The sequence below is a fragment of the Ovis aries genome, chromosome 23, assembly GCF_016772045.2.
Source record: "Ovis aries strain OAR_USU_Benz2616 breed Rambouillet chromosome 23, ARS-UI_Ramb_v3.0, whole genome shotgun sequence".
Classification (NCBI taxonomy): Eukaryota; Metazoa; Chordata; class Mammalia; order Artiodactyla; family Bovidae; genus Ovis; species Ovis aries.
Window position 1 is genome coordinate 317,138 of NC_056076.1, and position 72,089 is coordinate 389,226.

Sequence of the window (72,089 nt, forward strand, 5' to 3'; positions counted from 1 at the left end):
TTTCTACAAGCTTTTGAAGGAGTAGTCAAATTGAAGTAAAGACAAACATTTAATAAAAAGTAAGCAGAGATTAAACAAATTCTAGGGAAAGAAGAGTAAAAGGCACTATTTTTAATTAGGTATGTAAAGCAGCCTTGACAGCAAAAATTAAACAAAATAGAGAAGAAAGGTATAGGAAATATATGAGCTGTCATATTTCCTAAATGCAAAGAAACTCACCAGCAATTTAAAAATAACATTTGGGTCACAAAATCTATTGCATGAAATAAAACATTAGTTTAATATTAATTTTTAAGTGGCTTAAATAAATCAGCTATAGTTAGAATGTCTAGCTTTGTGATAGATTGTCTTTTGAGGTTGTCTTTATTAAACTGATACTCAAATTTATGAGTATAGGAAGACATAGGGATCTTGAGTGTCTCAGTTTTGCCTATGATCTGGCATCACTGCTGAGCCACATAAAATCTATTTCTTGAGTTGTGGAACTAGAAACAGCCTTATCGGAAATGATAGAGAATAGTCCTGGTATGGTAGGGTCTAAGAGGTGTTGGTCACCAACTGTCCATGCGTGTGTGCTGAGCCGCTCAGTTGTGTCCTATTCTTTGTGACTCCATGGACTATAGAGCCAACCCAACCCTGTCCACATAATTTTCCAGTCAAGAATACTGGAGCGGGTTGCCATTTCCTCCACCAGAGGATCTTTCCAACCCAGAAACTGAACATGCATCTCTTGCTTCTCCTATATTGGCAGGTGGATTCTTTACCACTATCCCCCTGAGAAGTCACTGGTCACCAATTAGAGAAATAAGATTTTTTTCTATTAGTATTTTCTCATGAAATATCATCACAGTGCAGTACTATATTAAATGTTTGATCTTTCTCTTTTACAGGTAATTTAGGGACAGAATAAATGTCTTTATTTATGGACATTTCTATGTTCGAATCTTTATTAGTGTTAGTTAAATTTTTCTTAAGTTCCTTTCTCATCTCACCTGATACTGCCTTCTAGTATAGCTCTCTGATATGTACACTTTCATTGGACAATTTCCCACAGATTTAAGATCACTAGTTTGTTCACAAATTGGAACATGATTATGAATAAATGAAGTATCTTAGTACTAAGACATTGAACATAGATTCTCTTTCAGACAAACGGAAAATTTGTGGGAGTCTGGATCAAGATTCCAGTCACAGATGTGTAGATTGATTCTTATTTGCATGTTACAGGGAAAGTCAAGGATCTCTGTCTTGTGCTTTGTCATGTCTTCGATAAAGACCTAGTCTGTATTATTATCCTTGTTATTTGTCCAGTGTTATTATTCCACAAGCAATGTGGTGGGATTGATCATTAGGGCTCCCTGGGTTGAGAAGAACACTATCTGAAAAAAATTAACTCAGGTTTATCTTGACAATAGATTTACTGAGTCAGAAACAAAAGTAAATGTTAAAGTATCATGTGGAATGAACAATAAAGGCACAGATGTAACTGTTAGAGGGGTCATTCTCAGTGTCGCACTGTGAACATGTGATGCAAAATGTAATTTATTTAGAATTTTCTCACTTCTGCTACTAGTTTTAGGACTGAAATAATCAGTTATGGTACTAGGCTAGGTTAATCTTTTATGAATTTATAATGTTCAAGAAGACCTAAAAGTGTTATAGAAGGATTTCACTTAAAATAACTCCCAAATCTTTTGATTTCATATTATCTCTAAATGTTGAAATTATAATTCAGAACTTAAAAGTTCAATAATGGTACTGTGCTATTTAAAGAAAAGTTTAAATTGTTATCTTTTAAAAATTTTAGACATTTAGCAATAGTGCATAAGAAACACAGAGAGAGTTTCTAAAAGAGACACTTTGCTTCATCTTCCAGCTTTGGAAAGGAGGCATTAACCGAGGGTCTTACGTCCTCATTCTCTCTAATATGTTTGTTTCCAGGGATGATTCATAGTCTAACAAACAGAAACCATGTTTCTATCAGAGAGAAATAAAAGTGGGGCCACGTTCACTCTCCTGGGCTTCTCCTATTACCCAGAGTTGCAAGTGCCCCTCTTCTTGATATTCTTCGCCATCTACAGTGTCACTGTGGTAGGGAATCTTGGGATGATTGTAATCATCAAAATTAACCTCAAACTGCACACCCCCATGTACTTTTCCCTCAGCCACCTCCCCTTTATGGATTTCTGTTATTCCTCCATCATTGCTCCCAAGACCATGGTGAATCTCATGGTAGAAGACAGAACCATTTCATTTGTAGACTGTGTAATGCAATTCTTTTTCTTTTGTGCCATTGTGTTGACTGAGTCCTTTTTATTAGCTGTGATGGCCTATGACCGCTTCGTGGCCATCTGCAACCCTCTGCTCTACAGAGTGGCCATGTCCCAGAGACTCTGTGTCATGTTAGTGGTTGGATCTTATGCCTGGGGAACACCCTGCTCCTTGACATTCACATGTTCTGTTAGCTAATTGTCATTTCAAGGTTTCAACACAATTGATCACTTCTTCTGTGAGTTCTCCTCCCTGCTTTCCCTCTCTTGCTCTTATACTTATCTCAACCAGTTGCTGCTTTTCATTTTCTCCACCTTTAATGAGGTCAGCACACTCTTCATCATTCTCCTGTCTTAACGCGTTTATTGTTATCGCCATCCTCCAGATGCATTCAGCCTGTGGTCGCCGCAAAGCCTTCTCCACCTGCGCCTCCCGCCTGACCGCCATCAGCATCTTCCCCGGCGCCATCCTCTTCCTCTACTCTGTGCCCAACTCCACACCCTCCAGGCACAAAGTCAAAGTGGCGTCTGGGTTTTACACGGAGGTCATCCCCATGTTGAGAAATAAGGATGTCAAGGACACAGTCTCCAACATCATGGGCTCTAAAATGTTTCTTATTGAGCATTATTATAATAGTAGAATTTTTCCTTGATATGTAAATGTAGTGTGTCTGCAAACGTTGGTTTTTAAAGATACATTTAGATTAATGAAGAGTGAATGCTGTAAAATTTGTGAATGCTGAGCTTGGGGAATGATGGGGGAAAGGGATAGTTAGGGTGTTCGGGATGGATATGAACACTCTTCTATTTAAAATGGATAGCCAACAAGGATTTACTGTATAGCACATGGAACTCTTCTCAATGTTATGTGGCACCCTGGATGGGAGGAGTGTCTGTGGGTGAAAGGATACATGTATATATGTATAGATCTGGGTCCCTTCACTTTTCACCTGAAACTATTACAACATTGTCTGTAAAAAGGCTATATCTGAATACAAACTAAGCTTTTTAAAAAGCGTTAAATGCTGTAAAGTTGAAGAACATGAATTTTGGCTCAACGACACTAAATGACTCTGTCTCTTACTGGGAAAAAAGTAATAAAAGTTCTAGTCCTTCATAAAATAGGTATTATGTTGACTTCTCTTGGATAACCGAAGAGACAGAGTTTTAGGAGACATATGCAGGAGTCTCATCCAGGAGACTAAATCATGACAAACAAGATCAGAATGCAGCAATGTGCTGATGACACAACAAAATTTTATTGAGCGAATGCTGTCTAATTCATGTGTATATTTGCCTGTGTGTTGGAGTATTTGGGTTGTATTGTATATACAGGTTACTTGGCATGAAGGAAAGCTGATAAGACACTATCTATATTCTGAATATGTTTTCTAAAGAACTCCAATATGGCAGCATGAACAGCTATGATAAACTTCACCAGAGGCTTAAAAATGGAGAACTCATTCTCAGAACATCTTACATGCAAAAGTGAAACATGACAAGTGACCACCCAATTGGCATTTCATTCTATTTTCCTGGGCTTCCCTTGTGACTCAGCTGGTAAAGAATCTGCCTGCAATGCAGATGACCTAGGTTTGATCCCTGGGTTGGAAGGATCCCCTGGAGAAGGGAAAGGCTACCCACTCTAGCATTCTGGCCTAGAAAATTTCATGGACTATATAGTCCGTAAGGTCAAAAAGAGTCCAACACAATGAAGCCACTTTCATTTTCTGTTATTTTGCCTATGAAGACATCAAAAATATTATCAATTCTTCATGTTTTTTTCTGTCCTAAATATAATGTCGGTATCTTTCTCAACTGAACTAGCACCTTAAACAAAATAAAACAAGAAGTGCTTGCAGTTGCCCAAAGATTTGAAAACTAATTACCTGTGTAACCATCAGTTCAGTTCAGTCGCTCAGTCGTGTCCCACTCTTTGTGACTCCATGGATCGCAGCACGCCAGGCCTCCCTGTCCATCACCAACTCCCGGAGTTCACTCAGACTCGCGTCCATCGAGTCCATGATGCCATCCAGCCATCTCATCCTCGGTCGTCCCCTTCTCCTCCTGCCCCCAATCCCTCCCAGCATCAGAGTCTTTTCCAATGAGTCAACTCTTCATGTGAGGTGGCCAAAGTACTGGAGTTTCAGCTTTAGCATCATTCCTTCCAAAGAAATCCCAGGGCTGATCTCCTTCAGAATGGACTGGTTGGATCTCCTTGCAGTCCAAGGGACTCTCAAGAGTCTTCTCCAACACCACGGTTCAAAAGCAGCAATTCTTCACTGCTCAGCCTTCTTCACAGTCCAACTCTCACATCCATACATGACTACCAGAGAAACTATAGCCTTGACTAGACGGACCTTAGTCAGCAAAGTAATGTCTCTGCGTTTGAATATACTATCTAGTTTGGTCATAACTTTTCTTCCAAGAAGTAAGCACCTCTTAATTTCATGGCTGCAATCACCATCTGCAGTGATTTTGGAGCCCAAAAAATAAAGTCTGACACTGTTTCCACTGTTTCCCCATCTATTTCCCATGAAGTGATGGGACCGGATGCCATGATCTTCGTTTTCTGAATGTTGAGCTTTAAGCCAACTTTTTCACTCTCCTCTTTTACTTTCATCAAGAGGCTTTTAGCTCCTCTTCACTTTCTGCCATAAGGGTGGTGTCATCTGCATATCTGAGGTTATTGATATTTCTCCCAGCAATCTTGATTCCAGCTTGTGTTTCTTCCAGTCCAACGTTTCTCATGATGTACTCTGCATAGAAGTTAAATAAGCAGGGTGACAATATACAGCCTTGACATACTCCTTTTCCTATTTGGAACCTGTCTGTTGTTCCATGTCCAGTTTGAACTGCTGCTTCCTGACCTGCATACAGATTTCTCAAGAGGCAGGTCAGGTGGCCTGGTATTCCCATCTCTTTCAGAATTTTCCACAGCTTAGTGTGATCCACACAGTCAAAGGCTTTGGCATAGCTAATAAAGCAGAAATAGATGTTTTTCTGGAACTCTTTTGCTTTTTCGATGATCCAGTGGATGTTGGCAATTTGATCTCTCGTTCCTCTGCCTTTTCTAAAACCAGCTTGAACATCAGGAAGTCCACCATTCACGTATTGTTGAAGCCTGGCTTGGAGAATTTTGAGCATTACTTTACTAGCATGTGAGATGAGTGCAATTGTGTGGTAGTTTGAGCATTCTTTGGCATTGCCTTTCTTTGGGATTGGAATGAAAAGGACCATTTCCAGTCCTGTGGCCACTGCTGAGTTCTCCAAATTTGCTGGCATATTGAGTGCAGCACTTTCACAGCATCATCTTTCAGGATTTGAAACAGCTCCACTGGAATTCCATCACCTCCACTGGCTTTGTTCATAGTGATGCTTTCTAAGGCCCACTTGACTTCACATTCCAGGATGTCTGGCTCTAGATTAGTGATCACACCATCATGGTTATCTGGGTCATTAAGATCTTTTTTGTACAGTTCTTCTGTGTATTCTTGCCACCTCTTCTTAATATCTTCTGCTTCTGTTAGGTCCATACCATTTCTGTCCTTTATCGAGCCCATCTTTGCATGAAATGTTCCCTTGGTATCTCTAATTTTCTTAAAGAGATCTCTAGTCTTTCCCATTCTGTTGTTTTCCTCTATTTCTTTGCATTGATCACTGAAGAAGGCTTTCTTATCTCTTCTTGATATTCTCTGGAACTCTGCATTCAGATGTTTATATCTTTCCTTTTCTCCTTTGCTTTTTGCCTCTTCTTTAAGGCCTCCCCAGACAGCCATTTTGGTTTTTTGCATTTCTTTTCCATGGGGATGGTCTTGATCCCTGTCTCCTGTACAATGTCACAAACCTCATTCCATAGTTCATCAGGCACTCTATCTATCAGATCTAGGCCCTTAAATCTATTTCTCACTTCCACTGTATAATCATAAGGGATTTGATTTAGATCATACCTGAATGGTCTAGCAGTTTTCCTACTTTCTTCAATTTGAGTCTGAATTTGTGTAACCATATTCAAAATAAAATGTAAACCTGATAGTCATTAGTTTTGTTGTGGTTGTTGTGGTTTACTGACTAAGTTGCATCCAACTTTTTGTGACCCTCTGGACTGTAGCCCACCAGGCTCCTCTGTCCATAGGCTCTCCCAGGTAAGAATACTGGAGTGGATAGCCATTTCCTTCTCTAGGGGACCTTCCAGACCCAGGGGTTGAATCCGTGTCTCCTACAATGGCAGGCAGATTCTTCACTGCTCAGCCCCCAAGGAAGCCTAAACATTAGTATTAGGGTCTATTTAATAAGGCAAATTAGAAATATCGGATTTCTCTAACATCAATAGCTCACTTTTGCTCGAAAAACTTAAACACCCTTCTCCTTCTCCCCTCAATATGTCTAAACAAATTTCTCAATGCCCACTTTTTAATAGATGAAAATACTGAGAATATTTGGGAGTATTAATGGTAAGTGGGAATAGAAACTGTCAGAAATTGTGCTGGAATAGTACTGACATGCCGATCTTCCATTCAATTTTTTAAAATGATCTTTCATCAAATTTTTCAAAGTAATTCTTTAAACAAAAACTGGGGTCTCCTGCATTGCAAGAAGATTAGATTGTCTTCCAGTTTGCTTAAGGCTAAATTTTTGGAGATCCTGTCTTTCAAAAGGATTTTTTTTTTTTTACCATGTGTGATATATTGCAAGCATGATCCCAATTCTCCACTTAACTAGGCATGCCCACATTTTTCTTTTCTTCTGATCAAATGGTCAAATCAATTCCTCCGATTTTTTTTTAAGCTTAAGCGACTTTTGTGAGTGATTTTGGCTAATATAAGGTCCTTGAAGTGAAATATTGTGTCAGTTATAAGAAAGGCCCTGTAGCAATGTCAAAATCCCTTGGATTTGCATAGCCTCTTTGAATAGCTGTCATGTGAACAAGCACAGATTATCATATTGGTAAATGAGCAATATAGGTCACAACATTATCCCATGAAATAGCATCGTAGCCAACCTCCAGACTGAAGTATGAGCTGTCTTAGATCACCAAGCCTGACAAGCTAATAACCCACATGAACATACCAGCTTCCCTGATAGCTCAGTTGGTAAAGAATCTTCTTGCAATGCAGGAGACCCCAGTTTGATTCCTGGGTCATGAAGATTCCCTGGAGAAGGGATAGGCTACCCACTCCGGTATTCTTGGGCTTCCCTTGTGGCTAAGCTCATAAAGAATCTGCTGCAGTAAGGGAGACCTGGGTTTGATCCCTGGGTTAGGAAGATCCCCTGGAGGAGGGAAAGGCTACCCTCTCCAGTATTCTGGCTTGGAAAATTCCATGGGATCACAAACATGGAGAAGTTCATGGGATTGCAGAGTCGGACATGACTGAGTAACTTTCACAAAGGTACCAGTGAAGATCAGTCACCTCTGGATCAGATCATCAGTGATCTATACCATAAGCAGCTGTTTTTAACTCATAAGTTTTGGAGTAGTTAGTTGTGCTGTCTTAAAATACAATTGATTTTCTTAATTTCTGATGCTACCACAATCACCTTCCCAAGTCTTATCATATAGCAATTAAGCATTTCTGCTTTCCTTCTGTTTGAAGGTAGCTCAGTTAAAATGTACAATTAAAAAGTTTAGAAATTTTAACGTACTGTTGATGTCATTGAATCTTTAGATGAAATGATTCACTCAAACAATATGACCTTATGTGCTACAAATACAGGTTATCAAAAACTTAGATCTTAGTATTTGTAGTACTTAATTTATGTGCAATGCCTATAAAATAAATTTCAGTTAAATATTTATATTTAAATCCATTTTAATAAAAATTTCTGCTTTATCTTTAAGATAGATATGCAAAGCAGTTTTCTATGAGTGGGTTGCATGGATAATATAAACATCACTGCAAATGATGCTGTCTTTTTACTCTTTCTGCCATGAGACTCTCTCCAGGGAGATGCATTTTATGGCAATGCTTTCAGGGTATACTAAGAACAATGACCAAAAAAAAATGATGCTAATGCGATATCATCATGAATTTACTATATATAATAGTAATGAGTTTTATATATAATACCAAAACATCACTGTATTGGCTGAAATACATGTCCAATGCCCATAATTTCGGAGAAAAGAAAGTTATATAATCTAGAGGGAAACAAGAAGTCATACCATGAGCTTGAAATGTCTTAATTCAAACAAATTTCATGGAACACAGCTTTTCACAGTATTCTTATGTTTTAGATTTTGGAAGTTTGCTATTACTTTTCTAATTTGGGTGATTCTCATAGTAATATGTGAATGGATAACAGGAATCTTTACTTTTGAAAAATGAAACAAAAGGAATAGTGAAAGTACTCGGTGGAATGGAGAGGCAGAAACACTCCACGATCTCGGGAAATTGTCAGATGAATCAATTTTAGGGAAACACATGAAAGCCGTTGAGAATTTGGAAACCAGTTTACTTGGTACTATTTAGAGTCACAGAGTTCGTGAATGTTTGATATTCACAAACAACATCATATCGTTCGAACCCTGTCGGTTTAGGAAAAGATGACACGGGCGGAGAAGCAGCAGACCTGGGAGAGACGCTGCAGGCAGACCCATGAACGGTCTCTGCAGTGAGTAGGGTCTGCATCCAGCACCATCCATCAGCTCTGCTCTTCCTCACAGAGCCACATGGGTGCAGACACCAAAATGCAACATATACGTTCATTCTATCAGTGATTCCATCTATGACTTTGTGCAAGTGACAACTGCCTGTGCCTCAGTCACCACATTAACAAAGCTGCGTAACTGTGCTTAAAATGAAATGTGTTAATAGCTGTATTCAGAACAGTACCTAACACATAGAAAGTGGTGAGTAAGTGTGAGCAGTTGCTATTATTCTCAGCAAAGGAGGTTCATTGTTCCCACCCCCTTCTGGTATTTAGTAGGATGCTGTTGTGACTTCACACCCTATGTCCTCCAGAAAGGAGCTTTGAGTGTAAGACCGGCAGAGTTTATAAGACTCATTCACATACGTCATAATGGCAACATTATCTGGTTCATAGTGCAATGTCTAGATGCAGCATACAACACTAATTTATCATAAACTCTGAAAGAAATCATGTTGTCTTACAATAACATTTACCAACTCAGGAGAGTTTCCCCCCCTCTTTTTACATCTTATGAAAGGCATTCATTGTTTGAGTCCCAAGATGATGTTGTTTTCTTGATATCTGATTGAGATCCCACAGAGACCAATGATTGGTTCTGGCTTCTTAAAGGATGTGGGCCCCTAGATACACACACATGAAAACATAAAGCCTGTGACATTTTCCCTCATTGCATCCTCAGAAACACAGGGAGCAATACCGATCAACATGTTGGTGGGACTATATTTTGGGGAGGAATGGACTGAATGATATTTCCCGATGTCTGGAAACTTCTTTGTTTGTTTTCTAGTGAGGGTGATTTATTATTAGCCATGTGTCAGAGAAGGAGGAGCTGTAAAAGAGGGAAATGACATTAGAAATAATTTTTAAAAGTCTGTATTTGGAGACTGTTTTAACAAATGCCAAGTTTGGAGAACTCTATGAAAGTGTTTTCCCTTTACCTACTGAAAACTGATCTCGACAGGAAATGGGAGAAATTTGATCTGTAGAATGAAATATCTTGTAATGGCTATTAGTGTAACAGGGGAAAGAGTGTGAGCCAATTGGGGAATATGCTTGATTCCTCTCCCCTTCCCTCTTCTTCTTTTCTCACATTAACTCCATCCACAGAACCTGGGAAAGACAGCAGGGAGATTCTCCTGAGAGTCACTCTGATGCTGAGAGTGGTGGTGAGGGGTCCTCAGGACTGCGGACAGAGGAGCAGAGGCATGCGCACCACCTCTGAAGCAGACAGGAGAGCCAGTAGTCTGACCTTGTGCCAAGGCCATGTATCTCTACAGCAGTTTTCTCAAATGTGATACTATTAACATTGGGGGCCAGATTATATTTTGGATTTTGCTTATGTTGTGGGTGTGTGAGGAGGGTGAGAATGGGGAAGGAGACGCCGTCCTGTGCCTGCACACTGTTTAGCAGCATCTGTAGTCTGCCCTCTAGATGTCAGAAGCACCCCTTCCTGTTGTGACAGCCAACTGTATCTCCAGACATTGACAAATGTCCAACAGGGATCAACATCACTCCTGCTCTATAAGTAATCAGCAGCCCAATTTTCATCTTTAGAACTTAAAAAACAGGAAAAGGTTTTCAAAATTATTTACTACTTCAAAATCAGAAAAGACAACTCACTTATTACTGGCCATTGAAGAGAGCAATGCATGTCATCAGAATTATTACTTGTATTCAAACCAAGATTCCTTAATTCACATATCGTTTACCTCTTTCAAGTTATTTGAAGAATAAGGAAAAATCTGGCTGTGTTGACTTTTAGTCCAGATTCCCTTTCCTCCAGGAATAAGCAGTAGGTGCTACTAAGTCATTTTATTGTTACTTAGGATCAGGAGAGACAATAAATAAGCATGGTCTTACCCTTTGTTGGTATTTTCTACATATCAAAGGCTTTGAATATATCTCTCCTTTATTCAAAAAAAAGTAGGCAAATTTCTGGATGCACTTTTAAAGCAATTGGAATGAAATATTGGTAAAAATATTTGTTTCTTGGATGGTTTGAGAATTAAATATGCTCTATGACTTATGTATAGGTATACTGTATTCTGTCTTTGTGATCTGGCTTTCTGTTTTTAACTTGCCATTTTCTTAGTCATTTTTCAGGTCATTCAAAGCTCTTCTGAAAGCTGCATAATTTCCCATAATATACTTGTAGCTCAACTTTTACCCTGTTGTTTGACATTCTAAGTTCTTATCATAAATAATAGTGCAATGTGGCAATAAAAACTTATGTTAATTTAATATTCACAAATTTTATTTCTTGAATATATTGAAGTAGTGAATTCATTTGTCAAATAGGTATTAGAAGGCTTCAGTCACAGTTCAGAAAGTTTAGAACTAAGTAGCAATTCCCTGAACAATGACTAACATTGATTATCATAATTTAAAAACCACCAGGCTAATTGTATAGAAAAAAAACATGCTAAAATAGAGTATAAAATTCACTTCTCCATTTAAAGGGTAATAATAAAAACATGATGCTTGTGTGTTAATAATCTTAAATAAGCATACTTCTCATCATTTCATGAAAAGAAAGAAAGAAATTTCCTGTGTAGTATTAAAAAAATCCCCAGGGATCCCAGTATTTCAATAACTGACTAAAAAGTCTACAAATAAAAAAAGATATTTAAATTTCGATTATGGCTAACTAAATAACATTTGATGTCTTTCTAATGATTCTGTTCCAAGCTGCAAATTGTGTAGAACTTGTTTAAATAAACACACAGGTTTTCATGGATGTGAATTTTTTCATGTGACCTGTGAATATAAATGTGAGCTCTATGCACTTGTGGGCTACAGTATCTGAAATTTTCCTAAGCTTCAAAATGTCAGTGTTTTATTTCTTTGCTGAAAAAAGTTGACTATCTTATTTATTCTCATGTCCTTTTTAGTAGCTAATTGGGAGTGATCCAATGAAGAATAACTATCAATATTTTTCTGCAACCACGGTAAAGTGAGGACATGGACAAGGAAAACTGCACTGCTGTGACAGACTTCATCTTCCTTGGGTTCTCAGATGCCCCTGAGCTCAGAGTCTTCCTCTTCCTGCTGTTTCTTTCCATCTATGGAGTCACAGTTTGGGGAAACCTGGGCATGATTGCTCTCATTCAGGTCAGTTCTGGACTCCACACTCCCATGTACTTTTTCCTCAGCCACTTGTCCTTTGTGGATTTCTGTTACTCTACTACCATCACGCCGAAGATGCTAGCTGACATCTTAAATGAAGACAGAGCCATTTCCTTCCTGGAATGCACTGTGCAATTCTACCTGTTTTGCACATTTGGGGTAACTGAGGTCATTCTGCTGGCAGTGATGGCCTATGACCGCTTTGTGGCCATCTGTGACCCACTGCTCTACGTGGTCACCATGTCCCAAAACCTCTGTGTGGAGTTGGTGTCTTGTTGCTATCTTAATGGTACTCTATGTTCTGTGATTCACTTGTGTTTAGCTCTTCGGATCCCATCCTACAGATCAAATGTGATCAACCATTTCTTTTGTGATCTTCCCCCTCTCTTGTCTCTTGCTTGCTCTGATGTTACTGTGAATCAATTGGTGCTATACATTGTGGCCACATTCAATGAGGTTATCACCATTGTGGTCATCCTCACGTCCTACCTGTTTATTCTCATCACCATCCTGAGGATGCACTCAGCAGAGGGAAGGTGCAAAGCCTTTTCCACCTGTGCCTCCCACCTCACTGCCATCGCTGTCTTACAGGGAACAATCCTTTTCATTTATTGCCGGCCCCACTCTGGCAACAGCATGGGCATTGACAGAGTGGCCACAGTGTTCTACACTGTAGTGATCCCCATGGTGAACCCCCTGGTTTATAGTCTGAGGAACAAGGATTTGCAAGAAGCTCTCAGAAAAGTGGTGAGCTCCAAAATATTTTCCTAGTGGGACTCTAAGTCCCAAATCAGAGGTTGGCAGAAGGGTGAAATGGTGGACTCAGTGTTGGAAGTAGAAGATCAGTCAAGAAGAGGGTACCTTTGAGTGAGTCTTTCTGACTCACTTATCCCTGACTCAATGGACATGAGTCTGAGCAAACTTCAGGAGATAGGGAAGGACAGGGAAGCCTGACGAGCTGCAACCCGTGGGGTCACAAGTATCAAACATGACTTAGTGACTGAACAACAATCTTTGTACCTTGTCAACTTATATGAATAGAATTGAACATATTTCAAAATTTGCAGCCTACTTCTTTGCTTTGATCCACCTAAAATGTTTTAAGTGGGTTTGGGTAATGGGCTGTTAAGACACACATATTTAGTTTGCTGTAAAACTTTTATTATCAGACCCACCTCAGATCGTTAGGCATTAAATCCTGGAATTTGAGGACCCTGGCTTTATCAGATACATGCATTGCAAATATTTCCTCCCACTCTGCTGCCTCTTCTTTCTGTTGATCATTTCCTTTGCTCTGCAGAGGTTTTGACAAACACATGGCGGCAATGGTGTGAGGTGTTAACAATGTGGCACATCTCAGCTCACCTGGAGCTGGCCTTGCTTTAGAGCTGTGAGTCATACACACCAGATAATTAATGCCTTTAGTTATCTTTCCTTATGAACAAGACTTCTTCCTTAGACTAACATTTCTGGTAAGATCATCTCTACTTCTCAAACCTAGAACCAACTGGTTCTAGATGTTTCAGCATTAAAGGCAAGAGGTCCCACATAACACTGAGGACTTTTAATGGCTCTGTGTGTTCAGATATCCAAGGATTTGATGCTTTTGAACTGTGGTTTTGGAGAAGACTTTTGAGAGTCCCTTGGACTGTGAGGAGATCCAACCAGTCAATTCTGAAGTTCAGCCCTGGGGTTTCTTTGGAAGGAATGATACTAAAGCTGAAACTCCAGTACTTTGGCCACCTCATGCGAAGACTTGACTCATTGGAAAAGACTCTGATGCTGGGAGGGATTGGGGGCAGGAGGAGAAGGGGACAACAGAGGATGAGATGGCTGGAGGACATCACTGACTCGATGGATGTGATTCTGAGTGAACTCCGGGAGTTGGTGATGGACAGGGAGGCCTGGCGTGCTGCGATTCATGGGGTCACAAAGAGTCAGACATGACTAAGCGACTGAACTGAACTGAACTGAAGGATCAATCAGAAGGAAACCTTCCCAAGTCAATTCTCATTTATCGATTATAACTTTCAGACTTTCTCAGGCTTGGTAATATTGATATTTCGTGTTGGTTTTTTTTTAATTTTTTATTTTTTTTAATTTTTATTTTTACTTTATTTTACTTTACAATACTGTATTGGTTTTGCCATACATTGACACAAATCCGCCACGGGTGTACATGAGTTCCCAAACATGAACCCCCCTCCCACCTCCCAGCCCACATCATCTCTCTGGATCATCCCCATGCACCAAGCCCAAGCATCCTGTATCCTGCATCGAACATAGACTGGCGATTTGTTTCTTACATGATAGTATACATGTTTCAATGCCATTCTCCCAAATCATCCCTGTGCATGCTACCACGTATAGCAGCATCTCTGACCCTTGTCCAATCACTCTGGTACATTCATTATGACAATCAAAAATGCCTCCAGATATTGTCAAATGTCCATGTGGGGGGCGGAGAAGAGGTTTATAATCATCTATAGGTGAGAAATACTGCCTTATTTCCTTGTAGATTTTCAGGTTCTTCTGTATGAATTATGTCCAAATTACGCATCTAGTTTCTTATCTCCCAAATGATGCTATTGTATAGTTTAAACAATCTGTATTATTTTTAAATTTGGAATGCACTGGTATCTAAGATCTTTATCCTTGTAATTTCTTCCCATTATTTTTTTCTTTTTGCTCTTGGGAGTAAGCATTTGTTTTTCCCATGCTCTAAAATCTGATTTGGAGCTGAACCTTTTGATACTTTGTCTCCAGAGGTTCATTTTATCCTCCTCAATTCAGTTTTGTTTAAATACCTACCTCTGTTCCCTTGCACAATTCTTCCACAAACTCACAGAATTAAAGAGACATGTACCTGAAAACTCTCAGAGACCCTCTGTTTCCCCACTCCCAGGAAACACTTGTTCAGGACACTACTACAAAGGAGCTCAGCTAAGCCAGGCCCCTCTACAAAGCTTGCTAGAAAATATGCATTCCCTGTTCCTGATACTTAATGTTGGCAGTGACTCTAAATTTCCCCCAGAAGACTTTTTCTCATGAAAAAATGAGTGAACCTAAGGTATCTTTTAGATATATTACATGGTAAAGAATATCCATATTTTCTCAGACCTACAGACAGACCTGCTGGTGGAAAAAGCACCCCACCTTCCAGCCTCTGGAGGTCTCAGCAGTTTGGGGAAAAAGTTGAGACATGTCTCTCCACTCCTTGTGGCACAAGAGCCCTGGAGAAAATCACTTACCTTATTCTTCAGAGGCCTCAAAGTGAGCAATTATAATTAATTATTGCTTCCTCATATAATTATATTTTCTTGGAAAAGCTGAAGAAACATTAACAGCAGCTTTAGAAACATTAGATATGAAAGTTAAAAGCTTAAATGTCTTCTCCCCATATTCACTCCCATAGACTCCAAAAATGTTGGATAATAAAAAGTCACAGCAAAATTTATCTTTGTTATTTAATGAATATTTCTCCTTTTAAGTATACTTTTTAATTTTTTTTAAGATTTATTGAGGTATAATTGACAAAAACAAATAGTACAGATCTAAGGAGTATAGTTGATGTTTATATATGTGTGTATATGTATATATATATATATATATATAGTGAAATAATCACTATCAAGATAATTAGAATATCAATTACTTCATGTCTTATAATTTGTTTTATTTTTTCTTCATGTTGAAAATAGTTAAATTCTACTCTCTTACCACATTTTAAGTATAAAATGTACTGTTAATTGCAATTACATTGTTGTACATTTTCAAAATTTATTCATCTTTCATAACTGAAACTTTGTCCCCTTGACAAACATCTCTCCATTGTCCCCTCTTCCAAGCCCCAGTGCTGTATGGGCACCCTTAAAATCAAGAGGGTGTGTCATGTGTGTGGTGTTCTTACCACAATAAAATAAAAAAAATTAAAGTGGCAGATTCATGTTGATGTATGGCAAAACCAATACATTATTGTAAAGTAAAATAAAGTAAAATTTAAAAAATAAATAAATAAATATAGGTACATTATTATTTTAAAAAAGTAAATTTTATTGCATTTTATCAGTTTCTTGCTCCCCTTACCATTAATGCCACCTTTCTTGTCTAGAATCCAGTCTAGGTACCACATTGCATTAAGTCATCATGTCTTCCAAATCTCCTCTGGTCTGTGATGCTTCTTCAATTTTCTTTTTCATGTTTTTCGTTCTTACCATTCTAAGGGATACTGGCGAGGTATCCTGTAGAATACTTTCAAATGTGGACTTTCCTAATGATTTTCTCACATTGGTTTGAGGGAAGGAATATCACAGAAGTAAAGCTTCTCTCATCACATCATACCAGGGGATAAATGAGAGCCACATTAAAGCACTATGGTGATGGTCACCTTTTTCTTTTACTTCAGGTAGTCAGGTAATATCAGTCACATTTCTCTAAAGTTGAATGCAAGATTTCCAATATAGTTAAGTTGATAACAATTATTTCTAAAGTGTTTTTCCTTTTTAAATTATATAGTTCATGTTTTCTTCAAGAAATATGTGTTATTTCAATAATTCAATACCTAAAAGTAATTAATGGAGTGGATGTGGTGATGTAATGAAAGAGATATTTAAAAGGGACTAGACCATTTTCCCAACTTAATATTTAAGCTTGTAAATATTTCTGTTTCTAAATCAATAAATCATGAAGAACTCTTCATTCTAATGGCATTTTATTAGAGTGAAAATCTGGAAGAAGAAGGTTATGCTTGGCATATTGTAGTCATTCAATTACTATTTGATAATGCTGAGCCATGAAATTAAAAGACGCTTACTCCTTGGAAGAAAAGTTATGACCAACCTAGACAGCACATTCAAAAGCAGAGACATTACTTTGCCAACTAAGGTCCGTCTAGTCAAGGCTATGGTTTTTCCTGTGGTCATGTATGGATGTGAGAGTCGTACTGTGAAGGAAGCTGAGCGCCGAAGAATTGATGCTTTTGAAATGTGGTGTTGGAGAAGACTCTTGAGAGTCCCTTGGACTGCAAGGAGAGCCAACCAGTCCATTCTGAAGGAGATCAGCCCTGAGATTTCTTTGGAAGGAATGATGCTAAAGCTGAAGCTCCAGAATTTGGCCACTTCACGCGAAGAGTCGACTCATTGGAAAAGACTCTGATGCTGGGAGGGACTGGGGTCAGGAGGAGAAGGGGACGACAGAGGATGAGATAGCTGGATGGCATCACGGACTCAATGGACGTGAGTCTGAGTGAACTTCAGGAGTTGGTGATGGACAGGGAGGCCTGGTGTGCTGCAATTCATGGGGTCACAAAGAGTCGGACATGACTGAGCGACTGAACTGAACTGAACTGATAAGTATAAAAAATATCAGAGTGATGAAGAATCTGAGAGGAGTAACTTAAACATATAAATTTCCATATGAAATGCCCTTAACACTGTTCCAGTTTTTCTGGGACACAGAAATTACATCAGAGAATGGTGATTAATTATAAATGTTTATTTCATGGTTTTAAGAGAATGAGGCAACAGATAGTCTCTAGGGTTTATGCCCCAAAGGATGTGACTCTGGATATAAGAATATATCCATCACTTCCAAACAGGACAGATCCTGCTTTCAACATCAGCAGGTATGCATTAGATTTTAAAGACAGATTAATGTTAATTTCAATGCTGGGAACCTTAGGGGGAAAAGTGTGGAGGGGAAATTTACCATTTATATATAGATATTCTTGAGAATTATCTAGTCATTGAAAATTGCCTTTCTGAGGTTTCAAGGAAGAGGAACTGCACTCAGGCTACAGAGCTCTGTATTGAAGCTGGCTCAGCTGAGCTCCTGAGTGAGCATGTGTGGGTGCTCAGTACTTCAGCCCTGTACAATGCTCCTCTATCCATGGGATTATCCCGGGAAGACTACTGAACCAGGTTGCCTTTTGCTCCTCCAGGGGATCTTCCCAACCCAGGGATCAAACCTGGGTTTTCTGTGACTTCTGCATCCTCAGGCAGGAGGATTCTTTGCCATGGAGCCATCTAGGAAGTCCAAGCCCCTGAATAACAGCCCCTTAAACAAGAGATGCCTGGAATGTGGGATTAGGAGAGTTCTGAGAATCTGGGGAATGTGCATTGTCTTGCTACTACAAATGTTTGAAGTTGCAGCCGAGGTAGAAAGGACAAGTATTTTAAAAAAGAGAGAGAGATCAAGCAAACTCTATAATGATAAAAGGAAAAAGGACCATTTTTACTTAAGAAAATAAAGCAGCTCTGAGAGCAAATATTACAACAAAATGGGGGTGGGGTGTGGAATGTAGGATAGCTATATCAAATGTAACATTAATTTAAAATGAGTGTTTAGGAAATTCCCTGGTGACTCAGTGGTTAGAACTTTGCCAATTCAGGGGTGCAGATTTGATCCCTGGTCAGAGATCTGTAATCCCACATGCCTCATGGCCAAAAACCCAAAACATAAAACAGAAGTGATATTGTCACAAATTCAATGAAGACTTTAAAAATGGTCCACATCAATAGAAAATAAATAAATAAAGTAAAATGGATGTTTAAGCACCTTAGATATATTAATTATATTTAGAACATCCAGCTTTGTGATAGGATGTCTTCAATATTCAAATTTTTGAGTTTAGTAAGAGATAAGAATCTTGAGTTCTTTGTTTTGCATATGATCTGATCTCTTCATTGATGGCCATCTCAAATCTATTTCTCAAGTTGTGAAACTAGAGAGAACTTTACCAGAAATGATAGATAAAGAGCTTCTGGTTCTGGTTCAGTAGGATCTTAGAGGTATTTGTCATCAATTAGAGAAATGGAATTATTTTATATTACTATTTTCTCATGAAATGTTTCCATAGTACAGTGCTACCTCAAGAATTTAATCTTTCTTCTTTACAGGTAATATAGGGACAAAATAAATACCCTATGCACCTTGAAGAGAGGAAAAAGGAGAAAGAAAGACCAAGAATTGGACATTTCTTTTTAAAAATATATAAATTTTTTTATTTTAATTGGAGATTAATTACTTTACAATATTGTATTGGTTTTGCCATACATCAACAGGAATCCACCACAGGTATACACGTGTCTAAGTCAGAATCTTTAATAAGGATAGCTATTCTTTCCGAGAGAACATTTTTCTCAAATTTTTCTTTGATGCTTTCTAGTATAGCTCCGTGATATGAACACTTTCATCAGGCACGTTCCCAAAGTCTCCAGTTTGTCATAAATTAAAAGTATGATAAAAAATAAAGAAAATAGCATCTGGACTTTGAACAAGGATCAAGATTACTGTAGACTAATGGCTAATTGCTGGGAGCCTGGATCAGGGTTCATGTCATAGATGTGTAGATTGGGCTTTATTTGCATGGTACAGGGAAAGTCAAAAATCTCCATCTTCTGTTTTGACATCTCTAGAATAAATAACCAGACTAGATTATCTTTATTATTTTTTCAATATTATTATTCTTCAAACAATGATGGGGGATTGACAAACTGATCTTGCTAGGTTGAGAAGCACACTCTGTGAAAATTATAATTTATTTTGAAAACAAGTTTACTGAGTCAGAAGTAAAACAACTATTAAGGTGCTATACAGAGTGAATAGTAAATGGACAAATGTAAAGCATTAGGGGTGCAATGTTTAATGTCACGTTCTGAACATACAATAAAAAATTTAATTTGTTTAGAAGTTTATCATTTTTGCTATTAGTTATACAACTGAAACAAGGAGCTCTGGTACTAAGGTAAATTAATCTTTTAAGGAATTATAATGTTCAAGAAAACCTGTAAGTATTATGGGAGGATTTTATTTAAAATAATCCCAAGTGACTTGAACTCATTTTTTTACTTTGAAATATTAAAAATTAAAACTGAGAACTAAGAAAGTTCAATAATTATAATTTTACTTAAATGAAATGTTTAAATGCTTGTCATTTTTAAAAATTTTAGACATTTAGCAAGGCATGCATAGAAAATACACAGATTCTAAAAGAGACACTTTGCTTCATCTTCTAGCTTTGGTAAGGAATAGTTAACAAGTGTCTTACATCCTTATTTCCCTTAATATTTTTCTTTCTAGGACTGATTCAGATTCTGACAAACAGAAGCCATGTTTCTGTCAGAGAGAAATGAAAGTGGGGCCACGTTCACTCTCCTGGGCTTCTCCGATTACCCAGAGTTGCAAGTGCCCCTCTTCTCGACATTCTTCACCATCTACAGTGTCACTGTGGCAGGGAATCTTGGAATGATTCTAACCATCAAAATTAATCCCAAACTGCACATCCCTATGTACTTTTTCCTCAGCCACTTCTCCTTTGTGGATTTCTGTTATTCATCCATCGTTGCTCCCAAGACCATTGTACAACCTCATGGTTGTAGGCTGTGTAATACAATTCTTTTTCTTTTGTACCTTTGTGATGACTGAGTCCTTTTTATTAGCTGTGATGGCTTAAGACCACTTCGTGGCCATCTGCAACCCTCTGCTCTACAGGGTGGCCATGTCCCTGAGACTCTGCCACGTTAGTGGTTGGATCTTATGCTTGGGGAGTAGCTTGCTCCTTAATACTCACCTGTACTGTTATCAAATTATCATTTCAAGGTTTCAACACAATCGATCACTTTTTCTGTGAGTTCTCCTGCCTGCTTTACTTCTCTTGCTCTGATACTTATCTCAACCAGTTGCTGCTTTTTATTTTCTCCACCTTTAATGAGGTCAGCACACTCTTCATCATTCCTGTCTTATGCGTTTATTGTTGTCGCCATCCTCCAGATGCATTCAGCCTGTGGTCGCCGCAAAGCCTTCTCCACCTGCGCCTCCTGCCTGACCGCCATCAGCATCTTCCCCGGCGCCATCCTCTTCCTCTACTCTGTGCCCAACTCCACACCCTCCAGGCACAAAGTCAAAGTGGTGTCTGGGTTATACACGGCGGTAGTCCCCATTTTGGATGCCCTGATCTACAGTCTGAGAAATAAGGATGTCAAGGACACAGTCTCCAAAATCATGGACTCTAAAATATTTTCATACTAAACATTATTCTGGAAGATTTTGCCCTTGATATGTAAATAAACTGTGTCTGCAAAGGTTGGCTGATAAGAAAAAAAAGTGTATTATTAATGTAGTGTTAATACATAAAATAGAAACTACATGGTGTTTTGCTTAACTGTACTAAACTTGACTTTCTCTCTTATTTACTGGAAAAAAAAATTAGCAATCTTTCAACTCTTTTCCACTTAAAAGTTTAGACAAAAAATCTGATTACAAAGGTTAAAGGACATAAATATCATGTGGCATACTGGTGTAATTTTCAGTTCAGTTCAGTTCAGTTCAGTCACTCAGTCGTGTCCGACTCTTTGCGACCCCATGAATCACAGCACTCCAGGCCTCCCTGTCCATCACCAACTCTCGGAGTTCACTCAGATTCATGTCCATCGATCAGTGATGCCATCCAGCCATCTCATCCTCTGTCATCCCCTTCTCCTCCTGCCCCCAATCCCTCCCAGCATCAGAGTCTTTTCCAATGAGTCAACTCTTCCCACGAGGTGGCCAAAGTACTGGAGTTTCAGCTTTAGCATCATTTCTTCCAAAGAAATCCCAGGACTGATCTCCTTCAGAATGGATTGGTTGGATCTCCTGGCAGTCCAAGGGACTCTCAAGAGTCTTCTCCAACACCACAGTTCAAAAGCATCAATTCTTCGGCGCTCAGCCTTCTTCACAGTCCAACTCTCACATCCATACATGACCACAGGAAAAACCATAGCCTTGACTAGACGGACCTTAGTCGGCAAAGTAATAGCTCTGCTTTTGAATATGCTATCTAGGTTGGTCATAACTTTTCTTCCAAGGAGTAAGTGTCTTTTAATTTCATGGCTGCAGTCACCATCTGCAGTGATTTTGGAGCCCCCAAAAATAAAGTCTGACACTGTTTCCACTGTTTCCCCATCTATTTCCCATGAAGTGATGGGACCAGATGCCATGATCTTTGTTTTCTGAATGTTGAGCTTTAAGTCAACTTTTTCACTCTCCTCTTTCACTTTCATCAAGAGGCTTTTAGTTCCTCTTCACTTTCTGCCATAAGGGTGGTGTCTTCTGCATATCTGAGGTTATTGATATTTCTCCCGGCAATCTTGATTCCAGCTTCTGTTTCTTCCAGTCCAGCATTTCTCATGATGTACTCTGCATATAAGTTAAATAAGCAGGGTGACAATATACAGCCTTGACGTACTCCTTTTCCTATTTGGAACCAGTCTGTTGTTCCATGTCCAGTTTGAACTGCTGCTTCCTGACCTGCATACAGATTTCTCAAGAGGCAGGTCAGGTGGTCTGTATTCCCATCTCTCTCAGAATTTTCCGCAGTTTATTGTGATCCACATAGTCAAAGGCTTTGGCATAGTCAATAAAGCAGAAATAGATTTTTTCTGGAACTCTCTTGCTTTTTCCATGATCCAGCAGATGTTGGCAATTTGACCTCTGGTTCCTCTGCCTTTTCTAAAACCAGCTTGAACATCAGGGAGTTCACTGTTCACGTATTGTTGAAGCCTGGCTTGGAGAATTTTGAGCATTACTTTACTAGTATGTCAGATGAGTGCAATTGTGTGGTAGTTTGAGCATTCTTTGGCATTGCCTTTCTTTGGGATTGGAATGAAAACAGACCTTTTCCAGTCCTGTGGCCACTGCTGAGGTTTCCAAATTTGCTGGCATGTTGAGTGCAGCACTTTCACAGCATCATCTTTCAGGATTTGAAATAGCTCCACTGGAATTCAATCACTTCCACTGGCTTTGTTCATAGTGATGCTTTCTAAGGCCCACTTGACTTCATATTCCAGGATGTCTGGCTCTAGGTGAGTGATCACACCATCGTGATTATCCGGGTCATGAAGATCTTTTCTGTACAGTTCTTGTGTGTATTCTTGCCACCTCTTCTTAATATCTTCTGCTTCTGTTAGGTCCAGACCATTTCTGTCCTTTATCGAGCCCATCTTTGCATGAAATGTTCCCTTGGTATCTCTGATTTTCTTGAAGAGATCTTTAGTCTTTCCCATTCTGTTCTTGTCCTCTATTTCTTTGCATTGATTGCTGAAGAAGGGTTTCTTATCTGTTCTTGCTATTCTTTGGAACTCTGTATTCAGATGCTGATGTCTTTTCCTTTTCTCCTTTGCTTTTCACCTCTCTTCTTTTCACAGCTATTTGTAAGGTTCCCCAGACAGCCATTTTGCTTTCTTGCATTTCTTTTCCATGGGGATAGTCTTGATCCCTGTCTCCTGTACAATGTCACGAACCTCATTCCGTAGTTCATCAGGCACTCTATCTATCAGATTTAGTCCCTTAAATCTATTTCTCACTTCCACTGTATAATCATAAAGGATTTGATTTAGGTCATACCTTAATGGTCTAAGCAGTTTTCCCTATTTTCTTCAATTTAAGTCTAAATTTGGTAATAAGGAGGTCATGATCTGAGCCACAGTAATCTCCTGGTCTTGTTTTTGTTGACTGTATAGAGCTTCTCCATCTTTGGCTGCAAAGAATATAATCAATCTGAGTTTGGTGTTGACCATCTGGTGATGTCCATGTGTAGAGTCTTCTCTTGTGTTGTTGGAAGAGGGTGTTTGCTATGACCAGTGCGATCTCTTGGCAAAACTCTATTAGTCTTTGCCCTGCTTCATTCCGCATTCCAAGGCCAAATTTGCCTGTTACTCCAGGTGTTTCTTGATTTCCTACTTTTCCATTCCAGTCCCCTATAATGAAAAGGACATCTTTTTTGGGTGTTAGTTCAAAAAGGTCTTGTAGGTCTTCACAGAACCATTCAACTTCAGCTTCTTCAGCATTACTGGTTGGGGCATAGACTAGGATTACCATGATATTGAATGGTTTGCCTTGGAAACGAACAGAGATCATTGTGTTGTTTTTGAGATGGCATCCAAGTACTGCATTTTGGACTCTTTTGTTGACCATGATGGCTACTCCATTTCTTCTGAGGGATTCCTGCCCACAGTAGTAGATATAATGGTCATCTGAGTTAAATTCACCCAACAGTCCATTTTAGTTTGCTGATTCCTAGAATGTCGACGTTCACTCTTGCCATCTCTTGTTTGACCACTTCCAATTTGCATTGATTCGTGGACCTGACATTCCAGGTTCCTATGCAATATTGCTCTTTACAGCATCGGACCTTGCTTCTATCACCAGTCACATCCACAGCTGGGTATTGTTTTTGCTTTGGCTCCATCCCTTCATTCTTTCTGGAATTATTTCTCCACTGATCTCCAGTAGCATACTGGGCACCTACTGACCCGGGGCATTCCTCTTTCAGTATCCTATCATTTTGCCTGTTCATACTGTTCGTGGGGTTCTCAAGGCAAGAATACTGAAGTGGTTTGCCATTCCCTTCTCCAGTGGACCACATTGTGTCAGACCTCTTCACCATGACTTGCCCGTCTTGGGTTGCCCTGCGGGCATGGCTTAGTTTCATTGAGTTAGACAAGGCTGTGGTCCTAGTATGATTAGATTGACTAGTTTTCTGTGAGTACAGTTTTAGTGTGTCTGCCCTCTGATGCCCTCTTGCAACACCTACCATCTTCCTTGGGTTTCTCTTACCTTGGGTGTGGGGTATCTCTTCACAACTGCTCCAGCAAAGTGCAGCCACTGCTTCTTACCTTGGAAGAGGGGTATCTCCTTACCGCTGCCCTTCCTGACCTTCAATGTAATTGTTAATTTCATCCTCCTTTTTTGATACCTATGGTAGACTAGGCTCTCAATAATAACATGCATTCCTCTTACAAAAAGTACAAATAGCAGTTAAGACATAGTGTTCATCCTTCAAGGAATGAAAATTCAGTGATGATAGTAGGGCACTTAAAAAAATTGGAAATTATATAAGATGGAAAACAGTAAGTAAAATAGAAGGTTTCAGAGGAGAAATTTCAAGTCCTTAAGAGAGATACTTTTATAAAATAGGTATTCTGTACCCTGGTTTGGATAACAGAAGAGACAGAGTTTTAGGAGACATATTTCAACATTGGAGTTTTATCCAGGAGACTAAAGCCTGAGAAACAAGGAGGTCCGAGTGCAATACTGAGTCAATGATATAACAATAATTTTTTATTGAATAAATACTGCGTTTGCATATTTGGATATTTTTGCATATTGTATATACAGGTTACTTGGCATGAATGAAAGTTGATAAGACATGGTCTATATTCCGAATGTGTTTTCAAAAGAGCTCCGGTGTGGCAACATAACCAGCTATGACTGTGTTGAGTCACTCAGTTGTGCCCAGTTCTTTTGCAACCCCATGGACTCTAGTCCACCAGGATCCTCTATCCATGGGATTTCCCAGGCAAGAATATTGGAGCGGGTTGCCATTTCCTTCTCCAGTGATAGAGTCCACCAGAGACTTAAAAATGGTAGACCAGATCTCAGAAAATTTTACATACAAAACGGAAGCATGGTGAGTGCCTGCCTAACATGCATTTCAAGCTATTATTCTACCTATGAAGACATCAAAAACATTATCGGTTCTTTTTTTTCCTGAATAAAATGTCTGTATCCTTCTCAACTAAAGAGTGAAAGTGAAAGTTGCTCAGTCATGTCCAATTCTTTGTGACCCCATGGACTAGCCCATAGAATTCTCTAGGCTAGAATACTGGAGTGGGTAGCCTTTCCCTTCTCCAAGGAATCTTCCCAACCCAGGGATCGAACCCAGGTATCCTGCATTGCATACAGATTCTTTACCAGTTGAGCCACAAGGGAAACCCTCTCAACTAAACTCCTAGCTTTAAAAAAACAGCACTTGGAGTTGCCCTAAGAGTTGAAAACCAGTTGCCTATATGACCATATTCAACATACGAGAAGAAGGTAGTTATTAGTATCCAGATCTATTCAATCTGGCAAATTAGAAATATCAGATCTTGGGACTTTCCTGGTGGTCCAAGGGCTAAGAGTCTGCACTCCCAATTCAGGGATCCTGGCTTTGATCTCTGGTCAGGGACCTAGATTCCTCGTGCTGCAACTGAAAGATTCTATGTGCTGCCACTAAGGTCTGGAGTAGTCAAATGAATATTGAAAAACAGAAATACCAGGTCTTTCAATGTTCTGGTCTGGAGAATTCCATGGGGTCGCAAAGATTTGGACATGACTGAGTGACTTTTACTTCATCTACCATTAATAGCTCACTTTTGCTTCATTAATTTGTACACTATTCTCTCTATTCAATATGTCTAGATAAATTTTGCAATGTCTACTTTTCAAAAGATCTAAACACTCATAATATTTGAGAGCATTAAATGTAAATGGGAATAAAATCTGTCAGAATCTGTGCTGGAATAGGAATGACACAAATATTTCAGCCAACTTCTCACAACAATCTTTCCTCAAATTTTTTTAAAGTAATGCATTAAAGTTAGATTGCCTTATAATTTTGCTGAAGACTAAAATTTCAGAAGTTGTATCTTTTAAGGTGATTTGCTATCCAATATGGTATTTTTCAACATGATCCCAGTTCTTCAGTTATCCAGGTATCCATGCCCCTTTCTACTCTTCTGATTAACGGTGGAATCAATCTCTCCATGTTCTGAATGTAGACCACTTTGTGACTAGCTTTGACTGATCTAAAAGGTAGCTGAAGAGACATTGTGCCATCTTCAAGCATCTGATGGCCCTGTGGCTTTCTCAAAATCTCTTAGATTTTGCATAGTCTCTTAGAAAAACTGCCATGTGAATAAGCACAGACTAGCCTATTGGATAATGAAAAATATGCCTTACACCTCTACTCCATGAAATAGCATTTAACAACCTCCCGACTGGAGTGTGAGGCCTTCTTAGATCACCTAGACTGCAAAGCTGATAAAATACACGCAAGTACACCAGCCAAGATCAGCCATGTCAAGATCAGATGAGGGTACTGACCTTACTGACTCATATAATAGTGATCCATGCAACAAGCAGCCGTGTGTTCTTTTTTTTTTTTTTTAAGCTAGTGTTTTGGAGTAGCTTGTTATGCTGTCTTTAAAACCACTGACCTTCTTAATTTCTGATGTTACCACAAAGACCTTCTCAAGTCTTATAGCAACTAAGCATATAAGCTTTTATTAAATGCAACTTGATTAAAATGTGCAATTAAAAAGTTTAGGCAATTTAACTTGTTGATATCATTGAATCTTTTGATATAATACTTTAATAAAATTATAGTAAATCCACACACATATGGACACCTTATCTTTGACAAAGGAGGCAAGAATATACAATGGAGTAAAGACAATCTCTTTAACAAGTGGTGCTGGGAAACTGGTCAACCACTTGTAAAAGAATGAAACTAGATCACTTTCTAACACCGCACACAAAAATAAACTCAAAATGGATTAAAGATCTAAATGTAAGATCAGAAACTATAAAACTCCTAGAGGAGAACATAGGCAAAACACTCTCAGACATAAATCACAGCAGGATCCTCTATGATCCACCTCCCAGAATTCTGGAAATAAAAGCAAAAATAAACAAATGGGATCTAATTAAAATTAAAAGCTTCTGCGCAACAAAGGAAAATATAAGCAAGGTGAAAAGACAGCCTTCTGAATGGGAGAAAATAATAGCAAATGAAGCAACTGAAAAACAACTAATCTCAAAAACATACAAGCAACTTATGCAGCTCAATTCCAGAAAAATAAACGACCCAATCAAAAAATGGGCCAAAGAACTAAATAGACATTTCTTCAAAGAAGACATATGGATGGCTAACAAACACATGAAAAGATGCTCAACATCACTCATTATTAGAGAAATGCAAATCAAAACCACAATGAGGTACCACTTCACACCAGTCAGAATGGCTGCGATCCAAAAATCTGCAAGCAATAAATGCTGGAGAGGGTGTGGAGAAAAGGGAACCCTCCTACACTGTTGGTGGAAATGCAAACTAGTACAGCCACTATGGAGAACAGTGTGGAGATTCCTTAAAAAATTGCAAATAGAACTACCTTATGACCCAGCAATCCCACTGCTGGGCATACACACCAAGGAAACCAGAATGGAAAGAGACACATGTACCCCAATGTTCATCGCAGCACTGTTTATAATAGCCAGGACGTGGAAACAACCTAGATGTCCATCAGCAGATGAATGGATAAGAAAGCTGTGGTACATATACACAATGGAGTATTACTCAGCCGTTAAAAAGAATTCATTTGAATCAGTTCTGATGAGATGGATGAAACTGGAGCCAATTATACAGAGTGAAGTAAGCCAGAAAGAAAAACACCAATACAGTATACTAACACATATATATGGAATTTAGGAAGATGGCAATGACGACCCTGTATGCAAGACAGGAAAAAAGACACAGGTGTGTATAATGGACTTTTGGACTCAGAGGGAGAGGGAGAGGATGGGATGATTTGGGAGAATGGGAATTCTAACATGTATACTATCATCTAAGAATTGAATCGCCAGTCTATGTCTGACGCAGGGTGCAGCATGCTTGGGGCTGGTGCATGGGGATGACCCAGAGAGATGTTGTGGGGAGGGAGGTGGGAGGGGGGTTCATGTTTGGGAACGCATGTAAGAATTAAAGATTTTAAAATTTTAAAAACAAAAAACTAAACCTGAAAAAATAAAAAAAAAATAAATTACTTTAAAAAAAATACCTGCCCTGCCTTTAAGTCTTAGATAAATAGACAAGCAGAGAGTTCCTCTGAGTGCTTTGCCCAGATGACATAAAATGTCACTGCCCACGCTATTCTTTATAGACGTCTTTTTATTCTTCCTGTAACGGAACTCTCTCCCTCAGGGAGATGCATTTTAAAACTGGCAACACTTTCAGGGTGTACAAAGAACAACAACAACAAAAATAGATACTAAATAGATATATTATAATCATCATTCCACTAATATCTAATTTCAAAACATCACTGTATAGTCTAAAATGCCTGTGTAAAGTCCTTATTTTTTGAGAAAAATAAAAGATATATAAACCAGAGAGAAACAAGAAGTCATGTCAAGGGTTGGAAAAATCTTGATTAACCGATGCTTATGTCAGAAGCTTTCTCTATCTCCTTTATATTTTAATAAAACTTTATTATACACATACACATAAAAAGACAATTTCAGTCTTTCTGGAAAGCAGTACTTCACAGCACTCTTATGTTTTAAGTTTTGGGAGTTTGTTTTTGCTTCTCTAATAGGGATAATTCACCGGGTAATACATGAATGAATAAGAGGAATCCTTGCTTCTGAAAAATGAAATTACATGGAATTCTTGAAAGTTTGGTATATTCACGGGCACACACGACAGACTCTCCTTTGAGCACTGTTGGTTTCAGGAGAGGTTATGCAGTCAGATAAGAAGTGACTTGGGAGAGATCCTTCAGGCAGACCCACTAAACAGTCTCTGCATTGAGCAAGGAGCACGGTTTCCAGCACCGTCAGTGGCTCTTCCTAACACAGGGCCAGATGGCAAAAACCAAAGAACAGCATATGAGCTCATTCTATCAATGACTCCATTTATGACTTTGTGCAAGTTACAGCTGCCAGTGTCTAAGTCATCCTAGATGCAGCATAGCCGTAATCATCTCACGTATTTTCATAGCGATAATCATCTCCCTTATTTTTATAAAGATGAAAGGTGTGGGTGGTTGCATTCAGAAGAGTACACAGCACATACAAAGTGATCAGCAAATGTGAGCAATTGCTATTATTCTTAGCAAAGGTGGGTCATTATTTCCACCCTTTTCTGGAATTTGGCAGAATGCTATTGTGACTTCAAACCCTTTCTGTCCTCCAGAAAGGAGCTCTAAGTATAAGACTGGCACAGATTATAAGACTTAGCCACATATTTCATAATGGCACATAATCCCTGGTTCAGAGGGCAATGTTTGAACGCAGCAAAAAATGCTCTGCACTTCATCATGACATCTGAAAGGAATTGTGTTGAACTGTAATAACATGTACCAACTTGGGGCTTTCCAGGTGGCTCAGTGGGTAAAGAATCCACCTGCAATTCAGGAGACACAGGTTCAATCCCTGGGTCAGGAAGACCCCCTGGAGGAGAGCATGCCAACCCACTCCTGTATTATTGCCTGGAGAATTCCATGGACATAGGAGCCTGACAGGCTATGGTCCATAGACTCACAAAGAGTCAGACATGACTGAAGAGACTTGGTACGTGAACCAGCTTTAAATAGCTTTTCCCATCTGACTGCATCTCATACAACTCCTTAATTATTTGAGTCCCAAGATGATGTTGCTTGCTCTCAAGGTGAAGTTGTTTGCTTGATGTCTTGTTGGTGTCCCACAGAGATCAATGATTGGTTTGGAAGCTTAAGAAATATGAGCTCCAGGGATACACATGCATAAAAACGTAAAGCATGTAACATTTTCCCTCATAGCATCTTCACAAACAGGAAGCAAGGCCTATCTCACAGGTTGGTTGGACTACACTCTGTTTTGGGGGGAAGGGACTGAACTGTATTTCCTGAAGTGTGGAAGCTTGTTTATTTGTTTTTCTTCTCATACTGGCAGCATTGTTAGCCATGTATGAGAGGGGGAACAATTGTAAAAGAGGGTGGTGACATTAGACATTTTTAAAAGTCTGTAGTTAGCCTGTATTTATAGAGTATTTTAAGAAATGTCCAAATTTTGAGCACTCCTTTTTGAAAGTATTTTCACTATTTGTGCTGAGAAACAATCTCGACAGGAAATGGGAACAACTTCATCTGCAGAGCCGAATATCCTGAAACAGCTGTCAGTGTAAGAGGGAAAGAGTGTGAGCCAACAGGGAGGAATGCTTGATTCCTCTCCCTCCTCCTCCCCCCTCACTTTAACTCCATCCACGGAACCTGGGAAAGACAGCAGGGAGAGTCTCCTGACAGTCACCTGAGGCTGGGAGTAGGTGCTGAGGGGTCCTCGGAACTGTTCCAGGAGGAACACAGACATGTGAACCGCCTCTGGATCAGACAGGAGGGGGATTGCTTTGTCCTTGTGCCAAAGGGATTTGTAGGTGTCTCTCTAATTAGCAATTTTCTCACATTTGATACTATTGACATTTTGGCCCAAATTATATTTTGGTCTTTTCATGTGTTGTGGGTGTGTGTGGAGGATGGGGGTGGGGAGGGAGAGGCTGTTCTGTACCTTATAGACTACTTAGCAGCATCTCATCTGTCCAGGGGGCTTCTTCCCTGGTGGCTCAGAGGGTAAAGAATCTGCCTGCGATGCAGGAGACCTGGATTCAATCTCTGGGTCAGGAAACTCCCCTGGAGACAGGAATGGCTACCCACTCCAGTATTCTTGTCTGGAGAATTCCATGGACAGAGGAGCCTGGCAGGCTTACAGTCCACTGGGGTCTCAGTCAGAAGCAGCTGAGTGACTAGCCCTTTCACTTTCACTAGTTGGCCCGCTAGATGTCAGTAGCAACCCTCCCGATTGTGACAATCAACAGCATCTTCAGATATTGCTAAATGTCCTGTGGGGTTATAATCTCTCCTGGTTAAGGACCACTTCTCTATATAAGTAATCAGTAGTCTGATTTTTCTTTAAAAGCCAGAATAGGTTTTCCACAATTATGTACTACTTTGAAATCAGAAAAAGACAAAGTCACTTGTCCTGGCCATTGAGGAGAGAAAACCATATCCTCAGAATAATTATGTTTTCAAACCGCAATATTTTAATTCACATGTCCTTTACCTCTTCGAGGGCTTCACTTGTGGCTCAGCTGGTAAAGAATCAGCCTGAAATGTGGGAAACCTGGCTTCGATCCCTGGGTTGGGAAGATCCCCTGGAGAAGGGAAAGGCTACCCACTCCAGTGTTCTGGTCTGGAGAACTCCATGGACAGTCCATGGAGTCGCAAAGAGTCGGATGCGACTAAGTTATTTTCACTTCATTCACTTACCTCTTTGAGTGGCTTGGGGGTAAAGAATCTGCCTGGAGGATACACCTGAGGCATTCAGTACCTGGGTTGGGAAGATACCCTGAAGGAGGAAATGGCAACCCACCCCAGTATTCTTGTCTGAGAAATCTCATGGATATAGTGGCTTAGCAGGCTACAGTCCCTTGAGTTGTAAATAGCTGGACCCAACTGAACACACACACATACATTAACTTTTTGAAGTTATTTGAAGAATGTGTTGGGGTTTAGTCCAGATTTTTTTCCCCTAAAAATAACCAACTGGTGCCTCCAAATCATTTTATTGTTACTAAGGATGAGTAGAGAAAACACCCTTCATTGGCATTTTCAATATGTCAAAAGCTTTGAATATATGTCTCTTTTATTTTTTTTTAAATGAACACAACCTTTAAAACTTTTATGTTTTGTGAGAATTCAGGCAAGATTTTTTTCTAAAGTTTCTTTTTAAAATTATCAGAATAAAATACTTATATTTAATGGATGTTTTGAAGATCAGATATACAATGCAGCTTATGTATGCATGTATGATATTCTGTGTGTGCAATCTGGTTTACTATGCTTTTACTTGCCATCTTATCATAATTATTTTTAGATCATTAAAACTTCTTCATGTATGGCAAAGCCACTATAATATTGTAAAGGAATTAGCCTCCAATTAAAATAAATAAATTTATATTTTTTAAAAAAGCAAACTTCTTCAAAAAGCTGAGTGATTTTCCATAATACATATGCAGTATATCTTTGAAATTTTTTCCTGTTGCTCGACACTTTATTTCTAAATTTTGCTTTCATAAATAACGGTGCAATGCAGCAGCAAGCATTTCTGTTAATTACATGTTCACATCATTGTTTAGAGCTAAAACAGAGGATATATTTGTCAAATAGGTCTTCATAAGGCTTGAGAGTCACAGTTACAGAATGTTAGATTTTGAATATCAGTTCCCTGAAGAATGACAGACAGTGTGTACCATAATTAACAAAATCACTATGCAAGTTTTATAGGAAAATATACTAATATAGATTATAGAATCTGCTTTCCCAACTAAACCATATTTAAATAAACGAACACTTGTGAATTAGCAATCTTAAATGAGCATACTTCACATATTTCATTATGAAAGATTTTCTAAAAAATTATCCACTGAATCCCAATACTTTGAGAAATGATTAAAGAGTAAGTCATTAAAAAGGTATTGAAATATTTTTAATAACCATTTTATTGACCTATAGTTAATTTTGAATGCTGTGTTCCTTTCAGGTCTACAGTAAATGATTCAGATATATCTATATCTATGTAACTATATCTATTCTGTATAGATATAGATATATCATATTCTTTTTCAGAGTCTTCTCCATCATAAATTATTATAAGACATGGAATATTGTCCCCTTTGCAGTATAATAGGTCCTTGTTATTTATTTTATATAAAGTGTCTGAAATTCGCTCAGTAGTGTCCGACTCTTTGCTACCCCTTGGACTATACAGTCCATGGAATTCTCCAGGCCAGAATACTGGAGTGGGTGGCCATTCCCTTCTCCAGGGGATCTTCGCAACCCAGGGATCGAACCCAGGTCTCCTGCATCGCAAGGGGGTTCTTTACCAAATAAGCCACCAGGGAAACGTTTATATATAGTGCTGTGTATATATTAATTTAATAAAAAACAATATGGATAATTAAGTAATATTTGATATCTTTCTAATGATTCAGTTCTAAGCTCCGAATTGTATATAACTAGTTTAAGGCTCATATGGATGCAAGTCTTCCCTGTGATCTGTGAAGTAAATTATCAACTCGATGTATTTGAGTGATGCAATTTCTGAGCTTTTCCTAAACTTCCCCAAAGCAATGCCTTATTTCTTTCCTATAAAATATATCCTATGTATTGTCATGTCTCTTTTAGGAGAATGCTGCTGCTGATGCTAAGTCGCTTCAGTCGTGTCCAACTCCGTGCGACCGCATAGACGGCAGCCCACCAGGCTCCCCGGTCCCTGGGATTCTCCAGCAAGAACACTGGAGTGAGTTGCCATTTCCTTCTCCAATGCATGAAAGTTAAAAGTGAAAGTGAAGCCGCTCAGTTATGTCTGACTCTTAGAGACTCCATGGACTGCAGCCTACGAGGATCCTCTGTCTATGGGATTTTCCAGGCAAGAGTACTGGAGTGGGTTGCCATTGCTTTCTCCCCTTTTAGGAGACAGTCAAAACTAAATTGGGGAAGATCTCATGGAGAATAACTATTAATATTTTTCTGCAACCACGGTAAAGGGAGGACATGGACAAGGAAAACTGCACTGCTGTGACAGATTTCATCCTCCTTGGGTTCTCAGATGCCCCTGAGCTCAGAGTCTTCCTCTTCCTGCTGTTTCTTTCCATCTATGGAGTCACAGTTTGGGGAAATCTGGGCATGATTGCTCTCATTCAGGTCAGCTCTGGACTCCACACTCCCATGTACTTTTTCCTCAGCCACTTGTCCTTTGTGGATTTCTGTTACTCTACTACCATCACGCTGAAGATGCTAGCTGACATCTTAAATGAAGACAGAGCCATTTCCTTCCTGGAATGCACTGTGCAATTCTACCTGTTTTGCACATTTGGGGTAACTGAGGTCATTCTGCTGGCAGTGATGGCCTATGACCGCTTTGTGGCCATCTGTGACCCACTGCTCTACGTGGTCACCATGTCCCGAAATCTCTGTGTGGAGTTGGTGTCTTGTTGCTATCTTAATGGTACTCTATGTTCTGTGATTCACTTGTGTTTAGCTCTTCGGATCCCATCCTACAGATCAAATGTGATCAACCATTTCTTTTGTGATCTTCCCCCTCTCTTGTCTCTTGCTTGCTCTGATGTTACTGTGAATCAATTGGTGCTATACATTGTGGCCACATTCAATGAGGTTATCACCATTGTGGTCATCCTCACGTCCTACCTGTTTATTCTCATCACCATCCTGAGGATGCACTCAGCAGAGGGAAGGTGCAAAGCCTTTTCCACCTGTGCCTCCCACCTCACTGCCATCGCTGTCTTACAGGGAACAATCCTTTTCATTTATTGCCGGCCCCACTCTGGCAACAGCATGGATACTGACAAAGTGGCCACAGTATTCTACACTGTAGTGATCCCCATGGTGAACCCCCTGATCTATAGTCTGAGGAACAAGGATGTGAAAGAAGCACTCAGAAAAGTGGTGAACTCCAAAATATTATCCTAGGGAATATTTTCCTAGCAGGACTCAGGGTTAGAAATTGGAGGCTGATGAAAGGGTAATGATGCATTTCAGTGTTGGAGTGAAAAGAACAGTCAAGATGTAAATAGCTATGAGTGAGTCTTTTTAATTCTCTTATCTTTGTGCCTTTTCAACTTACAAATTTAGGATTGATTGAGAATATTTTAAAATGTGCAGCCTACTTTTTTGCTCTGATACTATATAAAATGTTTTAAATTGGACAGTGTACTGGATTGTTAAAACACACAAATTTAATTTTCTCTTAGACTTTCATGAGTTTAATGGACTAAGTATCAAATTTTATTTTAACATCCATTATGGGGACTATGATTCATTTCACAATTGAACTCCTGTTACAATAAGGAACACACCTTTGTCAGTTTTTACAGAGAATAAGATTCCATATGTGTATATAAATATAAATGTATATATTCTTTATTGTTTTGTTCTTACTTCTTTTATTATTTTTTGTTTTTGTCACTCAGTGTCCAGTGGTTTTGGGGTTTCATATATTATCACATCTGAATAATAGAGATATTGATAATAATTATATTACAGAAATTTTAGGGAAATTAAATTGCATGTAAAGTGAAAATAGCTTAGGAATATCCCTAACACATAATTGGCCATCTCTCTATGTATGTGTATATGTGTGTCTGTGTGTGTGCACAGATGTATATGGTCTATTGCACTTGGCATCATTGTGCTTTGCAGATACTGCGTTTTTACAGATTGAAGATGTGTGGCAACCCTGCATCAAGTAAGTCTATTAGCACTGTTTTTCCAGCAACCTTTGCTCACTCATGTCTCTGTCACATGTCACATTTTGGTAATTCTGGCAATATTTTAAACTTTTTCATTATTGTGTAAGTTATGGTGATCTGCCATCTCTGATGTTACTATTGAAGGTTTAGATGGTGGTTAGCATTTTAAAGTATTTTTCAACTAAGATATGTATTTTTTAGTTTTTATTGATTTGCATAAAGTTTTAAAATTATTTTATTTTATTCTGGCTGTGCTGGGTCTTCTATGTGGGCTGTGGACTTCTCTAGTTGTGGTGTTTGGGTTTAGTTCCCTGCGGCATGTGGTATCTTAGTTGCCCCACAAGGGATCAAGCACAGGTCCCCTGAAAAGGACAGTGGATTCTTAACCACTGGACCACTAGGGAAGTCCCAACATAGGTACATTTCTTAGACGTAATATTTCAGTGTGCCTCCTTAGACATATGCACACTGAAAATGTGTTTGACCTGCTTTATTAATATTTGCCTTATTGGAAAGAGAAAGTGAAATCGCTCAGTCGTGTCCAACTCTTTGCGGCCCCATGGACTGTAGCCTGCCAGGCTCCTCCATCTATGGGGTTTTCCAGGCAAGAATACTGGAGTGGGTAGCTGTTTCCTTCTGCAGGGCATCTTCCTGACCCAGGGATTGAACCGGAGTCTCCTGCACTGCAACAGACTCTTTACTGTCTGAGCCACCAGGGAAGCCTTATTTGCCTTATCACAATAAAGTGAATATACCAAACCTATAATATCTCCCAGCTATGTCTATATGCTAATAAATGTATATACCTACATATTATGCAGATATATTGATATATTATATATGTGTGTGTATTGGTTGGTTGTTGTTTAGTCACTAAGTTAGGTTTGGATCTTTTGGGACCCCCGTGGACTATAGACCATCAGGTACCTCTATGTATGCAATTATTTAATAACCATTGTTACAAATAGCAGCATTGCTGACTTTTGCCTCTTTTCTCACTTTTAATTACTTTCTTCTGGCTGACTTTAAAAATATGCATTAAATGCTTACCGTGACTCATAAGCGGACTTCTAACCTCTGTGTACATTTCTTTACTGTGTCTTGATGAAATGACCTTTGTTCATCCTTCCTTTATGTGTTTAAACTTCATTTATTCTTTCAACCTTGGCTCATATGTGCCACTGATACTTTATTTGCGCTTCCACTGTGATTTATGTAAATTTCTACATTAAATTCACTTGCTCAGTGAAGCATCTCTATTTGTGTCTATACTAACATTAGGAAGCACTACACTGGAGTTTATGAAAACCAGGATAGACAATTTGACTCTCATTTTTTAATTTGACAAGTAACACAAACTTCTTAATTTCTCAGTTTCCTCAAGTTTGAACATGGCTATTACTATTCACCTCTCAACATTATACTGAGATTACATTTTGACAACATGTAGGTACTCACTGACAGTTTATGTGTGTTTTAGTGAAATCTTTGGGGCCTGGAACTATTTATTCTTTTCTCTCTCACTATCACTTACGTATTATAAGTTATCTTTATTTTTTATTAGATAGTTAGATGAAAACTGGTATATAAATTGTATGTATATTGAGCTTAATATTAGAACTTAAAGTACTATGTTGACTTTTAAGATTGTAAATTGGTTCAAAATTGTTCCATGCTGAATATGTTGTAAATGGTGTGTTATATGAGGCAGGTCCACTTAGGAAAAGGAATCCCTAGTGAGGCTGAATACATGGGATGTCAGATTTTGGAAGCCTGGAGAGATGAAGAATGCGTTCATTTAATGGTATTTTATTTATTTAATTATTTTGGTTGTGTCGGGTCTTCGTTGCTTCATGCAGGCCTGTCTAGCTGCAGTCCGTGGACTTCTCTTGTTGCAGCACATAGGCTGTGTCGTTTCAGTGTGTGGGCTTGGTTGTCCTGTGGCATATGAGATCTTAGCTCCCAGGGATCGAACTTGTGGGAGGTATGTTCTTAACCACTGGATCAACAGGGCAGTCTCTGATTTAATGATTATTAACTTCAGGAAGAAACTATCATTCTTTATGTGTGCGGACAACAGGGAAGAGGTATCCTTGCCGGAATCTCAGAGGCTGGAGGACGTGCTCCTCTCATCTGACGTGAAGTTCATGAGGAAGAGGCAGAGCTCTAAAGGTGTCTACACAATTCAGGCTCTAGGCACAGGCCCCGTGGATCTCTGGTCCCTGGGACAAGCCAGACTGCTGCTTTTGCTTCTGAGTAGAGTATGGTGAGAAACTGGAAAAGAAACTGAAAAGCAAGAAGACATTTCTTTCTTTTCTCCTTCCCTTTTCCTTTGAACTTTTCCTCCTTTTCCTCCCCCTCACCTTTCTCTTTTTTTCTGCTTTTGGTGGAACCTAAAGTTAATCCTTTCGGGGGGCTCCAAAATCACTGCAGATGGTGACTGCAGCCATGAAATTTAAAGATGCTTACTCCTTGGAAGAAAAGTTATGACCAACCTAGATAGCATATTCAAAAGCAGAGACATTATTTTGTCAACAAAGGTCCATCTAGTCAAGCCTATGGTTTTTCCAGTGGTCATGTATGGATGTGAGAGTTGGACTATAAAGAAAGCTAAGCACCAAAGAATTGATGTTTTTGAACTGCGGTGTTGGAGAAGACTCTTGAGAGTCCCTTGGACTGCAAAGAGATCCAACCAGTCCATCCTAAAGGAGATCAGCCCTGGGTGTTCATTGGAAGGACTGATGCTGAAGCTGAAACTGCAACACTTTGTCCACCTCAAGCAAAGAGCTAACTCATTTGTAAAGACCCTGATGTTTGTAAAAATTGAAGGCAGGAAGAGAAGGGGATGACAGAGGATGAGATGGTTGGATGGCATCACCGACACAATGGATATGGGCGGACTCCAGGAGTTGGTGATGAACAAGGAGGCCTGACGTGCTGCGGTTCATGGGGTTGCAGAGTTGGACACAACTAAGTGACTGAAGTGAACTGAACTGAAAGATAAACCAGTTAACAAGTGTATCTGGGGATTCAGGTTGCAACTCACAGCAGCAATATCATGGCCCAAAGAATCGAAGAGTGGACATGAAAATATGACAAAAGGCTACAAACATGAATTTTTAGGGATTGCAGTACACAATCCGGAGTTTTTTTTTTCTAATCTGTTTTAATTTCGCTTAGTGTGTGTGTGTGTGTGTGTGTGTGTGTGTGTGCTCAGTTGCTCACAGACTGTAGCCTGCTAGGCTCCTCTGTCCATGGACCTTTTCAGGTAACAATGCTGCAGTGGGTTGCCATTTCCTCCTCCAGAGGATGTTCCTGACCCAGGGACCGAACTCACATCTCTTTTATTGGCAGGCAGATTCTTTACCACTGTGCCAGCTGGGAAGCTCCACTTACTGTATAAATCTCTCTGTAACTGAATATTCAAGTACTCCTCAAGTGTCTTATCTTCATTTTATGATTTTAATTATAGATACACTCTACTTTATTCTTTGTAATATTTGTAAACCAAAAATGACAGAGTGTGGTGGTCATCTTTTAAGATTTAAGTAAAATTACATGGTTCCATATTGTACAATAAATGTCATAATTTCCTTATTATTTCTAAAGTAAGAATTGTTATATTTTCTTTGGTTGCTTTGCTTTGTTGTTCTTGTTGTTGTTATTGCTTTTGTTTCTTAGGCCATGCTAACAAGGTATACAGGATCTCAGTTCCTTGACCAGGGTTGGAAAATGTACCCCCCGGCAGTGGAAACTCAGAGTCTCCTTGGTTGATTTTAGACTTAGTAACTAAATGAAATTTTCCTGGGCAACTTGTTCCAAAAGGAATTTTAGCCATCAAAAATAAATACTCTTCGAATCTGGTGACTTTGTTGATCAGATAGAATGGAAAGAGTGATTCAGAATTGTGGAAGGGGGTAAAAGAAATATATAAATCACTGGACCATGGAAATGTAGATAAAGCATTCAACTTTATTTATTTTTTATACATTGTGTCAAATGAAATGATATGATCAAAGTACACAGATCAGGAAGAAAAAGTGTAGAAAGAATCATTTCTCGCTAATGATATGAAAGTAAAAGTGAAGTCTCTCAGTCATGTCTGACTCTTTGCGACCCCATGGACTGTAGCCTACCAGGCTCTCCACCTATGGGATTTTCTATATTGGAGTGGGTTGCCATTTTCTTCTCCTGGGGACCTTCCTGACCCAGGGATCGAACCCTAGTCTTCTGCATTGTAGGCAGATGATTTTACCATCTGAGCCACCAGCAAAGTCCATATTTTAGATAGAATAACACCAGAAAACATCCTCACATGGATTTATAGGTTATTTACTATGTGAACCTAAAAATTAGAAGCAAAGGAGAAAAACAACAGCAAGAGAACCTTAAAATTTAAGGTTCAATGATTTCCTTCCTTTTCTGTTCACTTTGCTTATATTTCCATCTCCAAGGGTGTTCAAGTGAGTCAGCTCTTCACATGAGGTGGCCAAAGTACTGGAGTTTCAGCTTTAGCATCATTCCTTCCAAAGAAATCCTAGGGCTGAGCTCCTTTAGAATGGACTGGTTGGATCTCCTTGCAGTCCAAGGGACTCTCAAGAGTCTTCTCCAACACCACAGTTCAAAAGCATCAATTCTTCAGTGCTCAGCTTTCTTCAAAGTCCAAACTTCGCATCCATTCATGACTACTGGAAAAACCAAAGCCTTGACTAGACAGACCTTTGTTGGCAAAGTAATGTCTCTGCTTTTGAATATACTATCTAGGTTGGTCATAACTTTTCTTCCAAGGAGTAAGCATCTTTTAATTTCATGGCTGCAGTCACCATCTGCAGTGATTTTGGAGCCCAAAGAAATAAAGTCTGACACTGTTTCCCCATCTATTTCCCATGAAGTGATGGGACCAGATGCCATGGTTTTCGTTTTCTGAATGTTGAGCTTTAAGCCAACATTTTCACTCTCCTCTTTCACTTTCATCTAGAGGCTTTTGAGTTCCTCTTCACTTTCTTCCATAAGGGTGGTGTCATCTGCATATCTGAAGTTCTTGACATTTCTCCCGACAATCTTGATTCCAGCTTGTGCTTCTTCTAGCCCAGCGTTTCTCATGATGTACTCTGCATAAAAGTTAAATAAGCAGGGTGACAATATACAGCCTTGACATACTCCTTTTCCTATTTGGAACCTGTCTGTTGTTCCATGTCCAGTTCTAACTGTTCTTTCCTGACCTGCATATAGGTTTCTCAAGAGGCAGGTCAGGTGGTCTGGTATTCCCATCTCTTTCAGAATTTTCCACAGCTTATTGTGATCCACACAGTCAAAGGCTTTGGCATAAATAAAGCAGAAATAGATGTTTTTCTGGAACTCTCTTACTTTTTCCATGATCCAGCAGATGTTGGCAATTTGATCTCTGGTTCCTCTGCCTTTTCTAAAACCAGCTTGAACATCAGGGAGTTCATGGTTCACGTATTGCTGAAGCCTGGCTTGGAGAATTTTGAGCATGACTTTACTAGCATGTGAGATGAGTGCAATTGTGCAGAAGTTTGAGCATTCTTTGGCATTGCCTTTCTTTGGGATTGGAATGGAAACGGACATTTTCCAGTCCTGTGGCCACTGCTGAGTTTTCCAAATTTGCTGGCATGTTGAGTGCAGCACTTTCACAGCATCATCTTTCAGGATTTGAAATCGCTCCACTTGAATTCCATCACCTCCACTAGCTTTGTTCGTAGTGATGCTTTCTAAGGCCCTCTTGACTTCATATTCCAGGATGTCTGGCTCTAGGTGAGTGATCATACCATCATGATTATCTTGGTCATGAAGATCTTTTTTGTACAGTTCTTCTGTGTATTCTTGCCACTTCTTCTTAATATCTTCTGCTTCCTTTAGGTCCATACCATTTCTGTCCTTTATTGAGCTCATCTTTGCATGAAATGTTCCTTGGTATCTCTAATTTTCATAATTTGGTAACATTTAATTTTATGTATCAGGCGTGCTTTTTGATATGTAGTTTACTTTTTAGTTGGTTTTTGTTTTGTCTTCAATATGCAGTCTAGATTTTTATGTACTTGCATTTACCTTTAGCAATTTAAAAAATAAATACAGTGAAAACAAATCCATCTCCATTCTATATTTTATCTCAAATTTGGATGATATTTGAACTCAAATTTTGGTAAGTATTAAGCTTACAGGTTTTTTGTTGTTGTTTTATACTTTGTTAAGTGAAACAGTGTTTGTAAACAAATTGTGCAGCTCTCATCCCCAAACTATATAGAAATGTTCACAACATCATTTACTGAGAATGATTTCCTTCCCTATTGGTATGTAACATATCCAGTAACATTTATTAAATTATAATCTTAGTGTTGATACTTCTATCAGACTCTTGGTAATATCCAACAGTCCCTATTCCATCTTCTTTTCTTTTTCTTTACTAAAGAATGAAGGATGTATTTAACAATTGGCTTCCCTGGTGGCTCAGATGGTAAAGAATCTGACTGCAATGCAGGAAGCTTGAGTAATATTATTTAACATTCAAAGTACAAAGTTTTCTCTGCTACACCCAGTGGTGTTATACAAGGTTAGAATATATACTATTTTCTATCAGCAACTGTCCTATTAATCCATGAACAGAACTATATTATTCCTCTAGCTCGATGTAGTAATCCTCAGTGAGGGTGAGGAGATGACTTTTATAAACCACACAAAAAAATTAAATATTACAATTCATGGGAATAAGTTGCAGAGTTCCTTGTAAATGTTTTGCCATCAATGTTGATCATATTCAATATTCAAACTACAAAAAGTAAATTAACTCAATTGTGTGCACATTTGCCCATACCAGGTTAAATATATATATATATATTTATCAGAACATTAAGGTGTACCCTTGAAATATATAAAATTTTTGCTTGTCAATTGTACTTCAGTATGTTTAGAAAAAATTTAAAAGAATAACACAATATATTAAAAGTATATTTACTGATTAGTAAACATAACTTTTGCTGTCTCTTGTTACTATACAAAATGTTTTGGATTCTACCTCAGTGATCATGGAGCATGGGGAGAAGACATTGACACTTTTGATCAATTGTTGTATAAAATGTTTCTAAAGCTGCTGTTTGTTTTTCAAGAAATCAGAATTTCATCAGAAAACAGTCATTGATTCTAACTGCTTGTTCTGAGGCCTCCAAAGAACAAAGCAGGGAGTTTTCTCTAGGGTCTTGTTGACACGGGGAGTAGCAGAGACATGAGAGTCCTCTCCCCCAAACCAGAGACTCTCCAGAGGCTGGAGGGGAGGCAGCCCTTCCCACCTGCAGGTTTGTGTATAGGTTTGAGAAAATAGGATCTTCTTTACCGTGTAAAGTGATCTAGAAGATATGTTAGGCTTGTCAGTTCTTTATGAGAAAAATTATTTTAGGGAAAGTTAAAGCCACTGCAAATGTTACATTTTTAGAACAGGAAGGTCATACTTTCTAGAGAGCTCTATAGAGGGGCCTTGGTGTAACTAAGCTTCTTCATAGTCTCAGGGGCAAGTGTTTTCTGGGAGGGGAGGGACAGAGGGGCCTGAGTGTTTTCAGGTATGTGGCTCTGTGCTTCTGTGACTTTTCAGACAATAGGGAGGTATTTACATGGCAACCCACTCCGGTATTCTTGCCTGGAGAATCCCATGGACGGAGGAGCCTGGTGGGTTACAGTCCATGGGGTCTCAAAGAGTTGGACACGACTGAGCAACTTCACTTTCACTTTAGATAAAACTGAACTGAAAGAATGAAATGAATCTTCTGGAGAAATAGAATCAATAGGACTAGCTCTAAATAAGATTTTAGAGCAGGGGGAAGAATATGTCGGCTCATAAAAGCAAAATGAAAAAAAATGGGAAGAAATCATAAGAAAGATGATTTTAAACCATTCTTCCCAGATCCAAAGATAAGCTAAATTGTTTAACCCATATGATAACATCATTTGGGAGATAAGAAATAGTTTTAAGTCAGACAGAAGAAAAATGAAAAGCTACCAGAATAAAAGAAACAAGACAGTAGTTCTCAATTACAGGCAATTATGCACCTTCTCTCCCCTACCAAGTGTACACGTGACAATACCTGGAAACCTTTTTTATTGCCACAATGGAGAGACCAGGGGGAGGGTGATACTGTCAAAGAGGCCAGAGATGCAGCTATATGTGGTACCTTGAACAGTGCAGGTACTCATAAAAAAGAATAAATCAGCACAAAATATCAATAGTGCTGAGTTTGAGAAACTCTGAAAAGGTCACTAGTAAAGAATTTTACAATAGTGAGAACTGATTTGGAAAGACCGCCTTCTGACTGAATATGGGCTCTAGCTGTAGTTGAGCATCAATGCCTATATGTCACTAGGCAAGTCATAGCTTCTTCAAGTTTCTGTTGCTCACATGTAAAGAAAGGCCACTCAATAGGTATTATTTCCCGAAAGCTGTAAATCATTATTTAATTTGCTAGCTGACCTTTTCAGTCAAAAAAAGAGGGATGATGATTAAAGTGCTAATCAGATATTTAAAATATAAGCATAAGTAAGTACAGGTTTCCTGGTGGCTTAATGGTAAAGGATCCACCTGCCAATGCAGAAGACGTGGGTTTGATCCCTGGGTGAGGAAGATCCCCTGAAGAAGGAAATGGCAACCCACTCTAGTGTTCTTGCCTGGAAATTCCATGGATATAGGAATCTGGTGGGCTGCAGTCCATGGGGTCGCAAAGTCAGACATGATTTACCAATTAAACAACAATAAGTAAGTTGTTATTACTTACCACACAGACTAATCTTTGTTTACATCACAAATATGCACATATTTTATGTAAAACTTATTTCTGATTATAGAAGTCATTTCAAGTCTTTTCATTTTTTATTAATGACTGTATCAGCTAAAATTATTTCATTTTGCAGAATTCATGGAGTTCATATTTGAATGTCTCACATGAGGATTTGATTACATGTTACAAATAAAATTGCTTGATTTATAATTATAACATTTGTATGTCATTAAAATTATATTTCTGAACTTGAACAGAATTAAGTTTTAAATTCTTGAGGAAAAAATTAACGAGTAGTTCTTTTCTGAAGCTGTAGCTATTTTTGCCTTGGATGATGAACCCCTATCAGGATTATAACACAGATTCATTTTGGCTCATTTCATATCCCCTCTGCACAGGGCACGGGTAAGCATGATTTATGTGTCAGTCACTCTCCTAATATATTATTTCCAAGACAGATGTTCAGATCTGTCCATCAGGAAGCATGTCTCTGACCAAGAGAAATGTAACCGTTGGGGTCACATTCACCCTCTTGTGTTTCTCAGACTACCCAGAACTGCAAGCCCCCTCTTCCTGGCATTTCTGGCCATGTACAGCTTCAGCAGAGCAAGGAACCTTGGGATGATGGTCATCACCAAAGTTAACCCCAAACGACACACCCCCATGTACTTTTTCCTCAGCCACCTCTCATTTGTGGATTTCTGCTATTCTTCCATCATTGCTCCCAAGACGCTGGTGAACCTACTTGCAGAAGGCAGAGCATTTCATTTTGGGGATGTATGGTGCAGTTCTTTCTCATTCGCACCTTTGTGGTGACTGAATTAATCCTGTTTGCTGTGATGGCCTATGACTGCTTCGTGGCTATTTGCAACCCTCTGCTCTACACAGTCGTCATGTCCCAGGGACTCTGTGCCATGTTAGTGGTCGTGTCATCTGCAGGGGGAGGAGCTTGCTCCTTGACTCAAGTGTTCTCCTGTCAAATTATCTTTTCACGGTTTCAATACAATCAATCACATCTTCTGTGAGCTTTCTTCCTTGATTTCCCTCTCATTCTGACTCTTATCTCGGCCAGCTGCTTCTTTTCACTGTCGCCACCTTTAATGAGGTGATGACATCGCTCGTCATTCTCATATCTTGCATGCTCATTGTCACCACCTTGAAGATGCAATCAGCTGGTGGTCGCTGCAAAGCCTTCTCCACCTGTGCCTCCCACCTGGCCGCCATCAGCATCTTCCCGGAACCATCCTCTTCCTCTACTCCATGCCCAACTCCACACCCTCCAGGCACACAGTCAAAGTGGCGTCTGTGTTTTACATGGCAGTCATCCCCATGTTGAATCCCCTGATCTACATTCAAGGACACAGTCAGCAAACTAATGAAAACAAAATTGTTTTCACTTTGAAGGCATGTAACTGCTAAATATTTACTTTGGTTATTAAAGAACATTTTTCTGATTTTGAATGGATTCTGTGTCAAAAATTCACTTAGAAATCACTTTAGATTTGAAAAACAGCAATGGAAAAAATATGAGTTTTAGATCAGGAGACTATACCTGGTTCTGACTAAATAAGTCAGAGAAGATGAATTGACCTGACTCAGTCATTATCTACAAAACCAGTTTAATATGATTTTGTTCATAAAGTGGTATATAGAACAAAAGAATATAGATAATACATCAAACATATTGTATATGTGCAGTAAACTCTAGTTCTGTTATTCCTTTTTTCCGAATGACTAACAAGTAGTCTTAAATAAATGACCAAATTTACACTTTAAATTTGGTGAATAGATGACAGGGAAAGATGTAGTTTTACTTTCAGGAACTTCCCAAGCCAGCGGGCATGCATCTTTTACTTGGCCTTGAAGCATAGACAGATTTTTAAAGAGAAACAAAAGAGGATGACATAAGTTTTACTTGGAAGTGAGAGTTGGACTGTGAAGAAAGTTGAGTGCCAAAGAATTGATGCTTTTGAACCGTGGTGTTGGAGAAGACTCTTGAGAGTCCCTTGGGCTGCAAGGAGATCCGACCAGTCCATTCTAAAGGAGATCAGTCCTGGGTGTCCGTTGGAGAGACTGGTGCTGAAGCTGAAACTCCAACTGTTTGGCCACCTCATGCAAAGAGTTGACTCATTGGAAAAGAACCTGATGCTGGGAGGGATTGGGGGCAGGAGGAGAAGGGGACGACAGAGGATGAGATGGCTGGATGGCATCATCGACTCAATGGACATGAGTTTGAGTAAACTCTGGGAGTTGGTGATGGACAGGGAGGCCTGGCGTGCTGCGATTCATGGGGTTACAAAGAGTTGGACTGAGCGACTGAAATGAACTGAACTGAAAGAACATAATGGTGAAGAGTCAATGGTTCAAACATATTTTAAGCTATTATTTTATCTCATATGCCTACAAGGTATCTTGCTAGGTGCTTGAAGAAATGAAATTTTGCATACATTATAGCTACAATTTTAACTTATTTTGGAAGAAAGTTTCAGTATAGAGAATGAAAGAATTTACAAGAGGCTTAAGAAAATTAGCTTGCTTCTTGAAATACTGAGAACAAAGACAAAGATACTTTATACTTGTTGTATGTTTTGTGTTGCATGTCTATCACTTATCAGTCATTATACATATTTTATTACTTCACATGGTAGTTTGATCAAGCCTGTATCTTGTTCTCCTTAACAGTACTCTCTAGAAAGTCTCCATAAAACAATTGAGTAGATTTGCTGTAAAAATTGAGAGCTAATAGCTTTCCTGGGATTTGAACATTGCTTTAAAATAGCTCTAATTTTTTTTAGATTTAAATTCACTTATTTTAATTGGAGGCTAATTAATTTACAATATCATATTGGTTTTGCCATACATCAACATGAATCCGCCATGGGCGCACACATGTTCCCCATCCTGAATCCCCCTCCCACCTCCCTCCCCATACCACCCCTCTGAGCTTTCCCAGCGCACTAGCCCCAAGCATCCTGTATCCTGCATTGAACCTGGACTGGCGACTCGTTTCTTCTATGATATTATACATGTTTCAATGCCATTTTCCCAAATCATCCCACCCTCTCCCTCTCCCACAGAGTCCAAAAGACTGTTCTATACATCTGTGTCTCTTGCTGTCTCACATACAGGGTTATTAACATCTTTCTAAATTCCATGTATATGCGTTAGTATACTGAACTGGTGTTTTTCTTTCTGGCTTACTCCATTCTGTATAATAGGCTCCAGTTTCATCCACCTCATTAGAACTGACTCAAATGCATTCCTTTTAATGGCTGAGTAATACTCCATTGTGTATACGTACCACAGCTTTCTTATCCATTCGTCTGCTGATGGACATCTAGGTTGCTTCCATGTCCTGGCTACTATAAACAGTGCTGCAATGAACATCGGGGTACACGTGTCTCTTTCAATTCTGGTTTCCTCGGTGTGTATGCCCAGCAGTGGGATTGCTGGGTCATAAGGCAGTTCTATTTCCAATGTTTAAAGGAATCTCCACAATGTTCTCCATAGTGGCTGTACTAGTTTGCATTCCCACCAACATTGTAAGAGGGTTCCCTTTTCTCCACACCCTCTCCAGCATTTACTGCTTATAGACTTTTGAATCGCAGCCATTCTGACTGGTGTGAATTGTGGTCTTGATTTGCATTTCTCTGATAATGAGTGATGTTGAGCATCTTTTCATGTGTTTGTTAGCCATCTGTATGTCTTCTTTGGAGAAATGTCTATTTAGTTCTTTGGCCCACTTTTTGATTGGGTTATTTATTTTTCTGGAATTGAGCTGCAGGAGTTGCTTGTATATTTTTGAGAATAGTTGTTTTTCAGTTGCTTCGTTTGCTATTATTTTCTCCCTTTCTGAAGGCTGTCTTTCACCTTGCTTATAGTTTCCTTTGTTGTGCAGAAGCTTTTAATTTTTTTAAGTATAATCTAAACATAAAAATAATCTAATCTATATGGTTGTGTATATCGGGAAGGATTACAGTTTCCTTTAAGCAATATAATATTTAGGGGCTTCCCTGATAGCTCAGTTGGTAAAGAATCCACCTGCAAAGCAGGAAATCCAGGTTCAATTCCTGGGTCAGGAATATCGCTGGAGAAGAGAAAGGCTACCCACTCCAGTATTTTGGCCTGGAGCATTCCATGAACTGTGGCATGGGGTCACAAAGAGTTGGACATGACTGAGCAACTTTCACTTTCGCCCTCATAGGCACATATATCTAATTTGAAATTAACAATCATATTTATATTTTCTTTCATCTATTGCCTCATCAGTTTTGCTAGAATTACTTACATATCTGTTTTCTGTTCTATAATCTTCGTGTCTGAATGAAATTCCAAATTTTTTGAGAAAAATATTAAGAGAAATAATTCTATTTTCATGAGGATGAAGTAAAAACTTGAAAACAGTTCAATGAGATAATTTCAAATGCTTATATGATTTCAAACTTACAAGGATGAATTATGTAAATCACTTTTTTCTGGTTAACATTTTGATATGTAGTGATAACCAACATTATTTTTCATATTCATAAATAAAATATATTCTTCTACAAATCATTGCTTACTTGATATTTACATTAACTAGAATATCAGTGGAAAGTAGCAGAAATGTTGTATTAACCTTGACTCAAATCAATAATAATCCATTTTCAGGGCATAAATTTTCATGTTTCTTCTCTGTCTTGATAAAGGATGATTAATTTTTTTATTAATTCACAGATACAATTCCTTTATTCTTTTTCTGAAAAATTGGAAATACATAATACTTAAGTCCTTTGATTATGATTTAAAAATTAGTGTGTGGCATAATCAAGAGGATTATTTAATATGGCAACAATACAGGCATTGATGCTCTTCAATAAATACTTATGTAAAATTCCATACTCTTCTATTATTTACTTTTAGATTTCAATTCATTATTGGTAACTCCTATAGCTGCTGTAGAGTATAATTTACATTGATGTTACTCATTTTTTAAACTCATGTGCCTCTAGAATGAGTGACATAAACTGCTTTCTAAAGAAATCTCCATTATGATAATGCATTAAGTTAAATATACAATGGCAAAAAGCATCTCATGCATGAATATATTGATATAAAACAAAGTAGAAAGTAGACTTTAGAACAAGAAATATTACTAAGAATAAAGAGGACATGAAATGATGAAGCTATGGGTTTATCATGGATTCAGTTCAGTTCAGTTCAGTCACTCAGTCTTGTACGACTCTTTGCGACCCCATCAATCGCAGCATGCCAGGCCTCCCTGTCCATCACCAACTCCTGGAGTTCACTCAGACTCACATCCATCGAGTCAGTGATGCCATCCAGCCATCTCATCCTCTGTCGTCCCCTTCTTCTCCTGCCCACAATCCCTCCCAACATCAGAGTCTTTTCCAATGAGTCATCTCTTCGCATGAGGTGGCCAAAGTACTGGAGTTTCAGCTTTAGCATCAGTCCTTCCAAAGAAATCCCAGGGTTGATCTCTTTCAGAATGGACTGGTTGGATCTCCTTGCAGTCCGTGGGACTCTCAAGAGTCTTCTCCAACACCACAGTTCAAAAGCATCAATTCTTTGGCGCTCAGCCTTCTTCACAGTCCAACTCTCACATCCATACATGACCACAGGAAAAACCATAGCCTTGACTAGACGGACATTTGTTGGCAAAGTAATGTCTCTGCTTTTGAATATGCTATCTAGGTTGGTCATCACTTTTCTTCCAAGGAGTAAGCGTCTTTTAATTTCATGGCTGCAGTCACCATCTGCAGTGATTTTGGAGCCCAAAGAAATAAAGTCCGACTCTGTTTCCACTGTTTCCCCATCTATTTCCCATGAAGTGATGGGACCATATGCCATGATCTTCGTTTTCTGAATGTTGAGCTTTAAGCCAACTTTTTCACTCTCCTCTTTCACTTTCATCAAGTGTGATGATGTGATGGTGTGATCACACATCTAGAGCCAGACATCCTCGATTGTGAAGTCAACTGGGCCTTAAAAAACACCACTATGAACAAAGCTAGTGGAGGTGATGGAATTCCAGTTGAGCTGTTTCAAATCCTGAAAGATGATGCTGTGAAAGTGCTGCACTCAATATGCCAGCAAACTTGGAAAACTCAGCAGTGGCCACAGGGCTGGAAAAGGTCCGTTTTCATTCCAATCCCAAAGAAAGGCAATGCCAAGGAATGCAGAGTACATCATGAGAAAGGCTGGACTGGAAGAAACACAAGCTGGAATCAAGATTGTCGGGAGAAATATCAATAACCTCAGATATCATGGATTAGCTTCTTATTATTAGTCTAAAACTTAAAGAAGGAAATTTTCCGAATTGATTTTTCTGTTTTAACTCTGAAGTAGACAAACCACTCAATTTTTGTTGCTACTGTTGCTACAATTTGTTTTGTTTTGTTTTGCTTTGATTTGTTGTTTGGTCAGGCAATAAAAAAGAATATGACTTCAGGAAACTGATAGGTTTTCAATTTAAAGAATTGGAGAATTTTCAATTTTAAGGAAATTAGTTCAAGGTATGGAGAATATGCATTTCCCAGGTGGCACTAGTGGTAAAGAACCCACCCGCCAGTGCAGGAGAAGTAAGAAACTTGGGTTCACTCACAGGGTCTGGAAGATCCCCTGGAGGAGGGCATGGCAACCCTCTCCAGTATTCTTGCCTGGAGAATCCCACGGACAGAGGAGCCTGACGGGCCACAGTCCATGGGGTCTCAAAGAGTCGGATAGGACTGAGTGACTTGGCATGCTTGCATGGAGAATATACCAGGTATACTGGATACTAAGATTTTCAGTACTTGAGTCAATCTCATTACTGTATATATGAAAGCATGTATAATTCTCCTTCTGCTAGGAAGGAGGGCAGAAAATAAAATTGCTCGATTTTCGTTTGTTTTTTTCCTCAGGAAAATGTCTGAATGGTAGATCCTACTCATATAAAAACTGCACTGTAGTACTTGAGAGACGTTGGGGAAGTTCTTACTTGCCTTTCTTAACATGGATAAAGGAATTATCTTTTTAGGGTTGTAGCCAAATGAGAGTGATAACATATGATACCTTTGTGCATTCATACCTCTACATATACATCTCCACTTACATCTGCATCTTCACTTACATCTGCATATATACACTACATGTGCAATTTGATATCTTTATTTTTTTAATTAACCATATTTTTAAAAATGCAAAACCATAATTTTAAATAACATGATAATTTTCTACCCAAGATATGATGCCCCATAGTTTTTTTTTTAAGTTCTACTTTTTAACTGTTAACTTTCCCTATATTTAGAATTCTAAACAATGTTACGTTGTAGCTTTGGAGATAATTTTTTCTCAATTTTATCAAAATGTAATTAAATTATTTCTTTTAATAACTAACAAAGAATAAGTCCACCTGCAATGTGGCAGACCTGAGTTCGATCCCTGGGTTGGGAAGATCTCCTGGAGAAAGGAATGGCTACCCATATTCTTGCCTAGAGAATTCCATGTAAAAAGGAGCTTGGCAGGCTATAGCCCATGGGGTCACAAAGAGTTGGACATGATGAGGAGACCCACTTTCACTGTCAAGAAAAAAATCTCATTAAAAAATCATATAGCTTTTATGGTTTTCAAGGCTGACTTGGGAAATATGTTACCAGAGGCTTTCCAGAAAAAATGTATACCAGAGTTACATCTTTCTCAGTCCTTATTGACACTGACCACTACTATTGTAATTAATTAAATCCTTTTGTTAATTTGATAGGTAAAAATGATGATGATCTTCAGCATACATTGAAATTCTCTTTTGTATATTCTGCACAATTCCAAATGTAACTGTCCTTATGAGCCACTAATTTCAAAGAGATGGGTCATACACCCCAACAAGGGAATTGTACAAATCTTCACCTACTGCAAATTTATGTGACTGATAACTGAATAAAACAATTAGCTTGGATTATATAAGATCATAAAAGCTACTTTGGCAGACTTATGACATTTCCCAAAGGAAGAGTTGATCTCCATCAGGCTCTAAATTAGATCACTGATTATGTTTCAAGGTCCAACAAAATATCTAATTGAATTCATCAGCTCAATTTATTTTGATAAATTAAAGTTTGGAATTACATTGATTTCTGCTCATACTTGAAATTTAATCTTTTAGTCAGTGGGATCCACTGGGACATTGAACATTTTGAATGATTTGATGATTGCGTTTTAAAGAGTGTTCAATAAAAACAAAAAATAAAGACAAAAAAAGAGACAGTGTTTAATGCCTATAATTTTCTGAAGTTAATATAAACATGTTTTCTCCCTTATTCTTTTTTTTTTTTTTTCGGAAGAAACACAAAATTCGTCATTTGGTTTCCCAGACATGACATATGGTAGAAAGCACTCCTGTGGGAGAGTCCATTGACACTGAATCATCAGGAGCTCCTGAACTCAGTCGTTCTCTTCCTGCTCTTCCTCCTCAAAGATGCTGTCACAGCTTTTGCCTGAGCATCACTGCACCAATTTAAGACTGTACCAACATAAATTACAGCAGGATCCTCTATGACCCACCTCCCAGAATACTGGAAATAAAAGCAAAAATAAACAAATGGGATCTAATTAAAATTAAAAGCTTCTGCACAACAAAGGAAACTATAAGCAAGGTGAAAAGACAGCCTTTGGAATGGGAGAAAATAATAGCAAATGAAGCAACTGACAAACAACTAATCTCAAAAATATACAAGAAACTCCTGCAGCTCAATTCCAGAAAAATAAATAACCCAATCAAAAAATGGGCCAAAGAACTAAACAGACATCTCTCCAAAGAAGACATACAGATGGCTAACAAACACATGAAAAGATGCTCAACATCACTCATTATCAGAGAAATGCAAATCAAGACCACAATGAGGTACCATTTCACACCGGCTGCAATCCGAGTCTACAAGCAATAAATGCTGGAGAGGGTGTGGAGAAAAGGGAACCCTCTTATACTGTCGGTGGGAATGCAAACTAGTACAGCCACTAAGGAGAAAGAACAGTGTGGAGATTGCTTAAAAAACTGGAAATAGAACTGCCTTATGACCCAGCAATCCCACTGCTGGGCATACACACCAAGGAAACCAGAATTGAAAGAGACACGTGTACCTCAATGTTCATCACAGCACTGTTTATAATAGCCAGGACATGGAAGCAACCTAGATGTCCATCAGCAGATGAATGGATAAGAAAACTGTGATACATATACACAGTGGAGTATTAGCCATTAAAAAGAATACATTTGAATCAGTTCTAATGAGGTGGATGAAACTGGAGCCTATTATAGAGAGTGAAGTCAGCCAAAAAGAAAAACACCAATAGAGTATACTAATGCATATATATGGAATTTAGAAAGATGTTAATGATAACCCTGTATGCGAGACAGCAAAAGAGACACAGATGTATAGAACAGTCTTTTGGACTCTGTGGGAGAGGGAGAGGGTGGGATGATTTGGGAGAATGGCATTGAAACATGTATACTATCATGTAAGAAATGAATCATCAGTCTAGGTTCGATACAGGTTACAGGATTCTTGGGGCTGGTGCACTGGGATGACCCAGAGAGATGATATGGGGAGGGAGGTGGGAGGGAGGTTCAGGATTGGGAACTCAGGCACACCCGTGGCAGATTCACGTCAAGGTATGGCAAAACCAATACAGTATTGTAAAGTAAAATAAAGTAAAATTTTTAAAAAAATTTTTTTTTAATTTTAGTTTTTATTTTTAAATTTTAAAATCTTTAATTCTTACATGCATTCCCAAACATGAACCCCCTCCCACCTCCCTCCCATAACAACTTTCTGGGTCATCCCCATGCACCAGCCCCAAGCATGCTGCATCCTGCGTCAGACATAGACTGGCGATTCAATTCACATGATAGTATACATGTTAGAATGTCATTCTCCAAATCATCCCACCTCTCCTCTCCCTCTGAGTCCAAAAGTCTGTTATACACATCTGTGTCTCTTTCCTGTCTTGCATACAGGGTCGTCATTGCCATCTTCCTAAATTCCATATATGTGTTAGTATACTGTATTGGTGTTTTTCTTTCTGGCTTACTTCACTCTGTATAATCGGCTCCAGTTTCATCCATCTCATCAGAACTGATTCAAATGAATTCTTTTTACGGCTGAGTAATACTCATTGTGTATATGTACCACATGTCCTGGCTATTATAAACAGTGCTGCAATGAACATTGGGGTACATGTCTTTCAATTCTGGTTTCTCAGTGTATGCCCAGCAGTGGGATTGCTGGGTCATAAGGTAGTTCTATTTGCAATTTTTAAGGAATCTCACCGTTCTCCATAGTGGCTGTACTAGTTTGCATTCCCACCAACAGTGTAGGAGGGTTCCCTTTTCTCCACACCCTCTCCAGCATTGATTGCTTGCAGATTTTTGGATCACAGCCATTCTGACTGGTGTGAAGTGGTACCTCATTGTGGTTTTGATTTGCATTTCTCTGATAATGAGTGATGTTGAGCATTAATTTAAAAAAAAAACAAAAATTGATATTAGCATTCAAAAAAAAAGACTATACCAGTTTATTACACCATCCTAATATAGCCTGTTAATTGTTTGATAAATTGCTTTGAGCAGGTTAAAGAAAATTAGATAACAAATATATAATACAATTTTACATATAACAGCATACCATTTTGTGAGCCACAATATAATAATATATTTCCCTGAGACATCCTTAACATGTAGAAAAGCATGACATCACTTAATCTTGTGTTTAAACAATTTCTCAGTAGAACTGTAATTACACAGGTAAATATGCCCACTGGGAATGGGATATCAGTGTGTGTTCCTGGGATCTGATGTGAAATCAGAAAACTAGTCTCAAAAGCCTCAGAGAAATATAAAAGGTCTTGAATTATCCCAGGGAACAGCAGTCTTCCTGAGGGAAGCACAAATTTCTTCTATGAACACAGAAGGCCATTCAAATCAGATTATAAAAAAAATACTACAGTAGGTCAATTTTTCTCTTTAAGTATCAAAATTGACTTTTCCTGTGAAAAACGGACCACTGCTGACACAGTATAGAGAGAAGGTGAATGAAAAAGATAGTGATCTGGTAAGTATTCTTACCTTAATCCCAGGGTATTAGAACTTGATGGGATTTCAAGTTCTTTTAAGTTCATAGTCACTTATTCTACATGTAGAAACTGGTAGTTTGAGAATAAATATTCCCAGAGTAACACAAGGTTTAAATGTTCAAGATACGTCTAACAAAAACAATAGCAACAAAAAAGCCTTAACATTTGACACATGATATTAAAACAATTCTCACTATATTGGACTCTGATTAAGAATCTAAATGTTAACATTGTTCTAATAACCTATTATTTCTTTTTAAAGCATGTATATATCCATTAAGGCTGACTCAATCTGTTTATTATATTATCCATCTTCTCTTACAATATGGCATTGATGCCATTAATTATCAGCACTCAAGTAACAGTACTGGAAGAAGCACAGGCTAGAATCAAGATTGCTGGGAGAAAGATCAATAAGCTCAGATACGTAGATGACACCACCCTTATGGCAGAAAGTGAAGAAGAACTAAAAGGCTTCTTGATGAAAGTGAAAGTAAAGAATGAAAAAGTTGGCTTAAAGCTCAACATTCAGAAAACAAATTTCACACCAGTCAGAATGGCTGCGATCCAAAAGTCTACAAGCAATAAATGCTGGAGAGGGTGTGGAGAAAAGGGAACCCTCTTACACTGTTGGTGGGAATGCAAACTAGTACAGCCACTATGGAGAACAATGTGCAGATTCCTTAAAAAACTGGAAATAGAACTGCCTTATAACCCAGCAATCCCACTGCTGGGCATACACACCGAGGAAACCAGAATCGAAAGAGACACGTGTACCCCAATGTTCATCGCAGCACTGTTTATAATAGCCAGGACATGGAAACAACCTAGATGTCCATCAGCAGATGAATGGATAAGAAAGCTGTAGTATATATACACAATGGAGTATTACTCAGCCATTAAAAAGAATACATTTTAATCAGCTCTAATGAGGTGGATGAAACTGGAGTCTATTGTACAGAGTGAAGTCAGCCAGAAAGAAAAACACCAATACAGTATACTAACACATATATACAGAATTTAGAAAGATGTTAATGATAACCCTGTATGCGAGACAGCAAAAGAAACATAGCTATATAGAACAGACTTTCGGACTCTGTGGGAGAGGGAGAGGGTGGGATGATTTGGGAGAATGGCATGGAAACATGTATACTATCGCGTAAGAAATGAATCACTACTCTAGGTTCGATACAGGATACAGGATTCTTGGGGCTGGTGCACTGGGATGACCCAGAGAGATGATATGGGGAGGGAGGTGGGAGGGTGGTTCAGGATTGGGAACTCAGGTACACCTGTGGCAGATTCATGTCAATGTATGGCAAAACCAATACAGCATTGTAAAGCAAAAAAATAAAATTAAAAAAAAAGAAAAGAAAACAAAGATCATGGCATCTGGTCCCATCACTTCATGGGAAATAGATGAGGAAACAGTGGAAACAATGTTAGACTTTATTTTTGGGGGCTCCAAAATCACTGCAGATGGTGACTGCAGCCATGAAATTAAAAGACACTTACTCCTTGGAAGGAAAGTTATGACCAACATAGACAGCATATTAAAAAGCAGAGACATTACTTTGCCAACAAAGGTCCGTCTAGTCAAGGCTATGGTTTTTCCAGTAGTCATGTATGGATGTGAGAGTTGGACTGGAAGAAAGCCAAGTGCCGAAGAATTGATGCTTTTCAACTGTGGTGTTGGAGAAGACTTTTGAGAGTCCCTTGGACTGCAAGGATATCCAACAAGTCCATTCTAAAGGAGATCAACCCTGGGATTTCTTTGGAAGGAGTGATGCTAAAGCTGAAACTCCAGTACTTTGGCCACCTCATGGGAAGAGTTGACTCATTGGAAAAGACTGATCTGGGAGGGATTGAGGGCAGGAGTAGAAGGGGACGACAGAGGATGAGATGGCTGGATGGCATCACGGACTCGATGGACGTGAGTCTGAGTGAACTTCAGGAGATGGTGATGGACAGGGAGGCCTGGCATGCTGCAATTCATGGGCACGACTGAGCAACTGAACTGAACTGAACTGAACAGTACTGGGGTGGAGTTAGAAGAATGTTTTTAAGGGAGTAGAAAAAAATTAAGTACTGACTAGTATCAATAAAGAGAAATTCCTGCAGGAATAGATGATTTTGCTAAACTCTTCCAAAAATCCTGTTCTCATGCTCACCTGCCAAGTACATAGAAAGATAGTAGTCATTTCCTAAATGAAGTCTGTGTTTTGTTTCCTGTATTTTCTTCCCTTTCCATTTGTTCTATTTAGCTTTTATATTTCTTTTTTGAAACTTGAAATTTTCTTTCAGCCTTGGTGTGTAATAAATTTGAAATATTATTACACTTGTTGTTCTCTATATAAATTGTTCTCTTCAGGTCCTGTACATCTGTGAATAGAAATATGAGGTTTGGTAGAAAAACAACCTCAGCAAAGAAGTGTTTGTTTCTCATGGTCAAGGCCTCAAGCTTATTTAAACATTGTCCCTAAAGATGAGTCTCTTTATTTGATGTCTCTGCCTACAATGCAGGAGACCCTGGGTTGATCCCTGGTTTGGGAAGATACCCTGGAGAAGGAAATGGCAACCCGCTCCAATACTCTTGCCTGGAGAATCCTATGGTTGGAGGAGCCTGGTAGGCTACAGTCCATAGGGTCTCAAAGAGTCAGACATGACTTCACTTTCACTTTCACCTCTGAATAGTAATTTTTCATTATTACAAAAGAAAGAATAGCTCAGAAAAGATATAATTGCATCTTTTTCTTGCCTTCAGAGAGTGGCAATTGCTCCACTCCTTGGTCAATAGACAGTCTTGTCTCTGTTTGCAGAACAAATCAGATGGGCTTTCATTCAAGGAGAGTTAATATTTTCTAAGAAGGAAGCCATCTGTATTTCATAAAAGGATAATTCCAATGAATTAACTAGTAGATCAGTGATGCTTTCCTTCTTTGCTTAACCCTTTGCTTACAGGAAAAAGGAATCCCGGTTGATAATAAAATAATAAGTATTAATTTCTCAAGAAGTTCAAACTTGTCTCAATAGCTTAATAATATTAGCTTCCAAGGTGGCGCAGTGGTAAAGCAGATGCCTGTCAATGCAGGGGGAAGAAGAAATTTGAGTTTGATCTCTGGGTTGGGAAGATCCCCTGGAGGAGGAAATGGCAAGCCACTCCAGCATTATTGCCTGGAAAATTCCATGGACAGAGGAGCTTCACAGGCTACAATCCATGGAGTTGCAAAGAGTTAGACACAGTAAGCACATACACATCACACATTGAATATTCGCTGTGTGAAAAATACTGTTGAAAATACACATATTAGTTCATTTAATCCTCATCATTACCCTGTAGACAAGTCACTATAATATGTAATTTACATATCAGAAAATGAAATCATATAGTTGCTGAAATTTTGCTGAAGTCATCCAAATATGAAGTGGAGGAGCCAGGCACACTGGATTTATCGTCCGTGCTTTCAACCACCACAGCATATCTTCTCGGATACTGTGTCAAAAGATGTAAACCTGTTGGAGCACAAACTCTAAATCAAGATTTATGCTACCTTTAAGCTAATATCCCTATATCCAATTCAGCACACTGAGTTTTGGGGAATAACTGTCTTGGTTATGCTAATCTTTTAAGTACCACTGTCTCTAACATTTCTATTTCTGGGGAGGTAGTATTTATTGAAGAGTACCCAGTGATCCAGAATGTCCAAACTCTGGCCCTGACTCTTTGATTGCAAAGTTACACAATCCTGGATTGTTAACTGGGTTGAAATCATCAGTTCCTTTACAGTAGAGGTGGTCAACATATTTTAAAGAGCTGTGAGAATTAAGTTAGATGAGAAAGCTCTTTTAAAATGATAAGATGGCAATGTACCCATGCCAGTTTTTCACATTTACTCTAATTTATCTCTTTCATCTCCTGCATTGGCAGACAGATTCTTCACTACTCGAGTGACCTGGGGAGCTGTTAATTTAGCTAACAGAACAAATGTAGAAAAGTAGACATTAAGTAATCCAGAATCCGCAATCATTATTGTATCCATAGTTCATTTTCTATACCCAAAGAATAACTTGGTAAATAGTTGCATTAAGCCTATTAATTCTAAATGTATGAAAAGTTTTAAAAGACATTCAGTTTTATTAAAAATCTGGAACAAATTGAGAAAAAACAGGAAGATAAGATTTTGGTAATGTGGTTAGATCATAATCTGAGATAGAGTATATAAAATGAAAATGAAAATATATTCAAATATGACATTATGCATATGCTGAACTTGTAGGGGCTGTGTGTGATGTAGGTTGTTAAGGAAGAATTATATATGCATTTTATATATATACACACATTATATATGACATAAAATGTATATATATGTATGTTTATATATAGATATATATATATATGGGCTTCGCTGGTGGCTCAGCTGATAAAGAATCCGCCTATAATGCAGCAGATCTGGGTTCAATCCCTGGGTTTGGAAGATCCCCTGGAGAAGAGAAAGGCTACCCACTGAAGTATTCTGGCCTGGAGAATTCCATGGATTGTATAGTCCATGGGGTCACAAAGAGTCAGACATGACTGAGCAATTTTCACTTTCACTATATATATATATATATATATACATACATACATACAAACTTTATAATTATATAAAATGTGCACATGTAAAAGATTTTGCTTATTTCATTCATTAAGATGCTATAAGTGTTACAAAAGATAATTCAAAAATCACCATATTATAGATCAGGAATTCACAAGTAAACTGATAATAGATACAAAATTGCCTTTCCACTACAGAGCAAATCAGTTGTCTGTATGCTGGAAAAAAAAATGTACCTGTCTGTAAACAAGTATCATAATATAGTTTAAATCATAAACCATATATGTTAAATCATAAACCATATATGTTAAATCATATATTAACACAAATATAGTTCCCTTTGCAGGGGAGGAACAAAGTATTAGTTATATTAGCATGCTATATATAGTGATTATGTTATCTATGAAAGTATGAAATAAATTGGAATAATATTCTAAACAAAATTTTAACAGTGGTTATCACAATCGTGTAGTGCTAAATTATTGTATGCTAGGTAATCCCTGAAATATTTTCCAAAATCTTAATTAATTGCATATTCTGTCCTGCCTGTATTCAGTTAGCAATTAATCCAGTTGTGAAAACAACACAATTTGAAGTTCTCAGAAGCATCCATTTTATCTCAGGTTGTGGCCATGAAAGGAACATGGAGGCACTCTTTATAATTTTAGTAGGAGAGAGCACTTGCTTATACAGATTTTTATTTCAGTTAGGTCCTGTTCACTTATGTTCAATATGCCTTTGGTGCTGATGATTTTATAATCAAAATATCATTTGAAGGAAACAACATATTTAAAAAGTTGGAACTTTCAGCAGATTATTTGAATTAGAATTCTAATATGAATTGGAATTTTAGACAAATGTATTTTATTGTTTCTTCAATATTTTCTCTCATGATTTCAAATTATTTATAGTTAGTAGAATATAGCACATATCAGGAACTCTCAATCACTGTCTAAAGCTCTTCACAACCCTATGAAATTTATTAAGAACATGGGAAAGTATTTATATCTGCAAGCATAGGCTTCTCAGGCGGTGCTGAGCCAGAAATTTCTAGACAGTGTAAGAGTTTGAAAACTCAATTCCTGGTTTTTTGTTTTCAATTTTTTTGTTCTCAAGTAAGCATCTCACACCTTTTTCCAATTTCCAGGCATTCAGAGGAATGCCTCCCTGGTCTGGTAACATAAAACATTCAAACCCAGGACAATACAATCATGAACTGCTGTTTAATCTACCAAGGAGAAAAGCTCCAGGTAGACAATTAGCTCCTAAACATATATATCTAGACCCTAACTAATGACCTGGGGTCTTCAGAAAGTGTCAAGGAACAGTGTCACAATGTTTGGAAAAACCGAGAAACTTGGGGAGCCAAGAAAGCCATAAAAATGACAAACTGGGTGTTGTGAAGTTTAAACTAATTGGTCAAAAATGATGCATATTAAAGTTACAAGTCAACCAAAAGTGTACAGATCAATACTAATAAATATATAAAGCTGTTGTAATCCCCACGTTTTGGGGGCTCTTCTTCCCCTGTCAGCGTCTATGCTAAGGTCTTTGCATCTCTATCTTTTAAAATAAACTTTGCCTGTGTGAGTGTTTGCTAGTTTGTGGAGTTCATTCCTCGGCTCCACGAACAGAACCTGGTTTCCTGTTTCAGCACCAGTGATAAGGAATCAGCCTGCCAGTGCAGGAGACGCAAGAGGTATGAGTCAATCCCTGGGTTGGGAAGGTTCCCTGGAATGCGGAACAGCACCCCACCCCAGTATTCTTGCCTGGAAAATTCCATGGACAGAAGAGCCTATGGCTCATAGGGTTGCAAAAAGTTGGACATGTGTGATCATTATAATAACAAAGCCCATTCATATCATGTAAAATTTGCTTCACTGACCATTTTTCAAATATATATGTAATTTTAAAAAAAAAAACCTTTTCTATCTTTATCTTTTCAAAGTTTTGGTTTAATAGTGTTTACAGAGGGTATGCAGAGTATATCATGAGAAACGCTGGGCTGGAAGAGGCACAAGCTGGAATCAAGAGTGCTGGGAGAAATATCAATAACCTTAGATATGCAGATGATACCACCCTTAAGGCAGAAAGTGAAGAAGAACTAAAGAGCCTCTTGATGAAAGTGAAAGAGGAGAGTGAAGAATTTGGCTTAAAGCTCAACATTCAGAAAACGAAGATCATGGCATCCGGTCCCATCACTTCATGGCAAATAGATGGAGAAACAGTGGAAACAGTGGCTGACTTTATTTTGGGGTGCTCCAAAATCACTGCAGATGATGACTGCAGCCATGAAGTTAAAAGATACTTGTTCCTTGGAAGAAAAGCTATGACCAACCTAGATAGCATATTAAAAAGCAGAGAAATTACTTTGCCAACAAAGCTATGGTTTTTCCAGTAGTCAGGTATGGATGTGAGAGTAGGACAGTAAAGAAAACTGAGCTTTGAAGATGTGATGCTTTTGAACTGTAGTGTTGGAGAAGACTCTTGAGAGTCCCTTGAACCATAAGGAGACCAGTCAATCTAAAGGAAATCTAAAGACCCGTCAATCCTAAAGGAAATCAGTCCTGAATATTCTTTAAAAGGACTGATGCTGAAGCTGAAACTTCAATACTTTGGACACCTGACGTGAAGAACTGACTCATTGGAAAAGACCCTGATGCTGGGAAAGATTAAAGGCAGGAGGAGATGGGGATGACAGAGGATGAGATGGTTGGATGGCATCACCTATACGATAGTCATGACTTTGAGCAAGCTCCGGGAGTTGGTGATGGACAGGGAGGCCTGTCATGCTGCAGTCCATGGGGTCCAAAAGAGTCAGACAGGACTGAGTGACTGAACTGAAGTGAAATTCAATACAGGGGTATAACTGCAGACACAAATGACATTATTACAGAATTTAGTGAGGTTTAGAATATGAGTTACCATCATAATTGAAATGGATGGCAGGGAATAAAAAGTTATATAGGACTTAATATTTGAGGTAGGCTTCTTCTTTCTTTTCTTTTTTGTTTTTTGTTGTTTTTTTTGTTTTGTTTTGTTTTGTTTTTGAAAAAGCCTTTTCAGTATGAATACAGTTTGGGCAGTTAAGCTTCAATCTGCATGTGGTTGCTGTTGTTTAGTCACGAAGTCTTCTCTGCCTCTTCTGTGGCCTCATAGGCTGTAGCCATGCTCCTCTGCCCATGCAATTTCACAGGTAAGAATACTGAAATTGGTTGCCATTTCGTCCTCCAAGGGATCTTTCTGACTTGGAGATCAAACCTGTGTCTCCTGCATTTGGCAAGCAGGTTCTGTATCACTGAGCCTCAGAGAAGCCTCTACCATCTACACATACTGTCATGGAAATAAAATTAATTAACAAAGAATCTCAGTGAATTTCATTTATAAAATTTCACAAAAGAGTGCTGCAACATATATCAAAAGCTTAACCAATATTGAGTAAAACAGTAATAACAAAATGAGAAACAAAGAGTAAGAATATGAAATATAAAATATAATATGAAGGGTAAATCTACTCCTGAGAAAAAAACATAAAAGTTCAAATTTATTTCATTTAGCCTGTTTCCTATTGGTAGATATTTAGATTATTTTCAATAGCTTGCCCCTGATGCTGGGAAAGATTGTAGGTAGGAGGAGAAGGGGACAACAGAGAATGAGATGGTTGGATGGCGTCACCGACTTGATGGATGTGAGTTTGAGTAAGCTCTGGGAGTTGGTGATGGACAGGGAAGCCTGGCATGCTGCGGTCCATGGGGTTGCAGGGTAGTACACAACTAAACAAATTAACTGAACTGAACTGATTATAAGCTCTGATGCAATGAATACTTCGAAAGTGGTAAACTTTTGCAGGTTCAATTGCTAGACTTACTGGTTTAAATGATACTTGCATATTTAATTTTCAAATTCCAGGTGAGTTATATATTTCATTCAAATAATAGTAATTTATCTTCCGTAAAGAAGACTAATTTAAACTTCCACCAACAATGAATGAGTGTGAAAAAAATCAACATTAAGATGATAAAGAATTAGACATATGTAACAGGGCCTGGCTCTAATATTAGCCTCTGGCCCAATTTTGTGGTTGAGGCTTCATTGCCTGTAGAATTAGGGAACACCCATATTAAACTGACTTTTCCATTACTTAAAACTAGAGGTCAAGAAGCAGGGTAGAAAAGTTATCAACCTCAGTTTCTTAAGAAAGAAATTTCCTGCTAATCATTTTCCTAAAAGCATTTTTCACATCTTTGTTCCTCAGACTGTAAATCAGGGGGTTCAGCATAGGTATAATCAATGTATAGAACACAGAGGTCACTTTATCAATATCCAGTGAATGGCCAGCACTGGGACGCAAATAAATGAAGATCAGGGTACCATGGTAGATAGAGACCACAATCAGATGGGATGCACAAGTGGAGAATCCTTTTCCTCTTCCGTCAGCAGATTCTGTTTTAAGAATGGCTGCTATGATGAGGATATAAGAAAGGAGAACTGTTAGAAGGCAGAGGGCTTCAACTAAACTAGCAAAGACCACCAGTACAATGTCATGGATGTAGGTGTCAGTGCAAGACAGAGAGAAGAGAGGGGAGATGTCGCAAAAGAAATGGTTAATTTCATTGGAGCAGAAAGACAGGTGAAAGGTATTTGTGGTGTGAATCACTGAGCTCATGGTGCCTCCCAGAAATGCTCCAATTGCAAGCTGGCAGCAAATCCTCTTGGACATAATAACGGTGTAAAGCAGGGGGTTGCAGATGGCTATGTACCGGTCATAAGCCATGACAGTCAAGAGAAAAGACTCTGTGTCCACCAAACAGCAGAAGAAATAAAACTGTGCAGCACAGCCATTGTAAGAAATGGTCTTCTTATCAGAAACTAAGTCCACAAGTAACTTGGGGGCAATGACTGAAGAGTAGCAGGCATCTACGAAAGACAAGATGCAGAGAAAAAAGTACATAGGGGTGTGCAAAGGGGGACTGGCTGTGATTAATAAAATCATACCAAGGTTCCCCATGAGGGTAACAGAGTAGATGGACAGAAACACAGCAAAAAGAACACTCTGCAGTTCTGGGTGGTCACTGAATCCCAAGAGAAAGAACTGTGTCTTCACAGTGCTGTTCTCCACCTCCATTCTCTGCAGGGTTCCTGGAGGTTGGAATTTCAGCAGGGTACCAATGGGGATGTTGATAATAACCTGCAGGGTAGCTACAGGAAAATAATTAAAGTAGTTAGAATAGTAATTCTAAATCCACTTGGGAACACTCAGGCATAAGTAAAGTAAGTTTACTATAAGCATAGCTTTTCAACTGAAATACTTTTTTTTTAATTAGTTAATTGCTTTTTTTTTTTAATGTTTGGCAGAGACATGTAGCTTCCAGGACCTTAGTTCCCTATGAGCAATGGAACCCATCTACTTAATACAGAAAGCATAAAGTCCTAACCACTGGATGGCCAGGGAATTCCCTGAGATAGTTTACTTAATTGAATTGATTGTTTATACTTCTATTTCTGAAAGATTATATATATATATTCCCCCCCCCCATTAAATGAGACACCATCAAACCAGCGGGTGAACTCTGAATTTCTTAATTTCATCAACTCTCTCATCTGTCACCAACTTCAAGTGATTGAGGTTAGTTTCACTGATACATAGCAAACTGAGTAACTAGCCTCTCTTTCCCTTTGTGCTATTTTTATTTACACAACAATTAGATACATTTCTATTTCAGTTGAAGCCTTGTACATGTAGAGGAGTAGAAGTTCTTTATTTCTCACCTTGAGCTGAGAATTTGCCTCTGAGGACTAAAGAAACTAGTTAAAGTTTCTTGAAATCCACTGATGAAATAGAAGGAGGTAAGATTCAGAATTAGTTATGTAAGTAACTAAATCCTAACTCTGCCACTTGGCAGTTATAAAGTCTTCCGCAAGCCAAGCAATCACAGAATTTTAGCTTCATCACCTATAAAATGAAAAAGACAGTGCCTTCCTCATCAAATTGTATTAAATTTCCTTCTAGGCTCAATATCTTCACCATCTTGTTTATTCACTGTTCTTTCTTTTTTAATTTAAATTTATTTATTTTAATTGGAGGCTAATTACTTTACAATATTGTATTGGTTCTGCCATACATCAACATGAATCCACCACAGCTGTACACGTGTTCCCCATCCTGAACACCCCTCCCTCTTCCCTCCCCGTGCCATCCCTCTGGGTCATCCCAGTGCACCAGCCCCAAGCATCCTGTATCGAACCTGGACTGACAATCCGTTTCTTATATATTATACATGTTTCAATACCATTCCCCCAAATCATCCCACCCTCGCCCTCTCCCACAGAATCCAAAAGACTGTTCTATACATCTGTGTCTCTTTTGCTGTCTCACATACAAGGTTATCATTACCATCTTTCTAAATTCCATATATATGTATTAGTATACTGTATTGGTGTTTTTCTTTCTGGCTTACTTCACTCTGTACAATCAGCTCCAGTTTCATCCACCTCATTAGAACTGATTCAAATGTATTGTTTTTAATGACTGAGTAATACTCCATTGTGTATATGTACGAGAGCTTTCTTATCCATTCATCTGCTGATGGACATCTAGGTTGCTTCCATGTCCTGGCTATTATAAACAGTACTGCAATGAAGATTGGGGTACACGTGTCTCTTTCAATTCTGGTTTCCTTGGTGTGTATGCCCAGCAGTGGGATTGCTGGGTCATAAGGCAGTTCTATTTCCAGTTTTTTAAGGAATCTACATGTTCTCCATAGTGACTGTACTAGTTTGCATTTCCACCAACAGTGTAAGAGGGTTCCCTTTTCTCCACACCCACTCCAGCATTTATTGCTTGTAGACTTTTGGATCGCAGCCATTCTGACTGGTGTGAAATGGTACCTCATTGTGGTCTTGATTTGCATTTCTCTGATAATGAGTGATGTTGAGCATCTTTTCATGTGTTTGTTAGCCATCTGTATGTCTTCTTTGGAGAAATGTCTGTTTAGTTCTTTGGCCCATTTTTTGATTGGGTCATTTATTTTTCTGGAATTGAGCTGCAGGAGTTGCTTAAATATTTTTGAGAATAGTTGCTTGTCAGTTGCTTCATTTGCTATTATTTTCTCCCATTCTGAAGGCTGTCTTTTCACCTTGCTTATAGTTTCCTTTGTTGTGCAGAAGCTTCTAAAGTTGGCAACATAGTAATTCTGTGGAATTCCATATATCTACTTTGTATGCTAAGTCACTTCAGTCGTGTTCAACTCTGTGCGACCCCATAAACGCCAGCCCACCAGGCTCCCTGTCCCTGGAATTCTCCAAGCAAGAACACTGGAGTGGGTTGCCATTTCTTTCTCCAATGCATGAAAGTGAAAAGTGAAAATGAAGTAGCTCAGTCATGTCTGACTCTTAGCAACCCCATGAACTGCAGCCCACCAGGCTCCTCTGTCCATGGGATTTTCCAGGCGAGAGTACTGGAGTGGGGTGCCATTGCCTTCTCCAATATCTACTTTATGTTACCTGAAATCCAAGCTATGAAATACAACTAGAGAAATCCAAATGCTTGCATATTTATTAAATTCATCTAGGCAATACAATAATAATATTCAGGAATATTGGATGACCCCTTTGATTAAAATGATAAAAGATGTTATAAATGCCCACCTACCCACCCCTCTATGTTATCTCTGCACTTCCTTGTCATTGTTTTAGTCCACAGCTCTGTAGATTGTAGATAACGCATAGCAATGCAAGTGACACTTGTCTATAGACAGGCACATTTTGCCCAGGATAGAGATAATTGATTTCTCTCCCCGCTGATGGTAAAAATCCAGCTTTGCATCTATTTTTCAGCTTATTTGTGAATTCCTGATTTACGATACTGTGGTTCTTTGAACTGTGTTGTGTACATTTCATAACATATTACATATTGGATAAAGTAAGTAAAATCTTTGATGCCTGTACATGCTATATGTATTGTTATTGTTGTTCAGTCGTTAAATAGGGGTTGATTCTTTAGGACTCCAGGGACTGCAGCTTGCCAGGCCTCCCTCTACCTCACTGTTCCTGCCTATAAAAGTTAAAGATAAATTAAATACGTGTGCATATATGTTATATACACATATATATTTTTCTTTAACAATTTACATTATTCATGGCTCTTACAAACTCAGTATTTAAATAACTTCAGATTTGAAAACATTTTCATTGTCATCTCATATTCTCTGTCTCCGAACATAATCTAAGCACATTACTAAAATCTTAACCCCTCGTCCTATCCTCAATTTGTTCCAAGTTCTTAACAAAACTAAATGTCTTATTAAACTAATGTCTTATTAAAACTGTGCATACATTGAGAGTTAATAAGCGCAACTATCTGTGAAGCTATTTTGGAGTACAGAAAATGAATTACAGGCACAATAATAATTGTGGATTCTGCATTGCTCAACACCTATTTTTCTGCATCTGTTCTGTTTCTAGGTAGATTAGGCAAATTCTGGGTAAATGTGTGTATCTGACATGAATGCATTTGCATCCTATAATTTTCAAAATAAACTTTCTCATCTAATTTAATTCCCACAGTTCTTTAAACAGTGCTGATCATCCCTCAGTTTTATTGAGGAGGAACTGACGATTTCAGCCCAGTGAATAGTCCAGGACTGCATAGCTTTGCAATCAAAGAACAGGTCCAGAGTTTGGACATTCTGTACACTGGACATTCTTCAATAAACACTACCTTCCTGGAAACGGAAGTGTTAGAAATGGTGGAGCTTAGAAGATTACTGTAAATAATATAGTTATTTCCCCAAAACTCAATGTGCTCACCTGCCAGGGAAGTCCTTAGTCACTTTTTCTTTTTTCCTTTTATTTTAATTTCTTTAAGCTTTTTATTTTGTATTGAGGGATATCTGATTAACAAACAATGTTGTGGTAGTTTTAGGTGAACAGAGAAGGACTCAGCCATACGCAAGCATGTGTCCATTCCCCCTCAAACTTTCATCCATCCAGGCAGCCACGTAACATTGCAGAGTTCCCTGTGCTGTACAGTAGGTCCTTGCTGATTGTCTGTTTTTACTACAGCAGTGTGTGCATGCTCACCCCCAGGTCCCATTCTCCTCCTGCTACTCTTTTCCACTGGCAACCATAAGGTCATTCTCTGAGTCTGTAAGCCTCTTTCTGTTTTTATACGTTCATTTTATCAACTCTTCTTAGATTCCGCACATAAAGGATGTCATATGACGTTTCTTCTTCTCTGTCTGAACTACTTCACTCAGTATGACACTCTCTAGGTCCATCCATGCTGCTGCAAATGGCACTATTTCATTATTTTTAAAGGCTAATATTATTTTTAAAAACATTTTTTTCCTTCTTCCTGAAAGTCAGCCCTCTTATCTGCCTGAATCCTTTTGCTTGTGTATTGACAGTTGTTAATATCAATGCATTACCATAAGATAGGACAGAAAATATAATATAAAAATCAGTTCAGCTGTAATTGATATATAGCTCCATCCATTCTTTAAACATAAATAATATACAATAAGCACAGTGTTTAATTCTGATTCCTAAGCAGAGTCCAGTAATGGTGAGGTTGTTTTAAGGTTTGCTGTTGTTGTTTAGTTGCAAAGTCTTGTCCTATTCTTTTGTGACCCCGTGGACTGTAGCCCACCTGGCTTCTCTGTCCTTGCAGTTTCCCAGGCAAGAATACTGGAGTGGGCTGCCATTTCCTTCTCCACGGGCTCTTCCTGATGCAGTGATCAAACCCATGTCTCCTGCACTGGTAGGCAGACTCTTTAACACTGTCATGTGTCAGACGTTCGGGTTTTGTTTCTGCTGTTGTTTTTGTTAAATGTATTTTCAGAATTTAAAACCCATATGACCCTAAGTATGTTTATCCTCAAAACATCAGTTTCTATGTGTGAAATAAGTGAGCTTCCCTAGTGCCTAAGAGAAGAAAAGTCTGCCTGCAATACAGCAGACCTGGGTTTGATCTCTAGGTTGGGAAGATCCCCTGGAGAAGGAAATAGGAACCCACTCCAGTATTGTTGCCTGGCCAAACCCATCAGCTGAGGAGCCTGGCAGGTTATAATCCATGGGGTCTCAAAGAGTTGGACATGACTGAGCTGTTAGTAAAAAAAAAAAAAAAAAAAAAAAAAAAACAAACAAACAAACTAAGATAAGCACTTAAAATCCCATCAAGTTCTAATAGCCTAGGATTAAGGTAAGAACACTTACCAGATTATTATCTTTTTCATTCACCTTCTTACTACACTGTTGTCAGTATCAGTTCATTTTTCACTGGAAAAATCAATTTTAGGACTTAAAGACTTAAAAAGAAAAACTGATCCATTGTCTAATTTTTGCAACCCCATCTGGGCAGATCTGTGTTCATAAAAGAAATCTGTGCCTTCCTTAGGAAGGTTGCAGTTCCTTAAGGTAATGCAAGATCTTTTATATATTGCTTTGAAGCTTTTGAGATTAGCTTTCTAATCTCAGATCTCAGGAACACACACTCTGATATCCAAATCCCAATGGGAAAACTTACCTGAGCAATTAGAGTTCTACTGAGGAGTCGAGTACACACAAAGGAAATGATGTAATGTGTTTTTCTATGTCTTAAGAACATCCCAAGCAAAAATATATTATGACTTTCAAAATGGTAGATTGTTACACATAAAATTGGAGGATGATATTTGCTATCTGATTTGACCTGTTCAAAGCAATTTATCAATTAATAGAAGTTTTATGTGACAGGACAGTGGTGAACTGAAATGAAGCCAAATATACCCGTACACAAATTGAGACTTAGAAGGTCTTTAAGTAAACGTTGTCAACTGAAAAACAGTCACAACCTGAAAGTAGAGATTTTACTTGATGGGAATGTTAAGGCCTCTGAGACCAGGAGGCAGTATCTCAGTAGTCATGAGAAAACCACTCAAGGAGGCAGGAGGGCGAGTCAGGCTATACCCAAGTTTACAACAAAGGGGACAGAGAATTGGAACATCAGAGATTATTGTGAGGTAGAGAAAATCAGATATCAAGTTAAGGAGTTTATTTTTCTTCTACATGTGGAAAGATGCAAGCCTCTGGGCTCACTGAATTCATTCTTTTCATATGCACTTCAGCTCAGTTCAGTTCAGTCACTTAGTCCTGTCCAGACTCCATGGACTGCAGCACGCCAGGCTTCCCTGTCCATCACCAGCTCCCGGGGCTTGCTATCTGGGGCCAAATTCTGTCTCCCGATTGTTTGCATCCTTAATTCCTCACTCACCTTAAGGCATGGCCGATGTGGCAGATGGCTGCTGCTTGGATTCCCTGAGCTCTCAGCAAACAGCTGTGCAGGTGGCAGTGTCTGCTGGCTCTCAGTTTGGGGAGCCCTTATTCACATTTGGAGGGCAGAAATCATGGATGGCTGTGACATTTCTTGTTTATGGATATGACAGCAGACATTTAATTTCACCACATGAGAAAGTCAATGATGAATGAAACTGACTCTAATATGTGTTATCTGTGCATCACGTTCAAGTGGAATTTTGGCCATCCAAGGTCGGAATTGACCTGATAATCCTAACTCAATACAAACATTTACTCTAAGTATGTGTGCCAGCTGGTGTTCTGGATACAAAACAGAGAAAGGGAGGGTAAATGGAACTGCATATGAAGAATTTGGCAAACAGAGAATACTGAATGAAAGACAAAACAGGAA

General features: G+C 38.6%; 3 protein-coding genes and 3 pseudogenes across 3 annotated transcripts; 5 read left to right on the plus strand and 1 right to left on the minus strand.

Annotated features, from left to right (window-relative positions):
* The first annotated feature begins 1,971 nt into the window (after positions 1 to 1,971).
* Positions 1,972 to 2,923, plus strand: LOC101105794 (olfactory receptor 5D18-like; annotated as a pseudogene).
* Positions 2,924 to 11,882: 8,959 nt separating this feature from the next.
* Positions 11,883 to 12,818, plus strand: LOC114110443 (olfactory receptor 5L2-like). The gene has a single exon (XM_027960804.2). The coding sequence runs from the start codon at positions 11,883 to 11,885 to the stop codon at positions 12,816 to 12,818; it is 936 nt and encodes a 311-aa protein (XP_027816605.2).
* A 7,338-nt stretch (positions 12,819 to 20,156) lies between these two features.
* LOC101121137 (olfactory receptor 5D18-like) lies at positions 20,157 to 21,074 on the plus strand (annotated as a pseudogene).
* Positions 21,075 to 34,207: 13,133 nt separating this feature from the next.
* On the plus strand, positions 34,208 to 35,143 carry LOC101106048 (olfactory receptor 5L2-like). Its single transcript, XM_004020582.5, has one exon. It carries the CDS (start codon positions 34,208 to 34,210, stop codon positions 35,141 to 35,143), a length of 936 nt encoding a protein of 311 aa, XP_004020631.3.
* A 10,043-nt stretch (positions 35,144 to 45,186) lies between these two features.
* LOC101106298 (olfactory receptor 5D16-like) lies at positions 45,187 to 46,121 on the plus strand (annotated as a pseudogene).
* An 18,474-nt stretch (positions 46,122 to 64,595) lies between these two features.
* On the minus strand, positions 64,596 to 65,528 carry LOC114110407 (olfactory receptor 5I1-like). Its single transcript, XM_027960691.1, has one exon. The coding sequence runs from the start codon at positions 65,526 to 65,528 to the stop codon at positions 64,596 to 64,598; it is 933 nt and encodes a 310-aa protein (XP_027816492.1).
* Positions 65,529 to 72,089: the final 6,561 nt, after the last annotated feature.

Coding starts and splice junctions, on each gene's coding strand:
- LOC114110443 (XM_027960804.2), top strand. CDS start 11,883: ATGGACAAGGAAAACTGCACTGCTGTGACAGACTTCATCTTCCTTGGG.
- LOC101106048 (XM_004020582.5), top strand. CDS start 34,208: ATGGACAAGGAAAACTGCACTGCTGTGACAGATTTCATCCTCCTTGGG.
- LOC114110407 (XM_027960691.1), bottom strand. CDS start 65,528: ATGGAGGTGGAGAACAGCACTGTGAAGACACAGTTCTTTCTCTTGGGA.